Below are 70,588 nucleotides of genomic sequence, written 5' to 3' on the forward strand. Positions count from 1 at the left end.
TTCAACTTTTAGAAAGTGTCTGAATAGAATTAGTATTTAGTGGTTATTTTTTAGTCCTGATTTGGGGGTTTTAAATTGTTCTTTATTTTCTTAAACTTTAATCTTATTTATTTTGATTTATATTACTATTTAATATTTTTTCTCTTTAGATTTTATTTGTAAACACATCACATGTGTCACTGAAAAGACTGTCTTTCACCAGAAAGAGGCTGGATTTATGTGTATGCTTGAGCCATTGCTGAGTTTTCTTCTATGGTAAAAAGCAGAGCACTTTTTCTTCTATGGTAAAAAATCCAGTGCCTGAGTCAGCAGTCTAAAAAGACCTCAACATCAGTCTTATTGTCCTGAATTACCATATTCAAAGCCCAATCTTGGAGCATTTGGCTTATTTTCAAACAAAAATCTTGAAGGTGGCTAAATGAGTGGACCTATTTATTGCCCCTTCTGTGCAAGTAACTGATTATCTTCTCTGGCATCCTAAACACATGGTAATTGTTTGGAGTAGCCATCAATACTGATGATATTTTAGTCTATTCTACCAGTACCACCTTATGTAACCATCTCTTAATCATCTTGGGAAGATCACAGCCACACCCTTTCCACCTGAGATTCTCTCCATTGGCACAGAGTTAGTAGAGTATTTTCTAAATGGTAGAAATAAATCTCTCTGCTCTAAATGGCAGGTCTCTAAATGGTAGAAATAAATCTCTCCATTCTCCCAGATGAGAAAGGCATTCTCGAAAACCAAAGCTATCCGGCACTTCTTTAGTAAATGACACTCTCACAATCTTATACCTCACTTCCTCACCCTAATCACTAAATCAAACAAGAATCTTTCAGTTATCCAACCTCTTTCTTACGTCCTTTGTGCTGAGCCCAATTTTCTCTGATCTCAGGTGGGCATTTATGGCTAAGCCTTATATCTTCAGTCTGGCTTTCCTAGGTTTTACAGTCTCCCAATGACTGCCCTATAATGCATGGTATAATTCTGTTTCACCCTCACCACTCAGTTTCTCATCAGTATGGATTCTGTTTCCAGAAGGCTCTTATGTCAATCAGTCTAAGTTAGAATGACACTTGTTGAGGTCTGAGTTGATCAAGTCAATCTTTTTCATCATTCCCAACAAGCAAATGTCTTCTTTGCCATGCAATGGACTCTGTTACATCAAGTAAGTTAAGGACATCTCTCTGGCTCCCCCATGCCTAACCCAGGAATAATGAATTGATGCATCCATGCTTGTGTCGTGCTGTTTGATACTAGCATAGCCCATGATGTATTGAGGATAATTGATTACATGTCTCCTTATTTGAGGACAGTAAATATGCCTGATTCATCCTTTGAATCCTCACGGCTTACCACAATCCTAGGGTTATATTAAGTATTCAGCTGATGTTTAACGATTGATTCATTCTCTAATGATTCTTTTTTTTCTTTTTATTTATCTATTTTGACAGTGTCTGGCTCTGTTGCCCAGGCTGGAGTGCAGTGGCGTGATCTCGGCTGACTGCAACCTCCACCTCCTGGGTTCATGTCATTCTCCTGCTTTCAGCCTCCCAAGTAGCTGGGACTACAGGCACCCACCACCACAGCCAGCTAAGTTTTTGTATTTTTAGTAGAGCTGGGGTTTCACCGTGTTAGCCAGGATGGGCTTGATCTCCTGACCTCATGATCCACCCTCCTTGGCATCCCAAAGTGCTGGGATTACAGGCATGAGCCACCGTGCCTGGATGTGTAATGATTCTTTATATAACTTAATCTATACAAAAACCCCCATGACACACGTTCACCTATATAACAAATCTGCACGCCTTGCACATGCCTGCACACCCCGAACTTAAAGGATGAAGAAAGAAAAACTCAAACACTGATCTCAATTTCCTTTAATGAGTACTTGTTACAGTAAAAGAGGTATAAAGTCCTGTTCCCGAGTCCAAACCACTTTTTAACTTAAATCTTGTTTTTCTGAATTACTCAATTTGAAGTAATTCTCTTTATACCTGAAAAATGGTTTTATTGAAACGTTTGAGATTAAAAAATATACATTGCAAGAAGCGTATGACAAACATTCTGAGTACAAAATTAGTTGTAAAAAATAACATAATTTACCAGTAAACCCACTCATATAGAAATGTGCAAAGCCTTTTGATGTAAAGTTTTGTTGTACACCAAGCACCTAGCTATTTTTATAACTTAGCTTCCCATGGAGAGGTAACTGCTTGCATACATTTTATGTATCCATAACATACATACAAGGCTCGGTCTTTTCAATGGGATAACAGTTCACAACTCTTCGATTTGAATTGTAATGAATCTGGTGACAAGCATTTTTCTCTGATGGATTTCAAAGTCAGCCAGAACTTTTAAGATGAAAAAGCATGTAAGGTGTTATATTGTCTTCATATTCCTTTATCACAGGAGGCTAACTCCACAATTTCCCTCATGTTTCTCATTCCGAAAAAAAAATATTAAATTTGTGTTCAGAATTATTTGATGTTTGCTTCTTTGTGCTGATGTTTCAGTTCCTGAAGTCAGCTTGGCTCTCACAATTTTCTAAGGACAGGTTATTGATTTAGGATTGTATAAACATTTTTGTCTGGTTTTTGGATTTTCACTGAGAACGACCTTCCCTTGATCGTCTTCTAGATCCTAATTAGAAAGAAAGGAGAATGTATAGACTGTAAATGTAAGGAAAATTTAAAATTTAAGAATATATTATTCTCTGTGTATCTATCAGAAGTCATTTTTTATTGTAATAAATTTTAGATTGTTAATATCAACTTATGGTGAAGCAAATATTGTATTTTGATCAAAAGTATATAAAAAGAATTTGAAATTTAATAATTTTAATTCTTTAGAAAATTTGTGTGAATTTGGATATTTACATAGATTTACTGATACATTCTTTAAAAAAATCTGTGCAGTTGATCTTTTACTTTCAAAGGTCTATATATTGGATTGGCTTAAAGTGTGATGTTCCTATAGTGCATTGATAAGCCTTGCGTCTTCTTTTGACTACTAGTATGTAATTAACCCAGAAATTCCAAACTTGTAATTCCAAGCTTGCAATTTACTCTAGGTTCCACAAGGGAAATTCTTGCTTTCTCAATGTATTTGGAATGTAAGATAACTTAAGTGGAGGAATTAGAAAATGCACATAGTGTAATTATGAAATTGTAATGCATATGTGATACATACATATATAATCACATTTAAATGAACATTTTGTAAATAGCTATATTAATGGTTTTTTACATATATATATTTATTTACTTATGTCTCAAACTGTAACATCGTCTCACATAACATTTTTGAGGATTCAGGTCCACTTGCATTCTACATTTGTTTATCTGTTCAAAAATTTCTTTTTGACTTAACTCTTATATACACAAAATTACATGCATACTTCACTTGTACATATAAAACATGACATATATGTATATATATATGGAGATTATACACTTGAGTCTATCTCAAGGGTTCAGTATGCCTAGCAGTTTACATTAGTATGTTGGCCTTTCCCTTAATATGTTATTAAATTCTACTGATAGTATAGAACATGAGAAATTTATTTTCTGATATCAAAATATTTTTCATCAAAACTGGCTAACTTTTCTCTCTGATCGATAGCAAAGTTCAATAAAATACTTTAAAAGATTTTTCTATTGTTTGATTTCTCTTCATATAACAAAAGAGGCCATATACACACATTACTGTAGCCAATACACTTACCTTGAAATTTTTTGTTGGCTTGTAACTTCCTCACAGGTGTGTCTAAAATTAAATTGTTGTAGTTAGAAATACTTTGCAATTATGGCTAAAATCAGACAGGAGACCACGGTTAAGCAGAACAGTGTAAAGTCTAAGTATCACTTAAACATGAAGATTATTTTTAGTAAATTTTATGATCCTCAGAGTTTCACATTTTCTGACAAAGGACAAGTAGACAGTGTTTTCCATATATCATAATGAATGTTTCTTAGTTGCAAAACACATTGTTTTATTATGGATTTTGGACCCCCATATAATGTGCCATTTTTGCAGAATAAATGACTTACGTGATTTTTTCAACCTTTTTGTAAAAAACATTGCCTTATGATGAAGGGTTATTAAATGTCATATAAAGTTTAACACAAGTATCTTCCCAGAGTTAGCCACCTATTTTTGCAGTCATACCTATTTGTAATGTATGCCTCTGTAAAATTATCATTAAAATCAACTGGTGATTCCTCTATTGTACATGAGGACAACAAAGTAGCATTAACCTAATGATTCTAGAAATGTTATAATAAGCTATTCAGGAAGAATATGCCATTACCCTTTTCCACCTCCCAACCTGATTCAGTGGCAATCCTGTGAAATCCTTTTAAAAAACTCACTAATAAAAGCTTTTATATTTAAGAACTGCAAGTGTTTCAAAACTATGCTGTTTTGTGGTATTATAGTTGTAACATTTCTCAATTCTCCTGTTTTTCTTTTAGTTTTTTGACAGGGTGACCTGGTAGGCCTAAATTCACATTTTCACTTAGTTTTTGGGCATTTGAGATCAAAGAGTAAATATAGTTTCTATAGTTACTTCATTTTTCCTACTTATCTTTTTAAATTTTTTTCTCCAAATTTTGACTTTTATATATATAATCTATACTCGGCATGAAGTCCAATTTTTTCTATTATATATATGTTTTCAATTCTCTGAAGTCATATAAAAAGTAAGCAATGAAACAATCACCATGAATAGTTTTGGCTATATGACACCAAGCAAATTTTTAAAAAAGAAATGACATTAAAAAAACTTATGTTCTGTTTCTGTCTACTTAGCACATTTTCCCATGTCTTTTCCCCCAGAATATAAGGCATATAATCATTTATAAAACCACATTAATACTAGAGGAAAATATAGAACTATAGAAAAATCTCACTATGTTGGGTAATGGGGAGAAGTCTGTAAAACGGCCAAGTCTGAATTATGAAATATTCTCAAATAGACATAAATAGATGTAAATATAAATATTCAGGTTTATTTGGTAACAAAATAATGGCTTCTAGAAAATTGTCAAGAAGAGACAGATCCAACCTTTAACTGGTACACAGTCACACTGCTTATAGTGAACTTAAGTTCCAGATAGCAATTAATTGTATAACTTAAACTGCATCACAGAAGTATTTATCAATTTCTTTTCAAAACAAGCAAGTGTGCTCAGATTTCCTTTCATAATGTTGACACCATCCAGTTAATGTTTTGCTATAATATTCCAGAATAAAAAACATTCAGTGTGTCAAACACTTTGAAAGAACAGCTTGATGTGTAGAAAACAGGTTTATTCCTAGCAGCTCTCTGCTACGTCAGCATGAATGAGCGTTACATTAGATCATGTTTAGATCAGCAAAACATGGGAAGATAAACCAATTACCTGAATAGCTTGGCACAAAGAACCACCCTACATCATATTTTCTAAAGCATGCAAAGTGCCCAGCTCAATTATTTTGACATTTTTTGTTGCGTGTTTGTTTTTTGTATGTTTCCATGGCTATGACTATGGAAATTTAAAGTTGAGTGTGAAACATTACTTAATTGACCATGTTAATATCAATTGATGATTCTGACAGTAACATTTGATGACAGCTTACTTTGTGCTGAACATTGTTCTAAGAGCTTGTCATACATTAACTCATTTAGACTGTAGATATCATGACTATCCTCACTTTCAGATGAAGGAAACAAGCAAGAAAAGAGTCAACTAATTTGGGATTGAGTTGGGGCTCAGATTGAATGCAGACCTACAACCCGATCTACTCTTCTCTATAGAGGTTGCAAATCTTAACCTCTTAAATTGGCAGATTTGCAAAAATCTTCAAAAATGACTTTTTGTTGTTCCTTTCAACATAGTCTGTTACTCTCCTTGAATTGCTTGAGTCATTTCAGAATGCATAGTTCTAAGGTAAGCACAAAAATTTTATGCATTTAATGAGAAATTTTTTCAGTTAAGGTCTCGGAAATATATCAGTGACAAATCACAACATCAGTACTCAAAGAACCACTTAGCCATGTTAATAGTCATGACTTAAATGATTGAGAAATACACTCAAATTATCAAAAGTACAAAAATGTACTACATGTACCACAATGTATACAATATGAACTGTTTAGATAGAAAATTGAGTTTTAGGTGGAACTTGAGATGAAGAGCATGGTTCAGACATGCATCGATTGGCGAGACCTTGAAAAAAAGTCTTACATAATGTAATCTTTACTAGCTTCTTTTATCAATGCCTTTTAGGATCTAGACAAGGGGACACTTGTGACTCAGTAATGACCTGATGGTTTTAGATAGCTAGAAAAAAAGAAAACAAGCAGGTCCAATTAATGCTGGTGCAAGTAACTCTACTGCATATAGTGTCTTTCCTACAAAAAGCAAAACCTTGGAGAAATGGTTTGATAAAAACTTTTCATGTTTTTTTGTTTTTTCACAATGCTACAATAGTTGATGTGGCATTGTGAAAACTGATGCCTTACAGATATGTAGAGAGATCATACACTGGGTACTAAAGGAATAAACTTCTGGGATGAACAGAGACAAGAGCTAAGAAAGTTCATTAACTAAAAATTGAATGTCATATACTTATAGCAGTTTATATCTTTTCTTGGCTGAAGCAATTCTTTAGTATTTAGCTGGATTTTTCAGTGACCTCAATAACAAGGGTTTATCAAAGGGGAAGAAAATGTACTTACCTGAAATTTAAGCCTAGATGAATTAAAGTAGTATAAACTGATGCAGTTACTAATTTATTGATTCCCTAAAAAGCACTACCATTCTACAAAGCTGCTTACTATGGCAAGGACTAAAAGAAAAAAAAGAATTCAATTTAATCTTCATAATGTGTGTGTCTCTTCCCTCAAATCCTTAGATTTTTTTTCCTAGCAGACAGTTGAGCATTTGTGGGTAGGTAGTGAATTCTGTGTTAGATCCTACAGGAATCTTTGGTTCCATTATGTCTCTGTTGTGTTACGTACTCTTGGAATTCTGGGAGGAAACTTGTATTTTTCAGACATATATATTTCTATTGAGGGAAAATTCAATTGCTGTTTGAATTAAAATTTTTCTAAACTGTCACTAACAGGTTTCTAAATACTATTTAAGAGATTTTATGTTTATTATAAACTACAGAATATAGAAATGCTAAAAATATAGAAAGTCCCAAGATAATTTACATTTTCTTGGACATAGTGATACAGTTTTAAAAATTAAACTGAAAAGTCATCTGGACTGTGTTTTGGATAAACATCAAACTTCAGTTACGTTTCTCAATTAATGGTATATTTCAAAGTGCCTATTTGGTTTTTCTAAAGAATGTAAATACTTTCCTTGTTAAAAAATGAAGTAGAAATTTACTTATTCAAATGCCAATGATACAAATTATATATCTATATAAACACTTAGGGCATCTTTGAATAATTACTATGTAGGGTTCATGTAAGATTTTGAATTCTTTTCTTTGTTCTTAAGGTCCATTAATGCCATAGACAGACAACATTCCATAAAAGATTAAGATTAATTTTATATGCAAAATAATTTATATCTGCAGGTATAAATTATCACTCAAACTGTTAGAAGAAACAGTTACTCATTCCCAAGAATAGAGTTTTGGAAAAGAATGTTACTAAATGCACTGTTTTTGGCTATATCTATGCATACAATTTAAAGACATGCCTTGATTGCTCTTATGGGGGCAGTGAATATAATTTTTTTAATGTAAAACGTATATCAAATTTGGGCTTGTTTAACAACTAGCAATTTAACAATTATTTCCCTTTCACCTACTTAAAAGGTCCTTAAAATTATCTGAATCAAAGCAAAAAAATATTCATTGCTCCCCAAGCTTTATACCATAGAACTTTTTAAAGACTGTTTAATAATCATTTCTTTGTAACTGTTAACTACCATTGAACCAATCCATCTATTAAGACAACAGCAGATGTTGTCTTTTTTTTCTTTTTTTAACCTAATTAAAAGAAAAAATCTGCTTGCTCAGTCTTTAAAAAGTTGAACTCAGTCACTACAACCTGTTAAGGGGGTTAGTTGTTGTCCTTTTACTAACCTCCCTGAAGCAGTCTTTTAATTTCTTCATCTTCAAGTAAATGACCATCACCACCTTCAATGAATTTGGTGACCTTGGTGACCTCTGAGAGGATACACGTTTATAGCAGAAATTGGTTTATATAACAAAATAAAGACGGCAGACTTTGTCATAAATAATGGCATCTGTCCAATAATGATATTCCAGTCCAACACTCGGTTCTTTCACAACTTTTAGTGCTGTTTTCTGACATACCAATATTCTTATAAAGTTGAACAAAATACTGTATAAAAAAAAATGACTGCCATTTATGCTTAATTCCTTATTCTTGTGCTTTTTCTTGTTGGTATGGAAATGAACAATAGAATGAGATAGAGTAGAAAACATGTAGAATGCCTCACAGATTATTTTAGACTTGTATACGGATAGCTTAGGTAAAGTCACATTCTTATTTTTCTAGAAATGCTGACCTTCTTGGAACAATTTCTTCAGAGTTTCTTCTGTGTCTCCACCTCCAGTAGAAATCCTAGTGTATTTTATTTCAGGACCTATGAGAAAGACAGTGAAAAAGGTCTAAAACAGAAGTAGGCAAACTTCTTCTGAGAAGTGATATAGAGTAAGTATTTTCCACTTGTGGGCCATGTAGTCTGTGTTGCAATTGTTCAACTCTTGATACTTCAGTGTGAAAACAGCCTTAGGTATTATATAAGTGGATGGGCAAGACTGTGTTCCAATAAAACTTTATTTCCATAAATAGGTGGCACGAGCCATACTTGCTCACTAATTGTTTAAACAAATACTTAAAGAATAGCTGAATTAAGAATTTTAGGCTAATTTTAGGCTAATTTAGGCTAACTGGACACTAGCTTGGAAGTCTGATATGAGGTTTACTAAAATTATTGATCAATTGCTTTGTATAAACTTGCTTCTATTTTGGCATGTAGATGTATAGACCTTAAGATTAATAGAAGCTCACATGAGGAAATGGCTTTTCTTCTCGGGTCCTCTAACTCATTAATAAATAGTAAAGTGAAAATGGTATATTATATCAATGGTATATCATATTAAATGTATGTATGCATATATGTAATAAAAACAAATGCTTTTAGATTTGTCTACAAATTTTCAATCGAGAGTAAAACATGGATTACATATTTAGAATAATATTATATCTGCCAAAATATGAAGTAACTTTAGTAATCACCATGAAAATGACTTGTTTCTGTAATGATTCTTGTTTTTGGGGATTAACCATACTTTGATCTTTATAATCTAGGCATAGATCCTTGTATGGAATTAATGTCTACCTGTAATGATTCGTTCTTCTCGTGTCTCTTTTTCAGTTATTTCCACAGGCACTCCATCAATGATTTTGGTGTATTTTTTAATAATTGGCTCTAAAAGCAGGGGAATACAAATGCATTTGATTTACCCTCATATAGTGACTATATATTCATAAGCTAGACATTGTAACGATTAACTATATTTCTACAAATATTACCATTTAAGATTCAATCATAAACATTTTTAGGAGGTATCCCCCAAAAAATCACATCAATAGGGATCTAAAAGGTAACAGCCAATGTCCTGAACCTTGGTTAAGAGAGAGGGCCATTTGACATGCTAACTCTCCATGTCATACTTGTTTTCTGGATGTGGAATGAATGCTAGAGTGAGAATCCAGGGAGTTCTATATCATTGGAATGGGAAGCCCTACCATAAATCCTAGCAGTGGAGTGGCTTATTAAACAGAGATTTAAACAATGGTCATTTTTTCCTACTGTTTCTAATGTTTCCTTTTATACTGACATTAGTGTTACAATTTTATTCCAAAATCCTCACTTGTGTATACAAAAATCATGACATTTTGTTGGGCCTGGTGACTTAATTGATAAATTAATTCCAACTAGATCCATTAAAAGCTAACTATGTTTTATTTCTGACCAGCTAATAAGAACTCATAGCTGAGAAAATAATTCCCACAATTTTTATAAAATAAGAGAAAATATCAGATGTTCAATATTTCTAAACCAACACTATTTCGAAATAATCACAGCGAAGGTAGTCGGCCCCAGGTAACATATGGAACGCACCTCCATGGATCACTTCAGTTATTGTTTCACCTTCTTTAATCAGTCTGAATTCAGGTTCACCTTCAATTTTGACTTTTGTTATTGTGGGTCCTGGGACATTATTTTAGGAGACAAATTATCATGTTAAAACGGTCCTTTAAATTTACCGGAATAGGACATTTATTTCAACATTCGGTGTTACTCAACTCAAATGTCAAAGTGGTTTCAGGCTCTATGAAATCAGTTTTAAATATTTCCCATTGTCTTCAAAGTAGACAACAGTTATGAGAACAAAAAGTTTAGTCTGTTGGTGTGCTACTAAAATTACTTTCATCTGCTTTAGCTTTTAAACGGATGGAAAAATCCATCTGTTTATTGGTAGTTATAAAGTATGATTATGCAAAATATATGTGGCTACACTCTGCAAATCATGCAGTATGTACACATTTGTGTTTCTCTAACTGGTATAGATCCCACTTTATCATACTGATATTGTCTTACTTTTTCCTTATTAACATTTTTCATTTAAATTTTAAAATCACTCAGTACCTTATATTTTTGATTTAGTAGGTATAGGAGTGAATATAAGAAAATACCAAATGTATACCTACCTTTAAGATGCTGAATGTCAGGTTTTATGAGGAGAAGAATTTGAGTACTTACCTTCTATATGGGAATGATACAAAATTAACCAATTAATAGTTAAACAGTCCTTCAAATGCAAAGTTAAACTAGTGTTGCATTTGACTTGCAAAATGATTTTGCTACCACAGAAAATCATTTTGAAGGTTAGGAAGCTGCTTACTACATTAGTTAAGACTGTTTCACAGAGGAGTAAGGAAAATAAGTTCAGTACATTTAACTCATACTGTAATAACCTTCAATAGTGGAATGAAACTGTTGCTTGCTTATCTTTGAGAGCATTTTTTTTTTTTGCTTGTTCAGAAATTGTCAATGTACATGATTACCAAAAGTAAACCGGTCTAGAACAATCCAAAATAATGAAAATAAAAGTAAAGTTTTTTGAAACCATAAGTATTTCATGCCATAATATTTGATATATAAATAAGGCCAAGGGATATTGAGCACAAAACATAAAGACAGGTTTTTAAGGTGTGGTAACTTCAAAAGAAAGGATGGCTAAGGAATTTAAGAACCAAAAATGAGTTAATAAAATATCTAAATCAATATTTCTTTAGAAAAGCCAAACTGAAATTTTGGAGACATCCTTTATAGTTAAGCTCTATGAAAAAAAGAGATTTTCTCAAAATTGTTTTCCTATTCACTCCCAACACCTTGGAAAGTACCCAGCACAATAGCTGCTCAATAAGTATTTGTTGAATTGAATTTTAGCTGATTTATTCTTAATTCCAAAATGCTGTTATGCATCTTTTATAAGAGGCACCTTAAAATTGTGTCCTGGAGTTTATTTCATAAGAATTTAAAAGTCATCAATAAATCTATAATTGTTCAAACAGTAAGAAGGAAATGCCAGTAGCAATCTTGGAAGCTGGACCATTGTAAATTTCTACTAAGATAAATATTTGTTTCCTTCATTATGCTACACAGGAGTGTAATTTCTGAACTCAAGTTATTAATGAGTAGGTGACAAAACTCCATTTTTCATCCATGTTCCCTTTATAAGAAGCCATGTAGAGATGACACTCCAGTGTGATCTTAACTGAATAAAGATTAGTAGGATAGAATCCTACTGAAAAAGATTGAGGAGATAAATGAGCTGAATAAAGAAGCTTCAAAGGAGAAGAATCTTTGAAAATAAGTACAATGGTATATGTAAATAATTTCAGGTAAAGAAGCTGTGCACAATTATAGTGCAAAATTTTAGGGAATCTGATTTTTAAAAACAGGACAAGATTTGATTTTAAAATCAATTGTCTTATCAAAGATCATTGTGTCATGTTTCATTACAATGATCAAGGAACATTTTTTCAACAAAAGTTTCTAATTTAATTTCTTTTTAAAATACCAAATTCTCTTCATCACTATAGAAAGTCAATTATAATTATACTATTTAAAAAAAAAGCAAGGATAGATTTCAAGGAATAACTCAATTTTAAGTCTCAAGAATGAATACTAACATAGATAACTAATTAGCTAGGAAATAAGTTTTTACCTATGTGTTTTCAATGTATAAATTTGAATTAATGGCTTACTTTAAAAATATAAAGGTATTCAATAGGTTACCTTCTCAAACCACCAAAAGAAATAGCAAAAACAAACATAATTACAATTATAGTTTTCTGAAGATTCGATCAAAGATATAAACTGTTCTCCTTTTGGAAGACTTTCTAGCTTTCTTATAGCACAAAGAAGATAACTAGTTCTTTTCTCTGGGTAACTTGCTACATTAAGACGCTTATACATGGAAATTAAAAAAAAATTCAGTTGTGATCCTTGGACATAATTAAAATACATGAAATGAAAGTAACATCAAAGGTGTTGAAGTTGGCTAACATACGTAGTAGGAGTAGAGAGAAAAGTAACTGCTTATTTAATGTTCTAGTCTGAAACATCAGAAGAGAAGTGTGTGTGTGTGTGTATTTATATATCTCATATAATGTGTACATCTGTATGTAAGAATATGTTCAGGACTGGAATTAAGTATTTTAAAAATCAATTCACTGCATAAACTACTCATTTTGTTTTATAGTTCTGATGATCTGATTGAAAAATATCTCATGTGTGGTTGTAATTTTAAAAGCTTTCATTAAACATAGCTTCTACGCTATCTTAGGTTACAGAATGAAAAATGCCTATGCTTTTTTTTTTGGAAGAGCTTCTTGTATTGTTATAAAAAAGAACATGTGGTAGATTGGAAACAAAGCAACATAGAGTATAAAGCCTAAAGGAGTCTGACTAAAAAAAAAAAAAAAAAAAAAAAAAAAAAAAAAAAAAACCATGATGTATTTGTTTACTGAGTATCTGTGTACTAAGTTAATGCAATGCCAATTAGATTCAAATTAAATCAAGTACAAGCAAATGTACTGAAAGTATTAGGAATGCATCATCTACTTAGCTAAATAATTTGCACTCCGCATTCTGCAATTACATGAGCATGCCATTGGTACAATATTGGTTATATAACGTTTAACATGTTAGTTTTTAAAAGAATGTAGATACGTTCATAGAAATCAGTATTTTAATGGATGTTTTTACAATAAAAGGAACCATGTACAACATTGAGTTTTACCTTCAGTTTTGATAATAGGCTGAAGACTGCCTTCAATCACTTTAATTTTTGGTTCCACAACTTTGGTTATAATTTTAGTTGCTGAAAGTATAGAAAGTGGAACATGAAAGATATTTACATAAAAACCTGAAGAAAGGTTTTTGTTTTTTTTTTTTTCGTTTTTTATCTCTGTAGGATACTAAGGTACAGTATGTGGTAATATGTTCAGGCAGTCAGATACAGGAAATATTCATGGTACGTAATATATCTTCTGATGTCCAGGTGTTGAACTCTGAAGTCTAGTTACTTGAATTTGATCCAGTGAAATATATACTCACAAAGTGAGGAATTATGTCTAGAAATCTGTAATCTTTAATTGTACCACTAAAGCGCTTTACCTTCTTTTGTACTTCTTGAAAATACTGGCTGCATTGCAACAGAAGACAAATATGATTAATGTCATGCAATTCATAATATCTTGCATTGCTGGATTCTTTCTCAATTAAAAGAAAAAATGAAAGAAAAAGCCTTTTAAAATGTTTTTCATGCATCTGATAATAGTGACATAGAAAGGAAAAAAATGAAACATAGTTCAGAATACTTAAAAGTAAGAATAAATTTCAGCCAGCCAGACATGAGCTCTTTTCAACAAACATGATGTGATCAGTATTTAAGTTATAGGCTAAAATGTCTTTAATTTTCAGCTTTGTTATTGTTCGTTTTTTTTTTTTAATTTAAAGGTATATATTTTAAACATGTGTCATCTACCTAAGATAATAGTCTTTGAACTAGGTACTATGTTTGCTGTTAGGGTGATGGGTTCACTAGAAGCCCAAACTCCAGCATTACTCTATGTCTCTATCTAACAAACCTACATGTGTACCCCCTGGATCTATAATAAAAATAAATTAAATACCATTCAACTATTTGGTTGACTTTGGTTGTACTGATTAACTGGAAATGTGCCTCTGAAGCCACAAAGCCAGAGCTACTGGCTTTTTGTCATTTCTAATGAAAAGCCTTGAAAGATGGTTCTATTAGATAACGGGCCACACTGAAGCTAACTGTGCACCCAGATCACATCAAAACTTCAGTTTCTGCAGTTCTTACCTCATGCTGTAAGATGTTTAGCTGTGTCAACTTTTTGAATTAATGGGGGTTCTTAACCTTCATAGAGACTGTGTTTCAGCCTTATTAAGTTTTGTATTTTAAGATCTCAAATTGTGAAGCTCTAAAATATAACAAATCTGTGTGTTCAAGTATTGGTTCCAGAGGTGGTCTTGCCACAGAAGAACCTTTCCATGAAGGTCGAATATACAGGGGTCTCTATTGCTACTATCAAAATGGATTAATTACTTTTAGCTTACATTATTTACATCATGTTAAGGAATTTGACGTTTTGAATGTTCAGTTGGTTGGTAGTTTTCATTTCAATCTTTATTTTCTGCAGACTTAAATAGTTTTGACAGGTGAAGTTCTGAGGATTAAATATTCATTTTAGCCCTCTCCAGGTCAAATGTTCCATATTTGACAACTCATACCAAAACAGCTTCCTTCCCCTCAACTATACACTTTAAAATGGAGGTTATTTTGGGGATGAGGATAATATGCAGCAAAAAATTAAAGGCATTTTAGAAACAAGTCAACAATGAAATATAAAAATAGAAAATTTGGTTTAATTTATCTTTACTTCTATTTAAAAATACTTCTTAATAACAGCATACCATCTAAGAAGTAAAAGGAACATCTTACATTGGAATGTAAATGTTAGAGCTGTTTCAAGGCCTCTGGGTAGGTAGGGAAAGACCATTGAGCTTGTGTATCTTAATAAAATGTGGCTTATTCTCTGTGAGTGAGGATGCAATTTAGTAGGATAAAATAATTATAATGTTTTTGCTCATTGTAATCAAGATATTGCATTCACATATATAGAAAGTAGTGAAACTAACATGGGTAAAGAAGGAAAGCTAAAGAAATGTAGTGGAAATATGTGTGTGTGTGTGTGTGTGTATATATATATATATGTATATATTTATACCTTTGATGAAGAAAGATGACATAACATGTCTGATGAATAGAGCCCATAAGGATTGCTTAATTTTCAGAAAACATATTTTTTACAAGATTGTATTCCCATGATGAATCATAACTATTCCAATTAAATCTTTAATACAGTGCTGAGCTGGCTTGATGTTGGAATTGCATGTTATTATTACATAATTGAATCAACAAGAGCAGCAGACATTTTGTTTTGCTCCTTACATTGGCTTTACTCCTTTTCCATATCTAGTATAAACCTTAAGCGAAATTTTCTTAATTAAATGACTTGAATGCTCATGGTATAAAATGGAATGATTTTCTAGCCAGAATAAATGTGGGGACTGAAGTAATGTTTTAGCTACTGATACATGTTGAGTGTTTAATTACAGAGACAAAACAAAATGAAAAGGATTTCTGCTTGAAAGCTACAGTGAAAGAAAAAAAGAGATAAAAGATAAACAAAGCCCTGATGGAAAAGATATCCTACTAGATACACTTACGAGAATGAAGTACCCTTTACCATTGTTAAGTAGTAGAGGTTTAATTTTGATAATCTGGTAGTGTCAGAGATCAAAGAACCCTGGACTATGGAAACTTTAGATTTGTCACGTGGCAGATTTTTTTGTTCTTTGTCCAATTTTGGAGGGGGGAGTTTTTGAACTGGCACTTCAGAAACATTGGTATTCTTTAACATTTGCTTCTCAGCCTTCCCTTAGATAACTTGGGGCTTGAGCGTGGCGTAAACAACAAGTCTTTGTTAAGGTCATTTCTGTATCCACACATCTGAATTTTCAGATATGTTTAAGAGGGTCTTTTCGCCATCTCTTCCCTTTATGTTTTTTTTTTTCCTGGCTCTTTGCTACATTAATATTATATTTTGCCATCTTTCTCATGTCTCATCGTTCCTGTTTTTCCAATGAGTAGGGAAGAAGTTCATTGGAGTTGAGGGTTATCTGAGACCACAGACCTTTTTTCAAGTGAAATGAGATTGGCCGTAGTTTGGAATTCTAAATACCAGATTATCAATAATCTCTGTAAATACAAAGAAATGTATTTTCTTTTTTCATACCTTGCAACCCATGTGGCCAATATTTATTATATACTTACTATAAACAGTCACGGGGATTTCTTTGAAGGTGCTACCACGAACAAACTGAAAATAAGTGTTTATATTTATTAGCATGAACTGTGATAGTTGTGTTAACAAAACCATGGCACCATTTTAATTCTTACTAAAGTAAAAATAGTGAAGCTATTATTACATTTAATAGAAGTGAAGTCCTCATATAAATCATCTTCCAATCAATGCTATCAGGTCAGATGGCATAAAAATCATTGGATTCATTATTCAGAGATTTAAAAATTATAGAATAATTTATCCAAAGTTAAATATATTTATTAAACACTACTTTGTTTTCTGCTACTTTTACCCTACATTGACAAAGAAGAAAAATACTCCGTTGCCTTTAATCTGTGATTAGTGACAATTTTTTATAAGTGAATGTTCTTTCCTCTATATTCTGTAGTGAAAATATTGAATGATACAAATATTTTAGTTATGTACCATCTTATTTTTCTAAATTGGACTGTAAACTTTTTGAATAAAGACCATGTCCAATTTAAGTACATATTTTTCTTTTTCTTTTTCTTTTTTTTTTTTGGAGACAGTCTTGCTCAGTCGCCCAGGCTGAAGTGCAGTGGCGTCATCTCAGCTCACTGCAAGCTCCGCCTCCCGGGTTCATGCCATTCTCCTGCCTCAGCCTCCCGAGTAGCTGGGATTACAGGCGTCCGCCACCACACCTGGCTAATTTTTTGTATTTTTAGTAGAGACGGAGTTTCAACGTCTTAGCCAGGATGGTCTCAATCTCCTCACCTTGTGATCCGCTCGTCTCAGCCTCCCAAAGTGCTGGGATTATAGGCGTGAGCCACCGCCCCTGGCCCTAAATACATACTTTTCATAACGCTTTATACAATACTTGGTCCTGAGTAGCTTTTGATAGATATTTGTTGAACAAAACCATGAAGAAATGATGTCATTTCTTTACAGGTGGTCCAGTGTTACATAAACAACAAAGAGCAATCCAAGACCAGTATATATTTACTTATTAATGCATACATTTCTAGCCTGTTATGTTAAACCTGTAATATGTGTTCTACACATTAGAAATAAATCAAGTAACTTTTAGTACCTTAATTTGGATGTATTTGATTAATTTATTAAGTATTTCCAGCAGTTGATCATTTCCAACAGGTGCGTCTATGAAGAGGAATATTAAATGAATATTGGTAAAAAAGCATAAAATAAAAATCTAGGTTCATATTAAGAAAAGACTAGTCCATCAATGAGTTCAATAATTACAAACCTGCTGGATAGAGGAGTTTATCTACAACATGAATTACACCATTTGTTGTCATGATGTCAGATTCTTTTGATTTCAGTTCATTCACCAGAAGTGTATCATTTACCTGTCAAAATAGGAGGCAATTTCAATGAGGAAATTTAATTAAGGATGAATATTTAGATAACTTAATGATGGATGAACACTATCATAAATTCCTTCTAGACAACTTACTTCTTTCAGAAAGATTTTGCTTCCTTGTGTGGTCTTTAAAATGTTAGTAACGCCAGGTTCAAATCCTTTTCCAATGAAAACTCCTGGTGTCAAGTGATAAAGAATGATGTTTTGAAGAGCATTTTTGTCCCCTAAAGGAAAATATATGTATACTTTTATTGAATAATGTGACTTTTTGATAGACAAGGACTAAGAAACAAAACATTTATTTGTCTTTATCTTTTCCATATTGTACTTTCTCATAATGTCATTATTTTCTCAAGTAGATATCAACGCTATGTCAAAACACAGTTACTTCAATTAGCCTAATCAAAATAGAACCCAACTTACTGGGAGAAAAACATCTAATTATTTTGTAAATTATAACTGTTTTCTTCTTTGTCCTCTACTTACATGGTCTTTCATAGAAACCACATAAGTGAACATCTAGCCCAACAGTAAGCAGTTTAAAAACATTACTGAGTGACCCTCCACACATCCCAAGTGGAGGAAATAAAAGGAAACTAAAGCTAGCCATGAATACCAGAGAGGGAGGGGGCATTTTTAAGGCAGACATCTGGACAGGAAAGCTTGAGAAAGAAGTGAGATCCTGAAATGAAAGGGAAAATATCTGGGATTCACTTCTACTTACGTATCAGAATTTCTTTTTCTTCACTAGTCATTCCCTTAAAAGCATCATTGGTTGGCACAAATAATGTCCAGTCTCCAGGTTGTGTCAGGAGCTCTTTCAAGTCTGCAGCTTCGAGTAGGCTGAGAAAGGTGCTAGGTGGGAAGAATGTATATGTATGTTGTCAGATTTAGATTTAGGCAAATTCACCTACAGTGCATGTAATAGAATAGAATCCATGTATTGTGGAAAGCATGAGAGAACTGCTCATACATTTTCACATGTTTCAAATGCAATTTACCTGTTAAAAGTTTTATCATGAAAAATGATTGAAATATACAATATAATTTTTAAATTTTTTCATCTGATTTCATCCTACAAAACTTGACAAGTTCACACATAACAAAAAGAAGCATTTTTGCCATTTAATAGTTCACAAAATACTTTGCTATATATACCATCAATTTCTAAAAACTAATTATAAGAAAAATATCAAGGAGTAGTTTAGTCTGTTAGATTTGTTTTCACACACGAAATCATGTTACGGTGTACCAGAAAGTATCAGTGGAAACATATATCAATTTTGAAAACACTTGTATGAACATTTTATTCTCAATTCCATTTTCAACCATATAGGAGACTTGAATGCCTTTTGGGATACTGCCTATGAAAAAAAAATATGCCAATAGCTCTCATTCTTTGTGGAGGTGCCACTAATAGGCTTACCTAAAGCGCTTATCTTGTTTTAACTTTTCATGGAGGGATTTCTCTGCTGGCTTGATGATCTCGCGGAATATGTGAATAGCACCATTTCTCCCTTGCTTACTCCCTCTCTCCATGCATGAATTTTCAACGCAGACAGCCTAGGAAAGGAAAGAAAAGTATGGGGGTATCTTTTTCCTTGCTTGAAATTTCCCATATAGATGTAACTACATAATTCAATTTCCAGATCGGCCCTTCTGAGAGGTTGCCTAGTGTCTGAGGCCACAGGAACAGCTTCTTTCTTCTGTTTTCAGTGGCTCACACAAACTCACAAGACACTTCTTACCTAGACAGGTTTTTTATTAAAACTCAAGCTACTCTATGGATCAGGCAGGTAATTTTGTCAATAAATTACAAAAGTTCCATGGAATCCCACTTCTACAATTTTTATAATTTCTATCCAGATTTGAACTATTTCTCCAGACCCTCTTTTGGTCAATACTATCTGTAAGATTTCCTCACTTTAGTGCTTTTAAGGATCTTCATAAATATTTACTTTATTTTCTTGACTGTAAGACTCTATTCATCATTGTAAGTCAAATCTTTGACATATTTATAGCTTTTTGAACAAATGTGATATATATATATACACACATATATTTGTATATATAAAATTTAAAGTGTAGCACATTTAATGCATACTTAAAAATGTTTGGAATTGTGTAGCTGTAGGGAGCTGCTGACATGTGTCAGATTCAGTTCTAGGTAATGCCTGACTTCCTGTGAAGTCTTTTAGCTATAGCTGTACATGTTATCTGGACAAATACTGCACTGTAATTTTGATAAGCAATATTTCTATAACTTTTTCTGCAGCAAAAAGTACGTTAGGGCTGGGTGCAGTGACTCATGCCTATAATCCCAGCACACTGGGAGGCCAAAGTAGGAGGTTCACTGGAGGCTGAAAGTTTGAGACCAGGCTGGGAAATGTAGTGAGACCCTGTCTCAAGAAAAATTAAATTAAAAAAATCAGTCAGGGTGGTGGTGTGCACCTACAGTCCTAGCTACTCAGAAGACTGAGGTGGGCGGATCCCCTGGAGCCAAGGAGTTTAAATTTAAGTTTAAGTTTAAGGTTACAGTGAACTATGATTGTGCCACTGCACTCCAGCCTGGGTGACAGAGTGAAACTCTGTCTCTTAAAAAAAGAAAAAAAAAAGTACATTAAGACCCTTTTATAGAGGCCAGAAATCTCTATGTGTCAATAAAGGTTTATCTTGAAAGCCATTCAAAAGATATTCAGATGCGGACTGGTTATTTTACAGTATGAGGTCACCTTGCATATTTGATTCATTATAATGTTTTGAAATGAAGAACATTTCAGTAGAGACAACATACTGCTAACACACTGTATGTGTAGCCAGTGCAGGAACTAATCAACGCCTTGTAAAATATTTATTATTTCTTATTGCAGTCATCATAAAGAAAAATGGTGTGTAGGCAGAGAACAGAATTACCTTGAAAATTGTAAAGTACTCTGCAAATGAAAAGTTTATTTAAAAAATCTACCGTTTTCTGGAATTTAAAATAATTGATGCTCTAGAACACAAAGTTACTCATAATGAAACACATGCGAACTATCTAACTGCCTGAGTTTTTAATACATAGCACTTGTTATGGACTTTGCTCACAGTCTTTTCACCCACGCTACCCAGTTCCCTGATGCTTCTGTGAATATTCGCTGTTAGAACCACATTCATAAAATTCTGTGAAATATTCATTGAAACAGCATTCTTTGACATGTCATTTGACAGACTTTTAATTTTGTTCTGATTCACTTACTGTACGATATACGAAGACTCTGAGCTGTTTGCCTCCAATGGTTTCCAGTATTTGTCCATTGTAAAGCTCATTAAGGCCAACTTTTACTTTCAATATGTGATTCTGCAAAATTAATTTAAGAAGGCGCTGATCCATCCTCAGAGTATCATCTGTAAATAATTAAGAAAGAACATTATTTTATTTAGAAAACATTAAAGTTTCTCCTGGTAAGAGAGAATCATGTAAACAGATAATCCCTGACATTAATAATATAATATCAATATATAATATAGTATATAATATAATATCATAGATTTTGCACTCATATAATACATGAGTCAACTAAATGCTAAAAGCTGACAATTCAATTCAAGTAGAAACTCGGTGACCTATTGTATCAAATGACAATAATGTAGCTCCAACCAGTTCAAGCAATGAGCTTCATCTCTGTAAGGGCTACATAGTTTTATAGTGGTCACTGGCAAATGCTAAACCTTAATGGTGGCCAGGGTTTTGTATGATAATTAGATATATCCATTAGTCACATGAAAGAACTATTGATGAATTCTTTGTAAATTAATATTGATTACTGGAAAGAGAATCAAAGCAAACAATCTCCTAAATATGGGTTATTGTCAAAACACATAGGCAGGATTATTACAAAAAAGAAAGTCAGGATATCTAGGAATTCAATGTTTTTGATTAATAGTTTTTTATACCATAATTTAGCATTTGGAAAAACAAAAAATTGTGTTACCTATTTTTAATAAATTTTGCCAACAATTTAAATATGTCTGTGAAATCATTGTCCTGAGAAAGGTGGCAGATTGCATGAATCTGATCATGGTCTGTGAATAGCAACAACTAGGTGAAATTTTATATATACTGTTTTACATCATGATATGGAAGTGTATAATGGTCTCTTCATTTTATTTATAATTTGACACCCTTACTGTCCAAATTTTGAGATGCAAAATACACCTATTTCTAAATATTATGTTGGTAGCAAATAAATCAGTTTTTTTTTTTTTTAAAGATCTATCAATGCATCCTTATTGTGCTGGAAATATTAGATCCACAGAGAAACTGAATATGCTTTTTAAAAAAATTTTTTTTTTTTTGTGATGGAGTCTCACTCTGTTGCCCAGGCTGGAGTGCAGTGGCGCCATCTGCCTCCTGGGTTCAAGCCATTCTCCTGCCTCAGTCTCCCAAGTAGCTGGGATTACAGGAGCGCACCACCACACCTGACTAACTTTTGTACTTTTAGTAGAGATGGGTTCTCACCATTCTGACCTGGCTGGTCTCAAACTCCTGATCTCAAGTGATCCACCTGTCTTGTTCTCCCAAAGTGCTGGGATTACAGGTGTGAGCCACTGCGCCTGGTGTGAATACTTCTAATTACAAACTTTCACTCTCTGTAGGCTATTATCCATTATAATGAAATGTTTTGAAATGAAGAACATTTTAGTAGAGACAATGCAGTGCTAGCACACTGTATGTGTAGCCAGTGCAGGAACTAATCAATGCCTCATGAAACATCTCTTTCTTATTGCAAACAATCATCACAAATTAAAGAGTGTAGGCAGAGAGCAGGAACAACAGTGTCCAGTACATACCAGAAAATGCATTATTCACAGGTGCCAGCAAAGTGTATTCTCCATCTGGCCTCAGAGCCGATGCCAAGCCTAATTGGGCCACAAGATCCGTGAAAGTGGTTTGCTGTTTTCCAGCCAGCTCAGTAACTTGTTTGGCTGAAAAATAAACCATCACCATCCCAACAATGTCATCATTGCTATTATCTCCATCATGAAACTGGTAAGTCAATTCCTGACTGTTTTCTAATATCGTAAGCTATTTACTGCAACGTCAATGTGATAAGACATCCTCCCACTCCCTAATAAGAGATTTTCACTTCCATTTTTGGCAGGAGTGGATAATCACAATGAATTTCTGAAGGAAAATATTTTTCTGTCTTCCTACTACATGTTTCTTTAATTCTGTATTGTTCATCTGTCATCTCTCTACGCTGTGAGTTCCATAGCTTTTTCATTTATCCAAAGCTGACCATTTGGTTAGATCTTTCCTTCTGTTTCCAAGAAAAACTCTGGCACTGTGAAAACCTTTATAAATATTACATGTCAGAAACCCTAGAACGCCAAAGATTCATGCATGGAGTGCCCGTCACTACACTATCTATGGAGTATGCAAGTAGCTCACTATTTATTGTGTTAGTGCTTTGCATGACATTCTTTATACTGCATATTCATTTTTCATGGACTTACTCTTTGAGACAGCATAATTAGTAAATTTATAGTAAGTAAAATAAAACAAACAAAAAGAAACGTTGCTTACCAGAATCAGGAATTAGGACCTGATCAATCAAATGGATCACACCATTATTTGTCACAATATCCTTTTTGTTCACCATTTTGATTCCATTTACTGTTATGCTGTCACCGTCACATCCTATCTCAATTGTATTTCCTTCCAGCGTCTCAAAGACTGCTCCTCCCATAATAGACTCAGAACACTGGAGAGTATTTAAGATGTGATACTTCATAAGAGCTGGAGAACAAAATAAAAACAGTTCGCTTTCAGATCCAGGAAAATAACATTTTGACCCTGAAAAGATGTGTTTCATTGTGGAACTAAGTAATCCTTAAAATGTAGTAAGACCTAAGGATTCACTAACAGCTTTAAAATCCTATTTACGTTCTAGAAGTTTTTTCCTATCAACTACAAAATGAGAACAGCTAAGCTTCGTAGGAATAGTAAGAGGTGATCAACTTCAGGAAATGATTGGTGCAGCATTAGAAAACGTGGTGGGTTAAGTTCCAGCTATCATAAGAAAGTAACTCCTGGGTGAAAGCAAGAATTGTTCCTTTCAGAAGACCTTTGACTGGCACAATGAATCACACCTGTAATCTCAACACTTTGGGAGGCCTAGGTGAGAGGATTGTTTGAGGCCAGGAATTCAAGACCATCATGGGAAACACAGCAAGACCCCTCTCTACCAAAAGAGAGAAAAAGGGAAAGCCTGTTAAATTCCAAAATGCCCAAGAACAGTATCTTGTAATAGCTGCTTATGGCAGAATATTTGTACATAACGTGTAATGAGGTCAATAGAGGCTAAGGATAAGACAAATTATTTCCGCAAGGCAACTTCTAGAAAGTAGCCAAATAAAGATGATTTATTGCAGGGCCTCTGGAAGGATCTATGCCTCAGTTACATTGTATCTATCCTGCATCCTAAAACGTTCTCATCTTAAACTGGTCAAATGTATTTTGGGATAGGCTGAGTAAGTGAAGTATGCAAGCACAATGTAAAACCTATCTCACAACAGAGAAGGAAGCTTGGCAAGCCACCAAATTCTTCTGTGTATCAGTAATTAGAGGCCCAGGAGAACCATAAGATTCTCACAACTCAGTATCTTTTGGCATAAATACAGAATTAAAAGCATTGTATAACATGCATACAATATTAAAATTTGATCTAATATTTCTTTCCAACACCTGTTAATCTTTCTGAATTTCTACTACTTATTTACTTGAAAGTAGTATGAAAGAATGTGATCTTAAGAATATTCTTATTATTTAAGAATTATACTCTGCCTACTCTTTCAAGGACTTTTGGAAGACTTATAGTACATCTCAGAATAAAAATTTTTCCTTGCCTTTGCTTATTAAAACTAACATTATTGGCAAGAACTAGCCTCTTTTTTATTCCCCTCTCAGAATGCTGGGAGACTTCTTAGAGAGGAAGAATTTTAACTACCTTCAGAAGCCACTTTGTCTCCCATGATCCTTTCTAGGACACCTCGTGGGAGTTTCTCAAAAGCCTCGTTGGTGGGAGCAAAGAGTGTGAAGTGACCGTCTCTTCCAAGGGCCTCCAATATGTCCGATGTGATGGCAGCTGCCTGAAACACAAATGTGCTTTTCAGAGACTTTCACATTGTAAATCCAAAAGAAAATTACAACACACTTAGCCTAGGCTGACATGAAGGAGCTGATTCCTACACTATAGAGGCTTGTTGTTGTTCGATCTTCAAAATATTACTTTTTGACACAACCGTCTTTTCCAACTTTCTTCAAATTGTGCCTGCAAGAATGGGAATTCTGCCCATGTTTGTGGGAGTATAGCAATATCCAGCAGTATATATAATAACGGATGAACACGTTCTAAATGCACTAAATACACACCAGTCACATAACTAACCATTCTTACTCTATCATTTCCATAGAAATATTATTTCATATGAGATGGTTTCTCCTGCGTAAAATGAAAATGATAGCCATTTCAAAAAATGTTTGTTACATTTTTGCCAGATTTAATAGCATTTTTATTGTTTTTAGGTTTTGACAGGAGAAGAGGAGGGATTTCAATGACTCAAGACAATCTGCTCTTAGACTTACTCTAAAAGATGAAAGATCATCTTCTGCTTCAATGAAGTCTTGAATTGAGGTACCAATTTGTGTAAGGACACGGTCAATGACATGGACCACACCATTTGTTGCAATCTGGTTCCCATGGATAATTCGAGCACAATTAACGGTGACAACCTATAATTATTTGGAAAAATCAAAGTGCTGAAACCAGAGACATCCATTGACCACTGAGACTGCAAGTGCATTCCCAGTTTTTCATTTATAGTAGTAAATGTAACAAATGGGAAACTACATTCTAAATGGAAATGCTGTGGATGAAGATTTACATGTTGTTTTATCTAAAAAAGAAACTGTAAAGGAAAAGGGAACCAGTTGAGAACCTAAGTCTATTCATACTTAACATATCTAGCAACATAAGGCAAAGGTGCTTTTTTCTTTCAAATTATTGCTTTTTTCCTCTCTTTTATACAAATAGTCATAAACTTTTTAATGTGGGTAAATGAATTATGTAAAGAAGTCTAATCAGCCCTAAAAATTAAGTTTTGAGAAGGAGAAACAAATAATTATTGTATATATATATAATTAGTTCTAGTACAAGAACTTCCTAAATATTGCTTCATCACTGACCTCTTTTGTCCCTGAGAATTTGGCTGTGGAAAAAGTTCTATGACCCCATTGGCAATTTTCCACAAAAACTGATCCAAACACACAAGTACTACAGTAGCTAGAGGGGGGGAGTAAAAGAACACTCATTCTTTGATTATTCTTTTTGCTACTACAATAAATTATTTCAAATACATCAACTACTAAAATTTCCTTTTTTAGAATACTTGTCTACTGTCAATGAACTGTTCATGTAATTTGTCCTTTACCAATCACTCTTTGGTAGAAATTAATAACCAGATTGGAAATTTGCATGCCCTAGATTTAGAGGTAAAGTCATAATATAGCACTTACCTTATTGTCACTAATATTTTATTATTTTTGTGAGCATTACATAAAAAGTATAGACAAAATTAAAGAAGGTATTTTTCGTAAGTGTATTTTTTACTGATAAAACTTACCCCATTGGGATAATGGTTAATGAAAAGCCCCAAATTGTTATACATTGAAGGAATAATCATGCCATTTTTTAAGTCTTTGGTCAACATTCTCTTATTAATCATGTGGCTATGTAAAGCATTCAGTAATTCAACATTCACGTTGCTCTCCAAACCTCTACGAATATCCTAGGAAAAATTGCAATGATAGAAATTCAATTTATTGTGGAACATTAGTAAAAGTCTTATAATCACCCTATTTCTACTGCCTTGCTATTTTCTCATTGCATTATCAGATGGTCATATAAAATTGACATAAATAACTTAAAATTATATTATTCAAATTGGTTAAGGAATTATATAAGTTCAGATAGTTAAGGATCTTGAATGTGATAGAGTACTTAGAACACACAATTTTTAAAGTGAATATGTTGATGAAGAGACAATCTTGATATAACAAATAAAATGATAAGAATTAGGGAGATATGAAATTATCACATATTTAAAAATTTTAAGTGGCAAACAAAACAAAAATGACATTATATTTGTATGCAACACTTGAGTTTTAACAAGGGTTTCATGTTTATTCCATAACAAATTCAGGAATTCAACCGTCCTGTACCTTTTTATATATCCAACACCATGTATTATATTATGCTTTACTCAATGCTATGGGAAATACAATGATAGATAAAGCAAAAAGTCACAACCGTTTATCAGTAGCAGCAGGTAAAAGTAGACACAGTAAGATACAGGACAGAGGGGAAAAATGCTTTCAGGGCTCAAATAAGAAAGAGAACAGCTATTTGGAAGTAGTTTGGAGATAGACCATGATATTTAAATCAATAGGAATGATGTGGTGGTCTTCTAAGTCCAGTACTGACATAGGGTGAATGCCAAGAGAGCAAAAGTTGTCCAGTTTGGTTAACACATACTTTTATGTTTCTCAGACAACACTAAGAAATTTAGAAGGGTATGTTGGACAATAATGTGGATGACTTTAATGCCCTAAGAAGGAGTGAAATAAACTGGCAATGAGGAACCACTGAAGATTTTGTGGCATTGGAATTTAATGATTAGAACCAGGCTTCAGGAAAGTTGAGTGGTAACGTACAGCAGAAATGAGAGTATTAGGGGGATCACTTTAGATGAAATATGAGATAAGGCTAACAGCAGTTTGTAAGAATTGGAGAAAGGGGAAGTAAGGATGACTTACAAATTTCAAGTCTGAACATTGAGACTGGCACTGCCAATTGTGGGTAAAAGGCACTAAAAACAATTATTTATGGGATGAAAGAAAATTGCATATGTTTTAGATAACTTTTGTTTAAAGATGCAAATGGTATATCCAAGGATAAATCCTAAGATAAACAGTAGAAATATTCTACTGAGGTTCCAAGAAGAAACAAGTCCAAACAACAAGCGTGGGTTTAATGTTTGTATGCACTGAAGTGATAGCTGAAACCATGTTAAGCGCATTTAAAGAGTAGAGTCAAGTTGCTGGAAGAAATTCTTACAAGTTCCATTCTTTAAGGCAAGGAAGAAGAGTCAGCAAAAGGGACTGAAGAGGGGGCTACAGATGTGGTAAAAGACACTCAGAAGGGGGAGGTCTATAATCAAGCAGTCAACCACATAGCTAATGTAGCAAGATAATGCCTACAGATACATGCCTACATTTTACTAAGTATATTTGACTCTAGTAATAATTATCAATTCATCTCCATATCTAGTAGAAAGTAGGAATGTATTTTTATATCAGTTTTATAGATTCGGAAATTGAGTAATAATTTAAGGCATTGTAAATTAGACTGTGCACAAGTCTGAATCAAATGTATTTTCACATTTCCTTTAACTATCCACATACATGTATACAAATTTGACAACCTGAACATCCATATATATTTACATATAATTAAACATACATAATAAAATAGTGCTATATAATATAGCTTATGATAATTTTAAATTTCAGTAGGCTTCTTAACTTACCTTTCTGTTAGACATGTTATCTAAAATTACATACATATCCTCACAAACAAACAGGAAAAAGGAAAGGAGCAAAATAGAATAACAAGCGCCCTTTTAGCCGATTCTTGGTTCTCCTTCTTTAAAAAATTAACATATAAGTCTCCTGGAGAGTTATTCTATTTGCGGATGTATTAAGGTATTTTACTTTCCTCAATAACTCATCCCTTTAGATGTCCTCATATATGTACAATAGAAAGATACACAATTTCTACTAATATCCAAGTTAACAAATCAGTTAAAATGAAATAACAATAACAGCAAAAAATAAATCTATTGATAAAAATACTGAATTACAGAATCCAAGTTGTCCCAAGCCTCATTACTCGGTGCGAAGTAAGTGAAGGATCCCTTTCCCTCGATCTCCTCCCTCAGTTTTGAGGCATCAGAATAGTGCTGCGTTGTGGTGGCTCCCACGATACCCAGAGTGCCATAAACATGGTCAATGGGCAAAACTGAAATAATCAAGAAATGAATCAGTACTGGGGATAATATTCTCAGGATATGATTCATAATCATTTAAACCTTATACTATGTTTCCCAAGACATTTAACTAATAATTTTAGCAATACAATTATGTGAATAATCATTTTTATATAAAAGTTATCTTTTGAGTGCTAAATAATAAAATGCTACTGAAAAACATTATGTTACATATCCTTTGTGTTAAGGATAAAAAATTTTAAACTCTTATCCTGGTTTAACATTTAACCTATTTAGATCTCAATCCTGCTATGTCAATAATAATTCAATTATAATTCAATATTATCTATTATTTAAATCTATCATTTGTATAGATTTGGATCCCTAAAAATATGTAGGCCTGCTTGTTTTCATTATAAGTTCTGTTAGCAAATAATTCAAAGTATTGAATCCTTCCAGATTATTTCTTCCAAACGTCAGAAGATTCATGCGTGAATGTCAACCTAAAGGGATTTATCTAGTAATGTGCAGTCAACTTATTTTTTCTGACACTATTTGATTTGAACATTAGTATAATTTGATAGCATAGAATAAATGGTTATTAAATTTGTGAATATCCTTAGATTTGGTGACACAACTAGTAAGTATAAAAACCGGGATTTTAAAAGACCCTAAAAAGATGGAGAAATTGAGTCAAAATGAGCAAGGTTAAATTTAACAAGTTTCCATGTAATTCCTATGCCTAAATTGAGAAAAACAAATCCTAGAGACCTGACTTAATGGTTTATGTAAAAAAACTGGTAATCAATTTTAATTGATTCCAAATTCAATATAAGCTAATGATGTAACACGGTTACCAATGACATTATCTGAAGTGCAAGGTCTCCCCAAATCAGGTACTTATCTTAGTATTGTCTTAAATGCTCAGACCCACATGGATGGATTTTAAATATCAGTCTAGGTTTATATTCAGAAAAAAGATTACTGAACTGGAGACTTTCTGTCTGTTGGTGTTATAATGGGGAAGGCTTCAAAGTCTATGTCATATTAAAAGAATTGGGGATGGTTAGCCCAGAGAACAGAAGATTTTATTCAAGAAGCGAGGGTAGCCGGAGGAAAGGCGTGATGATTGGCATGAAATATCTGAACGGCTGTCATTTCAAAGAGGAAATAGATGAACTATTTTTTTTCTCTAGTTGGCAGAGGTATAGGAAACCAAATTTCAATATAAGGAACATTATAAAATCAGAGCTATTCAACTAGAGAAGATGAGGTTTCACCAAGTAGTTAAGTTCTATGTTCCTAGACAACTTCAAAGAATGGGATTTTATAAAGAGTTTTGTTCCTGAAGGGAAGCTGAACTAATTTAAATTTATGACTAAGTTTCTGTTGTATTGCCCAGCATCCAGTGTATGAGAAATGTGTTCTTACATTTTATCATCGTGATAAATTCATGATTAACACAAACATAGGAGGGATATATCTTGGATTTAGGATGGTGCTGAGTACACACATACAAAATTGGCTTCTCCACAAGCCACCTCAACCCTTTCCTTGCATATAAAGTGTTCCTTATTTAACTCAAGAAATTGAGATTTTACCTGCTGGGCAGCCTTTCATTCCTTCCATTCTCGTATAACCAGGACAACATTCATACAACACAGTCCTGTACATTGGAAGAAAATTAATATTAAAATGAGAAACTAAATAGGATACATTTTGACAAAAATTTGACAAAATATTTCACTTATTGCCTTGATTTGCTGAGATTCTAAAAATCAGGGTTCCCCCCGCCCCCTCCCGCCACCCCCGGTATTTTTTCTTTTTTTTTGAGACGGAGTCTTGCTCTATCGCCCAGGCTGGAGTGCAGTGGCGCGATCTCGGCTCATTGCAAGCTCCGCCTCCCGGGTTCACGCCATTCTCCTGCCTCAGCCTCCGGAGTAGCTGGGACTACAGGCGCCCGCCACCTCGCCCGGCTAATTTTTTGTATGTTTTGTAGTAGAGACGGGGTTTCACCGTGTTGGCCAGGATGGTCTCCATCTCCTGACCTCGTGATCTGCCCACCTGAGCCTCCCAAAGTGCTGGGATTACAGGCGTGAGCCACCGTGCCCCGCCAATTTTTTCTATATTTATATGAGTTTGATTTCTCACTACAGTCTCATGTTACTATAGAAAAGTTCCAGAATGTTGATCCACAAGAATGAAATTTGGGTCCAAGTTCTGTTACTTGGTTGACATGTGAACCTTGAGCCCCAAGTCATTTAATCAACTAGCGTCCCTGTTTCCCCAAGTATTTAACATGAATATAGTAGCTATGGTATCTACTCAAAGAGTAATTGTGAATCTCAAATGAAATAATGATTTTGAAATCATTTTGTAAACTAAAAATGGGTAGAAATGTGCTTTAATAGAAGTGGAAACATAAGAAAATACATCGAACCATTTGAATCCATAACATGCTTTCTCATTGCTAACTAAAATAATGCTGCATTTGGTTTGAATTGCAAGTATAATTATTAATTGTATTATATATAAACTTTGAAATATTTTTATTTGTGTAAAATTTGATAAAAATAATCTAAGTTTATTTTAATATTAGAGCTTAGTATTCAAGAAAATGGCATCCTGTTTAAAGTTAACAAAGTGTATTGAGTTATATAGACAATAATTAAGGTAACAGACCAGAAAATTCAAGATATCAAGATATACAAAAAATAAATTTATCTAATTTACTATATTTTGAGGGAAAATAGTAATAAAAAATATATAATTGCTTACAAAATAAAAACTGATTATATTAATATATAATATTATTAATATAATCCTAATTTTTATTCTTTCACATTTCATAGAATATTTTCTGGACTTCATCATCCAATATAGATAGCCTATTTTAACTAAAATTTTACATAGTTACTTATGTTTCCTTTCAATAGAAATATAAAGGTACATGTATCAAACAAACAATTAGAAGTGGGGGGATTATTACAAGTAAAAAATAAATGCACATCATTTTGTAATTTTTAATTGATATCATGTCAGATTATGACAATTATAGATATTTTGTGATTCACTAATTAAACATGAATCAGCTAATTCAGATGCTATTTCTTTTCTGGCTTTTTATCTAGTTGTCATAATTGTAATCAAGAAGTATGAATGAATCAAATAATTTATACATGAAAGAGATTGCCAAGTATAAGAATAAAATTTTTTTTAGTATGATAAAAATGATGAAAGCAAACTATCAAGAAGCAAAAATTTTAATGATGTAAGAGATAATTTTATACAGTCGAGTAAAAGTAAATAAATGTTTTCAAATTGAACCCCTGGTACATTAAGTAATTATCTAGGATTTGTAGTCCTGTTTATAACTTTGAATCCATATTCTCTATCTGTTAATAAAAAATTCCTGGCATGAAATATTGGCTTAAGAATCATAGATAGCTAAAAATACGAACAAAATTAAATGGGAAATACCCACTTCAAGTTATTCTCTAATTTTAATATAGTTTGAAGAATAGTTGGTATTGGAAACATATACAAGGTACATAGGAGCCTTATGCAAATCATAATAGAGCCTCTAGATAATTTTATTTACATGAGCTCTTGTAAATAAATCTAATTATTGGATGTCAAAAGATTAAGAATTGCTTATATATTAGCTTTAGCATATGTTGTATACAATTTTTAAAATGAGATACAAATGTGCTTAGTCCATAGATTGATAATACTTACTTGAAGTGAAATAGTGAATAGAAAAGGAAATTTAACAAAAAAGTATACAGCAAATGCTAATATAACAAGGGTCAGTCATAATTTTGTAGAGAATTAATGCAGTAGATGAGATAACATTCCAACAGTTCATTGTAATATCAGCTGATAATTGAACAATATGGTTATCTCTGAGCAGATATTTTGAAAAGAAAAAAGGGTTTTTTTTCAGAAGAACATTTATGCTACCCAAAATTCAATGTTCCCATATGGTCAGTAGGGCAAAACAAGAGTAAAAAAAATATCATTGCTACACATAGCTCTAAACATGAGAAATTTATTTTTGCTCTCAGAATAGTATCTACTATTTCATGAGATGCCAGCTAAAAATGTCACAGACATTCTCTAGAGGAATTTTCCAGAATACTATATTACTAGACCAATATATATTTTGGACAATATCTTGACCCTAGGAAGCTTCATGTTTTTCATTAGGCCTGCTCAGTTTACTTTTCTCAAATCCCCAGAGCAAACTGTTCAGCTGAAAGGCAAACATTTCTGTCATCTGATCATAAAGTCCTGAAGATATCTCTGGAAATTTCAGCAGAAGCAAGCAGACGGCAGACCAGTCTTCCTGTCAATAGTATTGATTTCTTTGGTTATTTGAAATTAGCATTTACATTTATTTCAGTGCCCAGATGTAACTATGTTTTTGAAAATGAAGCCACTTTAGAAAAATAAGCTGATAAAATTGAACAAAGGAGACACTGTTACATTTCTGGTTATAAAAAGAAAAGAAAAAAGAAAAGAAAAGCCAGGCTTCAAAGTAGTGATTTTTTTTTTTTTTTTTTTTTTTTTAATGGAAAGCAAGAAAGAATTTTGGCATAGCCTCTGTACAAGCCTTGACATCTCTCATATATTTAGATGGTTAAAGTAAATTGATGGCATTCTTCTCTATCTTCTAGGAAGGATGTAAGAAGCGTTCTCCCTAACATTTCAGGGTGAAGGTCCTTTCTTATCTAGTTAGTGTGCATTTCAAATATGCTTCATGGTATCCATGAATATAAAGAACAAAGAGGAAAACTCAAAGCCTTAGAATCCCTACTGGGGCCTAGCTTGCAGCATGCCAGAGACCATTGTAACAACTGATTGCATTATAATTGTGTGAATGACTCACAAGTCTAGCAGAAGTCTGCACAATAATAGGAATAATGTTCAGGTCAAAAGATAACATCGAGTTGAAACTCTATTAAGCCAATGAGCAGGGGATGGTCAGCAAGGTCCTCTGGTGCCCTAGACTTGGTTACCATGTGGAGATGCAACCCAGCTAAGGTTAAATGCCTTGTATACATGTTCTTACTTAGAAATAAAGACAATCTTGTGCATTTCAAATAGGCATCTGGTCACAACTTCCTTTCCTGTCTACATCTATGCATTTGTTAAAAGAGTTTAGTTTTAAGGACAATTGATATTATGCATTATGGGTACTTAGTAATTTCACATTTATCAATTCATTTTATCTTCTCAGAAATTCTTTAATATAGCTATTAAATCCATGTTTTACAGGTAAGTCTACAAGAGGTTAAGTGATTCCATATTTTTATTTATTTTTTTTGAGACAGAGTCTCACTCTGTTGCCACGCGGGACTGCGGTGGTGCCATCTTGGTTCACTGCAACCTCCACCTCCTAGGTTCAAGCGATTCTCCTGCCTCAGCCTCCCAAATAGGTGCCTGCCACGACATCCGGCTAATTTTTGTGTTTTTTTAGTAGAGACAGGGTTCACCATGTTAGCCAGGCTGGCCTCGAACTCCTGGTCTCAAGTGATCCCCCTGCCTCGGTCCCCCAAAGTGCTGGGATTACAGGTGTGAGCCACCACTCCTGGCCCATGTCTAGTATTTATACCAATATTATTAACTTAGAAATAAGTTTCCCATCAATTCTTCCACCCGAACTTAGGGTAACTGAATTTTAATGCTGATGTATAAAGCAGGTTCTTCCTTGGGGTCTTTTGATTCTCAAGGCATCCATCACTAAGGGTGAACTTCAAATTAATGGGAAGCAGGAAGAAGTCACTTGCACTGTTTTCTTGACTGGGGTGGCACCTAAACCTTTCTGATTGTATTACTTGCCCTATTTATGACTGGGCTCTCTCATTGTAAAATAAAGATTTTGGATCACAGGAGTGGTTCTTGACCTTAATATGCCCAGAAGGTTTATTACTTTTTTCTACCAATATTTATTGGTAAAACAAACCAGAAGGCATGTCTAGTAAGTAAGAAATAATGCTTTCCAATTTTAAGGTAATCAGTGAAACATATGTTAAAACATAATCATTCTTTGGGCTATTGAGATATTAACTATAATGATGAGCTTCCATTACCACCTTGTGGACCTCTGAGGATGGAGCATCTTGAAGTGAGAATCACTGGATTAAATAAAGAGATAAAGTCAAGTATCTTTTAACTTTAAGCTTTGATGAAAACTCTAAGGTAAACTGGAATACTTTAGACAATTTCCAAAGGACTGGAGGAAAACATTAACTTTTTGCCTCAGAAACTGATATTTTAAATCAGTTTGTTCTTCTGGCCCACTTTTTTATAAAATGAGGAAACTAAGTCACAGAGGTTAAGTGACTTGCCTAAGATAAAAGAGGGCCAAACCAGGAGTAGAAACCACATCATATATTCACACAGATTCTATACCCAATCCTTAGCCATGTGATCTGCTTCCTTCTGGCCGCCACGTCACATGGATTCAGGAAGAAATCTGAGTTCCTAATAGTAATATTGGAGATGCAGGGAGAACTTCTTTATTCACGTATATATTCCTTTCTTTTCTTTAAATAACTCCCAAAATTTTGGTCAGTATTTTCAAGAAGAATGGTGTGTACACCCAGGGGGAAGGCATATATGTCATGATGTTGTTTTTGGAAATGACATGTTATGGAAAAAAAAAAGAGACTTACGCTTTCTGTCCACAGATGGACTTTTTATACCAGTTCTTACAAGTGCTGAAGTATTTCTTTTTGGTGCCCAAAATCTGTTGAAGGGCACAGACATTCGGGCTGGAGGATAGAGGGAAAGGAAAAAAGTTAATGTCCTAATAATGACTAGTTTTTCATATCTAAAGATCAGATGATAGAAGAAAATGTTAAGGTGTGGATTTGATATTCAAAGATATGATTCTAGCCTTGCACAAATCTAACTATTAACACAATCCTACTGAATTGTTGAAAAACCTAAAGTCTAAGGGAGATGGCGAGGAGAGAGAGAAAAAAATTATACATTTCTGAGAGTAAAATACAAGCGTTTCAAAAAGTTAACCAAATAGAAATATTCAAACAGTATTAACATAATTTTATTTCTATGTGCCTTATTACTCTTAATAGTAGATAATCTACTGACCCTTTTTAAACCAAACGTGTGCTCACTTGGAGGGTGGCCATAGCTTCAGGGCTCTCTGGAACAATGAGAGGTCAGAGAGCAAAAGAGACAAGATTTATTATGTACACAGACACTATACTCTGTAATTTTCTAGGTTAAGTAATCACAGAAGTAAATGAGTGCTAAAATTAACTTTGAAACAGTATGGTTGCACAGAGAATTATCTTTTTGAATGGAAGTGACAGAGGATGTTCTAATCTGTTACAACTTTAAGGTTCCCTTTCCCCTCTTAAAGGGATAGAGGTCTTATTTCACTGTAAGTCAAAGAAGCTTGTGAACATTATGAAAATCCCTGTGGGGCATAGGAAGAAGTGCCAAGATCCACTTAAAAAATTATAAATGGTTGGATGAATTAACAAAATTATGTGTAATTTTTAAAGTGCTCAGTTGTAATTTCATTAGTTCTATAAAATATAAATTACTCTTGCAAAGTTTACAGAATTCAGTTTAAAAGTAACTTAAATGCTTCAAAGAATTCAGAGAACTAGTTACATTACCCAGCATTTAACCTTCATATGTAATTTAAATAAAATTTTCTCTAACATCATGTGAGATATTTCAAAGCTGTTCACATATATATGATAGTTCCTAACAACAGATTTGTTAATTTTGAAAACTCAGTTTCAGATTTTTGGAAGAAAATAAAAACATAAGTAAATGGAATCACAAAAGAATGCCCAGCTAAATTGTGTTAATTAGATTAGAATTATATAATATTTCATAAAAAAGCAATTCAAGTTATTTAGAGAGTAATTATGTCTTAAAGCTTAAAGTGCATAGAGAAATCACAGAATACTCACATTTTCCTTTTTTTCCTATTACTTTATAATAATTAGGAAAAAAAAAACCCTGAGGCATATATGAGAAACTTTATGCATACTTGAACATATAACAAGCTAAGGAAAAAGAAAAACGGTTTATAAAACCAAAGCAATCACTTACCCTTGTTCCCGACCCCTGATACGACTATGAGTCAAGATCTTGTCATAATGACTGTTGGCATTTGCAGGGTTAACAACAAGCAGCAATAGAAGAGAAAACATGGGTAAGAAGGGAATCATCTTGAGTCTCTCCGTTGCAGTTAGTCCCCGAAGAGAACTGGCAGTGGGCTTTGCAGAGCTCAGAATTTATATACATGTCAGAGTTGTGGGAGGGAACACTGCATCAACCTGAGAATCTGAACTCTTTCCAAGAAACATCAGCAACTTCAAATTGCCAGCTAAGATTTGTTTTGGTTAGTTATATTTAAGGAACACATTGAGCTACTTTTCCTTTTCATTATAAAGAAGGTACTTATTTTTAATCATATGAACAATTGACTCACTGCATGTTTATGTCTCAGTTTTATTCTTTTGTATCTTAGAGAGTTTTTAAGAAAAATTCTTCTGTTGAGTTGTAAGAGATATTCTGCAGTCCTTTACAGAGTAGAATGTATAATGTCTGTGTGCTCAAGATTATTGTTAGGTCTTACTGCAGTTCACATCAGAACTGAAAGATTATTATTATTTTTACCAGAAAACAAAGGTGGATGCAAGTCTGACAAATCACAAGGGGGTAAAGCGTGTTGATTAAAAGCAAACACTGGATAGATTTAAAACTTGTGTAAGATATGAAATAAGAATTCTAACTTGCTGAAGAATCATGTAGGAGAGTCCACATTTTCCTTGCTATCCTACATTTCCTTTCTTTGTCAAATATCAAGGAACATATAGAGTTAACATAAGTCTAATCTGACAAATTTCTCCAACTTATGAAATGAAGCAGAAAGGGAAAACATTTGTGCTTTGTTGTTTTTCATGACATACTTCACACGATGTTGAACATGTCTACGCAAGCACATCTACTGATACCCACTGGTGAAAAGCAGCCACTACTGGAAGCAAGTGTTACTAATCTAAAGATTACTAGAATAATTAAATGCGTATTAGGAAACAGGGGTATTGCCAAAATGATTCTTCTGATTTTATCAGGAGTAACTAAAGCCTTTCAATGTTACACTATGCAATCCCTAGCCAAAGGCATGTGCATTCTGACTACGCCACACATAAGTCAAATGTTCAGAAAACTTTGGATAAAGGAAATCTGAATGTCAGAGGGAAACAATGAGCTGAAATAGTAACCACAATCAGTTTCTGTGAATAAACAAGCTGCACACCATCCTAAAGTGTAATCCCAATCCATTTTGTTACAAAGTGCTCCCTCTGTAATGTCATATCCATGTTCTTTTCCCGCTGGTGAGATAGAGAAATTTTGTCGGAATTCTCCCTGTTGTCCTATTGGAAGGGCCTTTGGGGGAACTGGGTTGGATCAGAGAGCATTTTCAGTATTCTGAGTTATGCTTGAACTCGCTATGGGATATTAAAATGTTCTACAACTTGTTGCTTAGTTTATTAAGAAAGCACAGCAAACTATTGCAAGAACAGAAAACCAAACACCGCATGTTCTCACTCACAGGTGGGAATTGAACAGTGAGAACACTTGGACACAGGAAGGAGAACATCACACACCGGGGCCTGTCGTGGGGTGGGGGGAGTGGGGAGGGATAGCATTAGGAGATATACCTAATGTAAATGACAAGTTAATGGGTGCAGCACACCAACATGGCACGTGTATACATAGGTAACAAACCTGCACTTTGTGCACATGTACCGTAGAACTTAAAGTATTAAAAAGATGATAAAAATAGAAAGCACGTAGTGAAACAACAAATGCTGGAATACGATTGAAAGCCCATTTCAATACGAAAATCTTGGGATTAAGGTATAGAAAATGAAGGGGCAATTCAAAAGAAGAGCCGGAGAGAAGATAGCATAAAAGTTAAATTATATCCTAACCCTGGTCCTTTGTGGAAAGAGAATTAGTCTATTATTTACATTTCTCTGAATGGAATCATTCTGACTTCATCTTTATGAAGCCATCTTTTGCTTTATATTATAGTTGTCTATTCCTCTTATGTTGTGCATAAGTGGTCAGTAACTGCTTATTGATTAGGATGGATAAACTATTGACATTATTAAATTAGCTGTTAGGACATTTCTGGTAACATGGGTATATAAAAGTCTTCAACTCTAGACCAGTTAGACATTATAATATAGATTACACTGCTACTAATGCCACTCGTTTCATCTTTAGACTGCTGTAACTACTTACAGACCTTTCTGTAATGAAGCTGAAATCTGCTCAAATCCAATAGGGTTTGACTGGAGGTGAAGGATGAGGTACTCAGAGAAAGAGATATAGACTTGCGTAATAAGTATCAAGGGTAAAAAAAAATATGTATTTTTAAATACAGTCCAGAATGATAACTGATAGACCTGATTGTGAACATAAGGAGTGAAGGAAGAATCAAAATTTCCTGCCATATTGCCTGCTTTCTTAACATTGCCTGGAATGAATTAAAATTTTATTGATTATTTTCAAGAACAATCTTAACGTAGTCGTTCCTTGCAACCAGTTTTATGCACTAGAATTAATGGCTTCCATTCATCATGGCACTTGCAGTTGCCTAAATTGACAAATAATTACATGAAATGAGTAGTGAAGATGGAAATGCAGTCATATTTCAAAAGGTTACTTCTCCCTTCTGACAAGTGAGACAAATGTATGCTTTTTTTGTGGAAAGCATGATATATGCTCATACAATTAAAAGAGAGATCTTAAATCTTTCTTTTCACACTTCAAATAATAGAAACCAGAAGTCTATCCGTCCTGAGCATCATTTCTGGAACTTGTGTAAGTCCTATGAAAATTAACAAATAGCAGCCCTCAGTATTTAAAATTAGGATTAGTAATGACATCACGAAAGATCTTGAAAATGTGAGCCAGGTGTGCATACAGACTACCTGCACATTTAAAGGTTGGAGAATATCCCAAAAGAAGGAAAAAATTAAGGTAAACAAAAAGTTTATAGCACTGGAACTTAAAGAACTAAGACCAGGCCGGAAGTGTGATATTATATGCCTAATAGTGGGAGGAAGTCTCAGCAAGTTTTGGGTAGGATGAGGGAAGAAAACATTTGTAAGAAAGAGAATTAAGATACTGAAAATCTTGCAAGGAACATAATTCTTCCCTTTCAGAGCACTTATCAAGTGTCATATTTTCTCTCTCTTCCCGCCCGTCGCCCCCGCCCACTGTCTCTCTCCACACAGGACCCTTATTCTTCTGCATCAGAAAAGGACACTGACCCTGGAGTTGTCCATGGAATTTTCCCTAGGAGATGAGAGGAAAATTGAAATGATGATAATTAAGTCTGACTTTCAGGGTTGCAAAATTTGACCCGGAAATATAAGTCATGCATGAAAACTAAATGGTTGATTATGTAACTGAAGAAAAATAATGTGACTGAAAGACAGGATCATTTATTTCTAGCTGTCAGGATGCTAATTTATTGTCAGTTTGCAAATTATCTAGTGGATCTTTATAACAAGCCTTGTAGCTTCTGGAGACTATGAAGTCATTGTAATACCATGCTTACTGTCGCCAGCATGTAACTAACCTTAAACTTGCCCTATACTCTCTAGGATTGGACATAGACTATGGATTCAACAAACCTGGATACTCAAGCCAAGTGCAGATTTTTAAAAAGCAAAAATTTCCTTGGTTTTGCATGATCCAGACTAGCTATTTGTGCCAAATTATTTCTAAGCCCCTGCTTTTTAAGATATAGGTTACGGGATCATGAAAACATTTCTTGAGCATCACTTTGCTTTCTTTCTGGCCTATTTGCAAGCTACACGTAGTGTTAGTGCCCCAGTTTCCTGGAGGTGTAGTACTCCCGTGCCCAACTATCTTGTCTACTTGACAGCTAGGTAAACACCCTATAAATTGAAGTTCTGGCAAAGACCCAGTGATCTTTGTTTCTTTTGAGCTAGTGAAAAGGTTTTCTTAAAATGACTAGGTTAGGCTGAACTAAGCCTACGGTAGCCGGAATTCAAATTAAACAAAAGTTAGATTTCACGATTTTTTTCCCTTTTTAAAATATGCATACAGCCCAAATAAAATTGAACATCAATAAACAACTTGAAGAGGCCGAAGAAGAAATATATAGGCTCAGATATTTGTGGCTGGACACATTGTATAGTCTACAAGAACCGTAGGCACTCTCACGCCATCCTGTTGACATAATACTTCCAATGGATTTCCTCTGTATACTCCATAAATCTTCATGTTCTGGCCTAACATGTCTAAAATAATGAAATCATATTCAGAGAAAGAGATGATTAACTGCAGTCCAAAGTAGACATGAGGTGATGTTTCTTTAATGTTAACTCATTTAGCAGGAAGACAAAAGGCTTTCTGAAATAAATGTGAGTCCTATGCCATCTTCCCTGTAGAACTTTAAGCTCTCACATCATTTAAAAGCCTATCAAGTGTCAGGTCCACTCTTATATTAAATAGTCAATCAGTGTAACTATTTGACCCTAACTGAACTGGGTACTTTCGCAATTTTAAAACTGGGTGCTTATTAACAGTATCTTTATTAGCAGTATTTACTTGTATTTCTCTGGAGACATCTAGTGGAGAAAGTATAGTATACAATGTTTCTAGAAGCACAGATACCATCCATAATATTTTGATTAAATTAATAATCAATATAAAACTTATATAAAAATGTTAGGCATTTTACCTGTGTTTCAAAATGCCAATCAACTGAAGATTAATGATGCACTCTTACATAAAATATTCTACAGCTGATACATATGAGCCATAATAAGCGATGCCAAATCTGGATAAAAGTTGAAAAATCTAGTCCCATTTTTTCATGTATGTAGCCGATACATGAATAGCTTCATTTTTTAAATCTGGGTTTCTGAGGTTTTTTTCTACACTGACATAAAAGAGTGACATGTGGCTAGAAATTATGACTGAATTTTTTCTACTTCAAAGAAATAATTGGAAATAATCACTTCTGCAGTCTGATTTCATTCTTTGGTTCCCTCCACATTTATACACCCCTTACTTCTCACCCCCTGACGCTGTTGACATTATGCCATACATCTTCTCTCTCATTTGGTTCTGGATGATTTTGTTTGAGGGGTAATTAAGACCCTACTCATCATCTGTCTCCTGCCCACAAATAACTTTTAATATTCTTCCAGATTAGACTGTAAGATGAAGGGATGGATAATTGCTGCAATTAAAAGAACTCTGTAGCCATCCATCTTTCATAGTACTAAAATTTCAACATCCCATCTGGAGCATTTGGTCTGCTGAAAGAATGGTCTAAATTATGATAACGCCATAATTTGTAATCAACCATTTATCACTTTCCTTGGATCCTTTCCCTCTGAAATAGAAATACTCTCAGGTCCCATGCTTAGACCTCTGTTTCTCCACTGATATATCCTCTCTGCTGATTTGTCTATGTCCAATGCTGTCCTCAAAATCCCTTTGTCTATTTCCAGTGTTTGTAGTACATGGTCTATATATGCTTCCTCTCTACATCTGAAAACCTTTTCAGATTTCTTCCTAGGAAAAGTGCCAACCAAAATTGAGTTATTCCTCAATTTTCAATCATAATCTTCCAGCTATTCTCAGATACATTGACCATATTTTGTTCTAAAATAACTTTTGTTGCTCCACTTCACCAGATAATGATATTATGTGATGAATTTCCAATTGCAGAAATCGAATATTGTTACAAAATTTCTTCTTGTTGTCCCCCTATTTCTTCTTCTTGTTCTCCCCATATATCATGAGGCTTTCTGCTTTCCTCTCTAAGAGACACGCATCTGATGAAGGTTTTTATTCACTTCTATTGTCCTATATGCAAAACAATCTTGGGATACCCTGTTAGTACTGCGGGGAATAATGGAAAAGACCTCCTCTTCTTTTTATGCTAACAAATGTGCAACACTCTTTATATCTTTATTATTGTTCCCAAGGACACATACTTGTAGAAAAAGTGGAATTAGATAAGTTAAAGTGGAATTATGTGAGTTACAGGATTTCAGGCCATGTAGGACCTGAACAAGAGTTTGGATGTCACAGATTCTCAGTATATAATGAACAACAAAAAAAGTGATCTCATTAGAGAAAGTTAAAGGGTAGAGGTTGGGGTGGAGGGTGGAAAGAAGCTATTCCAGTGGACACAGAAACTAATTCTGTGGTTCTTATTCAGAAAAAAAAGATCTGTAGTAATTATGGAAGCTTTGGTCTTTAAATGGAAAAAGAATCTTTGATATTTTTAGTCTGCTTTTAAGTTTCATAGGAACACATGAATGCAGAGTTGTACATTTTTTACCTTTAGCAAATTATTTTCACTTTAAGTAAAACAAACACAAGTATGCAGACGTTAGTTGAATAAAAACAAGAGCAGCATATCCATTATAATGGCTTAAGTGCATACTAGCGCTGTTTGAAATTCATGTACAGCGTACAGTGTGCTAAGGAAATCATTAGCTTGGATGTGAGTTAATAGTTCTGCTAAAATGAGAAACTGACTTTGTATCCAAACAGTATAAAACCATAGAGGTGGTGAATTAATAATTCTTCGGCAAGAGAGATTATTTGGGGAACCTCAATTTAGAAACAGATTTGTCAATTTTTCAGTTGCGTTTAAACATCTTTCAAGATGTATTTTTACCATGTGGCAGATAATTTTTTATATATTTTTTTCCTCTACCCTTACAAGATTATTACCCAGGGAGTAATTGAGACAAATAAATCATTTACCCAGGTTGACCCACATTTTACACATTTCAGCTTTGACAAGGCAGAAAGGAAGGTAGGGAAACTCAGTTAATTTCCCTGGATATTCCAGTTATCTATTGCTGCCTGACACATCACTCCAAATTTAGTGCCATAAAATAGCAACCAACTTGATACGCTTACAGTATCAGTTGATCAAGGATTCAGATAGTGCAGAATGGAAGTTACTTATAAGCTAGCCATACCATTCCATGATGTCTGTGGCTTAAGCTGGGAAGACCAGAATGGCTGGGGTGATTTCAATAACTGCCAGTGATCAATTAGGACCCCTCCACTGCCAAGATGGCTTATTCACTCACGTGTCCCCAGATTGACAAGGATGATTGAAAGGCTGAACTCTACTGGGATTCTCAGCCAGAGCGCCTACATGCGGCTTCTTTAACACAGTGGTCTCAGAGGAGTTAGACATATGACAGCTCAGTGATCCAGCAAACAAAGCAGAATATGCGTGGTCTTTTATGAGCTGATGTCAGAGTACCCATGGCCACCTTCTGCCACATATGCTAATGGTTGAAGCCACCAAAAATGAACGCAAAAAGGTGAAGAGAGCATATAGACTCTCACTTGAAGACAAGAAGACTCAAAATATTTGTGTCCCATACACCCTCCCAAGACTAAACAAGGAAGAAATTGAATCCCTAATAGACCAATAACAAGTACTGAAATTGAGGCAGTAATTAAGAGGCTAACAATCAAATAAAACCCAGGACCAGGTGGATCCACAGCCTAATTCTACCAGAGGTATAAAGAGGGAGCTGGTCCCTTTCCTTCTGAAAATATTCCAAACAATAGAAAAAGAGGGACTCCTCCCTAACCATTTTATGAGACCAGCATCATCCTGATACCAAAACCTGGCAGAAATGCAACGAAAAAAGAAAATTTCAGGCCAGTATCCCTGATGAACATTGATGCAAAAATCCTCAACAAAATACTGGCAAAGCAAATGCAGCAGCACATTAAAAAGCTTACCCACCATGACCAAGTTGGCTTCAACCCTTGGATGTAAGGCTGGTTCAACACACAGAAATCAATAAACGTAATCCATCACATAAACAGAACCAATGACAAAACCCACATGATTATTTCAATAGATGCAGAAGAGGCCTTTGATAAAATTCAACGCTTCTTCATTCTAAAAACACTCAATAAACTAGTTATTGATGGGACATATCTCAAAATAATAAGAGCTATTTATGACAAACCCACAGCCAATATCATATTGAATGGGCAAGAGTTGGAAGCATTCCCATTGAAAACGGGCACAATACAAGGATACCCTCTCTCATCACTTCTATTCAGCATAGTACTGGAAGTTCTGGCCAGGGCAATCAGGCAAGAGAAATAAATAAAAGGTATTCAAATAGGAAGAGAGAGTCAAATTATCTCTATTTGCAGATGACGTGATTGTATATTTAGAAAACCCCATAGTCTCAGCCCAAAAACTCCTTAAGCTGATAAGCAACTTCAGTGAAGTCTCAGGATACAAAATCAATGTGCAAAGATCACAAGAATTTCTATACACCAATAATAGAGAATCAAATCATGAACAAACTCCCATTCACAACTGCTACAAACAGAATAAAATGCCTAGGAATACAACTTACAAGGGATGTGAAGGACCTCTTCAAGGAGAACTATGAACCACTGCTCAAGGAAATAAGAGAGAACACAAACAAATGGAAAAACATTCCATGCTCATGGATAGGAAGAATCAATATGGTGAAGATGGCCATACTGCCCAAAGTAATTTATAGATTCAATGCTATCTCCATCAAGCTACCGTTGACTTTCTTCACATAATTAGAAATAAACTACCTTAAATTTCATATGGAACCAAAAAAGAGCCTGTATAGCCAAGACAATCCTAAGCAAAAAGAACAAAGCTGGAAGCATCACACTACCTGACTTCAATCTATACTACAAGGCTACAGTAACCAAAACAGCATGATACTTGTACCAAACCAGACATATAGACCAATGGAACAGAACAGAGGCCTCAGAAATAACGACACACATCTACATCCATCTGAGCTTTGACAAACCCAACAAAAACAAGCAATGGGGAAAGGATTCCCTATTTAATAAATGGTGTTGGGAAAACTGGCTAGCCATATGCAGGAAACAGAAACTGGAAACTTCCTTATACCTTATACAAAAATTAACTCAAGATGGATTAAAGATTAAATGTTAGACCTAAAACCATGAAAACCATAGAAGAAAACCTGGGCAATACCATTCAGGACATAGGTATGGGCAAAGACTTCATGACTAAAACACCAAAAGCAATGGCAACAAAAGCCAAAACTGACAAATGGGATCTAATTACACTAAAGAGCTTCTGCACAGCAAAAGAAACTATCATCAGAGTGAACAGTAACCTACAGAATGGGAGCAAATTTTTGCCATCTATCCATCTGACAAAGGGCTAATATCTAGAATCTACAAGGAACTTAAATTCACAAGAAAAAAACAACCCCATCAAAAAGTGGGTGAAGGATATGAACAGATACTTTTCAAAAGAAGACATTTATGCAGCCAACAAACAAGAAAAACAGCTCATCCTCACAGGTCATTAGAGAAATGTAAATCAAAACCACAAGGAGATACCATCTCACGCCAGTTAGAATGGTGATCATTAAAAAGTCCGGAAACAACAGGTGCTGGAGAGGGTGTGGAGACATAGGAAGGCTTTTACACAGTTGATGGGAGTGTAAACTAGTTCAACCATTGTGTAAGACTGTGTGGCAATTCCTCAAAGATCTAGAACTAGAAATAGCATTTGACCCAGCCATCCCATTACTGGGTATATACCCAAAGAATTATAAATCATTCTGCTATAAAGACACTTGGATGCGTGTGTTTATTGTAGCACTATTCACCATAGCAAAGACTTGGAACCAAGCCAAATGCCCATCAATGTTAGACTGAATAAAGGAAATGTGGCACATATACACCATGGAATACTATCTAGCCATTAAAAGAAAGAGTTCATGTCTTTTGCAGGGACATGGATGAAGCTGGACACCATCATTCTCAGAAAACTTACACGGGAACAGAAAACCAAACACCGCATGTTCTCATAAGTGGGAGTTGCATTAGGAGATATACCTAATGTAAATGACGAGTTAATGGGTGCAGCACACCAACATGGCACATGTATACATATGTAACAAACCTGCATGTTGTGCACATGTACCCTAGAACTTAAAGTATAAAAAAAAATAAGTGGGAGTTGAACAATAAGAACATATGGGCACAGGGAGGGGAACATCACACACCGGTGCCTGTCGGGGGGGTCGGAAGAAAGGGGAGGGATAACATTAGGAGAAATACCTAATGTAGATGATGGGTTGATGGATGCAGCAAACTGCCATGGCACATGTATACCTATGTAACAAACCTGCACGTTCTGCACATGTATCCCAGAACTTATAATAAGGAAAAAAAAGAAAAAAAATTGTGTCCATTGGGAAATGGCGTTCAAAACCCAAGACTCCTGGTAGACCTAGAAATGCTTACAGAGTTCTCTAACCTGTGGTTAAACTAGATCATGTATGTGAAAGTACTTTGAAATATGCCAACTGCTATACATCAAATAGTTACTTTATTTATATTTTATTTTTAGAAAATCATCAGAAAATCACCCTGCTGATGGTGTTCCTTCCATCTTTCTGCATTCCTGGATTGCAGGGACTTTTAGTAATAAAGAAAACTTAGAAAATACTTTGAAAATCAGAACACAGAATTCTAAACGGGATGATTTTAGCATTTAGTAATATGAAGTATCATATTGCAGATTTAAATGTCTGACCTCTAGTGGTTGCAACTTCTTTTTGCAACTGTGAACTCAAAATATTGTGAGTGAGAGTGTTTAAGTTAATTGTCATTTAAACTATTTAAGAAAAGGGAAAAGTAATATTTATAAACACTTACCACTTACCATTTGTGTGCTTTCCATTCCTTCTAGTAGATCTAAATTTCCTGTTATCATTTTGCTCAGCTTGAAGAATTTCCTTTTGTATTTCTTATAAAGAGACTTTCTAATGACACATTATCTCAGCTTTTACTTATTTTTGTTTCATCTAATTTTTAGAAGAATATTTTCTATTCACAGAAAATTCTAGGTTGACTTTTTCTTGTTGACAGTTATTGTAAGTTTTTTTCTCTTATTTTCTGGCTTGCAATGTTTCTGATAAAAGTTGACTCTCATCATTTTCCTCTGAATACAATGTATCTTTATTCCTATGGATTTTTTTCAGTCTCTGGTTTGGGCAATTTATCTATGGTGTGCTGAGATATGAATCCCTTCATGTTTATCTTGATTGGGACTTGTGGAGATTCTTGCAACTACTATAAACTGACGTCATGAAAATTACAAATATATTTCCTGGCTTCAAATCTTGGGACTTTTGTACTCTGTAATTTCTCAGAGAAAAATAATAGTAATACTACAATGTCATTTACAGGCTTTTGAAGACCCTGACATGGTGTGTACCGATCAAGGAATTTACAGAGATGTGACTTTTTCTTGTGCAATAGGTGTTCGTGTAAAAGTGGCTGGAGGTTGTTTTTAAAGCTTCAGTTGATTTAAAAGCAGAGTCAGTTGTTAAAGCAATTTGAAGAACTAAACTAAAAGTAGACTTTCAATTTGAATATCAACCACACTCAAAAAGACATAGGGACCCAGATTACTTTGTTTTGATCTAAATCGCCATGGAGAAGAAAAAGGAAGGAAACTTCATTCCCTGGTCTTACAAAAACCAAAACTAGTGCACTCACTTTAAGTCTGAGTGCTGGGAAAATTAACCATGATATCAAGAATACTAACTTAATTTTTCCATGTCCATGCCCTAATGTGGAACTCAAAAAGACCATTGAAAATCAGAAAAATCGAACAGCCTAAACTAGAGAAAATTTGATATGAAGAGATGGAGTAAATACTTATGTAGGAATTATCACTAATAAATTCCGTTGTGTACATGTCAGTGGCTCTTCTAATATCTATAATAACTACTGATAAGTAAAAGAAAAAGTCAACCTATAATTTTTCATGAATAGAAAAGAGTATTCTAAAAATTAGATGAAGAAATAAATAAAAACTGAGAGAATGCATCATTAGTGACTAAAGGAAATTCTTTGGACTCAGCAAAATGATAACAGGAAATCTGAACCTACTAGAAAGAGTGGAAAGCACAGAAATGGTAAATAGTAGGTTTTTTTGGTTTTTGTTTTGTTTTTTGTTTGTTTGAGATGGAGTCTTGCTGTGTTGCACAGGCTGGAGTGCAGTGGTGTGCTCTCGGCTCACTGCAACCTCTGCCTCCCGTGTTCAAGTGATTCCCCTGCCTCAGCCTCCTGAGTAGCTGGGATTACAGGTGCGTGTCACCACATCTGGCTAATTTTTTTGTATTTTAGTAGAGACGGGGTTTCACCATGTTGGCCAGGATGGTCTCTGTCTCCTGACCTTGTGATCTGCCTGCCTTGGCCTCCCAAAGTGCTGGGATTACAGGTCAGAGCCACCGCGCCCGGCTAATAGTAGGTGTTTATAAAATACTGCTTATTCCTTTTCTTAAACAGTTTAAAAGACAATCAGACCACTATTAATCACAATATTTAGAATTGATGACATATGTAAAAGTAAAATTGAAGACATCACAAATGATGTAGCAGTAATGGATGTTTACTATTGTAAAAACTTAAGAATTGTAGGGACTTTATACTTACATAGGGAAGAACATGTTTTTTACCACCATCCAGCTAATTTGGACTCTATTATTATAGGAATTGTCTACATCACTACTTGTCAAATCTAACTGCACATTAGGATGGTCTGAAAGAGCTTTTAAAAATACAAATAGCCATGCAAGAACATCAACTAAGAAAAAAATAAATCAGTGCTTCCCCAGGAAACAACAACCAGACAGGATTTGGAACCAGTGGTTTAGGTAACCATGACAAACAGTGTATCAGTTGGAGTTTGTTGTTTCTTTTCACTTTATTTCTATTCGCTTCTCCAAACAAATGCTTTCAGCTACTATTTTCTTTTAACACATAAAAATCTCCAGAGGAGATAAAATATTTAGAACTCAAGATAAAGACTGTGTTTTTAAAGGCTAATTCAAAACGAAGCAATTAGATTAGATTATTCTTAGGATCATTTTTCTTTTTTCAATTCAAGTCGTGTTTTCTAACTTCACACAACTGAAGCATATGAAAGTGAGATGGGCAATGTTTGGGGTTAGCCTATAGAATGGTGTTCATCCAAGCCATCAAAACTACAACACAGAAAGGGTAAAAGCCTAGGTTGAAAAATTCCTACTGAGTGAATTCTCAGAGACCAGCAGAGACACTCTTCTTCGTCCTTCTAACATCTTCCAACTACTTGATGATAGCTGAAATCCCACTATATGGAAGACATTATTTTAAGGAATTTCATCTGTTAAGGTACAGCTTTCCTGAGAAGCAGTAGTAACACCTTAATCTGTTATCAGCTGTTTATGTTTTAAGGTTAAAATGAGTTTATGGTCTTCCTGTTTGAGATCAGATTCTGCTAGAAAAAGCTACGGGAAACCCTGAGCAAACTTGTTGTAAAATTTGTACCATGGGGTCTTTCCTTTAGCAAAGATTATTTTATCCTTAATTCTCTTCTTTCATTTTTCTCTATAACCTTTCTATCTGGTCATTCTTTCACAGATACTTACACATTCCTGTTAATGTTTAAAGGGAAGTTTGGATCTTAGCAAAAGCAAAAAGACTTAAAAAATTAACAATTGAAGACATGAGGCCGAGAGAGAGAGTGCTGTGTATTTTAAAGAGGTTGCTACTTTGGCAGTCAGATGGCTTGGGCTGAACCCTGAACTTGCCAGTCATCAGCTATGAGATCATTGGGAAAATAGCTTGACTTCCCTGTGCCTCAATTTCCTTGGCTGAATAATCAGCTAACAATATCTGTCCTTTCAATTCCTCAGATGTGTTTTGAGACTTATTTATGAAGGAGGAGGGAGGTTTTAAGTAAATCTCCAAATGGAATAAATCTCATATCTCGTCAAAGTTGACAGAAGTGAGTAGCACTATCAAAATTACCAAATTTGTATTGATTGATGTCAAATTAGGCTCCTAAAAGTCACTAAGCTATACCTGCTTTTCAGTCTTTATAGGAATAATGATTGACCTCAAGGAACTGTTGTACAATGACACCAAAAATAATCATGCCAACACCCAGAGTTATTTTTTGTTGAAGGTGGAGTGGGCTGTGTGCAAAACTGTTTTAAACTACAAAGCAGAGAGATGAAGGAAAATATAAAGTTATAGGATTAAGACACCTCTGTGGGGAGAAAACCATGTCAGAGGTACCTGCTCAAACTATTCAGACAATGAACTCTGGGGAGATAATGGAACCTATCTAAATTAAAATGAAAAAATGACATATCTAAAATATTATTCAAATGTATAAGGATGATATACAATAACTTTCCGTATCTCAAACTCTTAGCCGCAAGTGATCTATCTGCCTTGGCCTCTCATAGTGCTGGGATTACAGGTGTGAGCCACTATATCTGGCCTTAAATTGAACTTTTAAAATCCCTTTTTAGTGTTTTCTCTAGAAAGGTGCAAGATACTTTGTTATTGCTTTTGTGTTTTGACTGAAGACGCAGAGAGTTGCTGCTGACTTGAAAGTAAAGAGTATCTTACAGAGTTTCAATTCTGCTGATGTGCCCTAAAAAAGCAACTATGGCTTCGTACCCTTATTACTATGTAAAAATGCATTGTCCAAAAAGGAGTTTTGGATGCTTTTGCATAGTGACTGCAAGGGTAAACCTTTACATAACCTCATTATGAGGTTGCGTGAAATTATAGCTTAGGTTTTCTGCTTAAAGTCTTTGCACATCTTATCTATATACTACTGGGGCTTATCGAGAGAAAAGTAATCCTATGACTATGTCGAGATCAGTGTTGCTATTTCTGTTGGGGATCGTGTTACCATAGTAATATATTCCCTGAGGCTTAGAAAAGACTTCTTTTGCCTAAGTGCTATTTTTATATTATTCAAAACGAAGTAGAGATAAAATCATAAAAAGGTTTTTCTGTTGCCCTTAGATTTAATGCCAATTTCAAGCAGAAGGATAAAAGGTAATCAATGCATATCTGTTTAGCCACTTTATTTTACTATGTGCTGGCTTCTCCGGCCAGCATTATGATGCTAACGACGGGAATGGAAATTAGTTTCTGTGATTATTTTATTTTCCCTTTCGATTTGTGGTTTTTCGGCAAAAGAAGGAGGATCAACTCCACTCCTCAAAATTTGGACTGAATTTTCAAGACTGATGATGCCACGCATATGTCAAGAAAGTCTAAATATTTACTACTCTCTTAATAATGCCTTCTCTAGAGAGCAGGATGGGCTCCCAGGAAGGTTCAAATGTGGCTTCAGAGATCAGGAGGAGAGGGACTGACTTAGGCTTTTATAGGAGTTAGAGTTCTCGGCCCAGGTGAGGGGTCTTGCATAAGAGTGTGGGTTTGTTTTGTTTGAGTTTCCCACCAGTGCTGAAAAAGGGGAGTGTGTGCGGGCTTTCCTAACGGCTTGTCTAGATGTGAGGTGAGAGCGGAAAAAGAGTGGGGCTTGAAAGCTGTTAGAGGTCAGATATCGAAAATGGACCACTCACAATTTTTTAGTAACACCTTTATTCTCAAAGCAGATTGTAAAGACATGAGTGAAATTTTTGTATACAAATATTTGTACAAATATGTATAGGTGTGTATATGTATACATGTGAATTCAGATATCAATAAAATAAAATGACAATTTTTACTTGCTAAAGTTCCCATGCATCATTGGAATGGTTACTATGGAGCTGTCCTGGGATACTCTTCTATAGCGATAGTGAAGACAGGTGAGGAATAACCTAATTTTGAGCAGCACTCCCTCCTTTCCTACTCTTTTGCCTGCCGCTCCTTCCTTTTTCTTGGTAAAATTTGTGGGTTGGAGGTAATGATATTCCTTAGTTCATGGAACATTATTGGTATAGAAAAGTTAAGCCTCCTCCCTTGTTCTATTTCATTGTTATTTTCTTTTTTTTAAAAAACTCACTGCACAAGGCATTTCTCTTCTTCCTGTAGAAACTCAATTGATTGTAAATATATGTTTGTGGTAGAAAAAAAAAATGTATTGTTTCGTGTGTGCATATGATGAGTTTACACAAATATTTTGCTATAGATAATGTATATTTTACTCAATATTGCACATTAAAATGTATCCATGTAGCTATGTGCAGATTTTTAATATGTCAGACTGCTGCATAACATTCAAATGTATGCTTTTAGAACATTGTAGATATCTGATCCCTTAGTAATAGATGGCTAGAAATCTCTTCTGTAGCCTGTGCTCTTTCTATAATGTACTGAACTACCATTATGTTCCCAATTCTCCACTGGAAAGTAAACACAATTTTTTCTCCAAGGATCGTGTGTGTATGTGTGTGTGCGTGTGTGTGCGTGCATGCACTACATTCTATCATCCTTCAACCTCTCTCTTTCTCTTGCTTATGTGGCATCTATAAGTTGAGTTTAGGTAAGAGAGCCACTAGCCCAGGTTTGTTTATTATAGTTTTTTGTGTCTCAACGAACTGTGAAACACTTAATTTCATTCTCATAATTCATTAAGTCACGTACTGTGATTAACTACATTTTATTGCTAAGGCAACTAAACTCTTGGTGAAAGTAAGTTACAGCAAATCCTATGTGATGAATTGTGAAGTAAAACTAAACTCTTAGGACCTCTTACAGTGCATTAACTTAGTCAAAATAAGTCTTTAGCAACCAAATTGTGACAAATTCAGCTCATATTTTCATTACAGTCACTAGTGCTTAGTAGTACCCAGAAGAAGTTCTACAAAGAGACTGAGTACTATAAATTATTATAAGTTCACTTTGAAACTCTCTGAACTTGACTTGGCATTGCCTATTATACCACTACATAGTCTCACGTACATGGTTTAAATACAGCTAAAAGGTGTTACCCTACCACAAGGATGACATCATGTTTTGAAGAATCCCAATTAAATCTCATGTAGTATGACAGGCCTATAGAGGATCTCTAAAACACAGCATTTAATCAGTAGTAGATGCCATTCAGTATGACAATTCTTCAAGGCTGGTGCTGTGATATAACTGGCTTAGGATTCCAGAGGTTTAGATTCCTGTGTTGCTTTCATCTCTAACTTGCTATGCAACCTTTTAAATATAGTTTTACTTCACTGAACCTCATTTGAAATTAGACTGCTGGAATAGATTATTTTAAAGATTCCCTCCAACTTGAAATTCTGTATTTATAGTACACTGTTAATTTAAATAAAATAACAACTCTCAAACAGTCCTCTGAATAAGGAATTTAAAAAATTGTTTATATCTTCATTCATGGTGGTACAAGATGAAAGTACCAATGATTATTTTTTGACAAATATTTTTATAATTATGCCTTTTAGATCTATACCAATTACAATATTATTACTGCATAATAATAAGATAATCAATTATGATGACAGCATTTTTAGAGATGATAAATTCTAAAATTTATCATCACTGTTACTTTTCTCTGGGTTAAAGAAACAATTTCTGATGCAGGGAATGATACATAAATTGTATGTCCAAAGACCGTTTTATGATAAAAGAAAACAAAGTTACTAGCTAAGCAGTTTCACGGAAGTCTCCATACGGGAGGAAGAAACAAGACTGATATTGACTTGGCGCATCTATTAGGTGAGATTCATTGAACTAGTTGTAAGAGTGAAAGTGGCGTGTCTCCACTGAAGCTTCAGAGGAAGAAGAATCATCTGCTCATTTATACATTTCTGAGATTCCTTTCAATAGGGGCATTCTCATGAACAATTATGGATAGAAGAGGGAAGAACTGAGAAACTCAAAGCATAAAATATGTAAAAGAAAAATGGCAGAGAGTTTGTTTTTAATAGCACACAGTATGTGATCCTCTTCTATAACATTCAAGCATCCGTTATCGAAACAAAGACTTTGTGTCTTTGTACAGTTCTACTGGCTATGTGATGTTGGCAACTTTTTAACCATTTTGAAACTCAGTTTCACCATCTTTATGATAGGTATAATAACATATTATTTGGAAAGTATTAGAGTCAGAATTTGTAAAAAAAATCTACAGTACCTGAATAATATTTTGTAGCTTTTCTTATATTTAGTATTAATATCTCCGATAGGGAATTGATAAACAGAGAGAGTGGAAACTCTTAAGTACATTACAGTATGTTTATACCATCAGCTGAGTTTGTTGTTGATATGGTTAGGTTTTGTATCCCCAAATCTCTCAAATCCACTCAAATCTCATCGTAAGTTATAATCCTCATAATCCTTATAATCCTCACGTGTCTAAGGAGAGACCAGGTGGAGGTAATTGGACCATGGGGGTGCATTTTCCCCCATGCTGTTCTCCTGACAGTGACTGAGTTCTCACAATATCTGATGGTTTTATAAGGTGCCGTCCCCGCTTTGCTTAGCACTTCTCCTGCCTGCCACCTTGTGAAGAAGGTGCCTTGATTCCCCTTTGTCTTCTGCCATGATTGTAAGTTTCCTGAGGTCCCCCAGCCATGCTGAACTGTGAGTCAATTAAACCTCTTCCCTTTATAAAGTTCTCAATCTCAGGTAGTTCTTTACCGTAGTGTGAAAATGGACTAATACAGTTGCCATTGTGGAAATTTCCCCCACTAGGAAAAAAATACTTTAGATAGTTGCCTCTGAATTGGGAACCAGGCTGTGGTTACTTCCTGCCTATGACATAGTCTCACACACACCAGTGCACAAACTCACACATAGCTATGTTTTCAAAAGTCAAAATCAGTTTGAAGTTATCCTTGTGCCACCCTATTCCTGATTGAAACTCATAATTCTTCCTCCTATACTCATGAGTAAAGGCCTTGGGACTTGCATTTCTCACATTTTTTTTAAGTCTCCTGGTCTCTTCTATAGAGCAATTCCTTCACAGATGTCATCTGCTTCTTAACAGAGGGTGAGAAGTTGGAAATAAATAGACTGCTAATGCAATAGCTTATGCTAGAAGAGTTAAAACTGTGACAATTGCCATTATTTTTCTACTTGAGTCAAGTCAAAGGAGCATTCTGATATGAGGAAAAAGCCAGCATTGTTCCTGAGAACTAGTGACCCATGTGGGTGAGAGGATAATAGCAGAGAGTAGTGTCCCTATTTGTTCTCTTTTTACCAGCCAATAGCCAATTCCATTCAACAGCTAAAATCACCCATCCCAGGATGTTGCGAGATACATAATATTCATCTTATTTTAGAGGCAGACAAAGGACTGTGTATCAAAAATTTCATAGCAAAGCTTAAAAATGTGGTACTTGGAAAAACAACATTTATATTTGCTCTCAGTTAAACTGTATGCAATTAACCTTTGTAAAACATCACATCATGACAATAGAATCTGCTTTGATTCTGTATTGCTGCAGTTGCTTCTTTTTTACCCTGCACTCAAAGCTAATTTTGGCTTCTATAGCTTTTGACTTTTTACTTGATGCAATTATATACATCACTGACCCAATAATCCAATGATAGAAACCTTTATCAGAGTCTACAATGAATATTGTTGGTGGTGACATGAATCAATGGAATACAGCACAGGTAAGAAAGACAAACAGATGTGAAAACTTAGAGTAGACACAGCTTGTTAAGACTGTTCTGCCTTTATCAGTTGAAAATACAAGACTCAAAAACATCTTTAATGTGAAATGCACATACTGTCATATCACATTCCAGTTTTATTTCATAGATAATTACCTACGCTAATTTCAGGGTGGATTTCTTTAGACTTTTATGATATCTGTACGTGTAGATGCTCTGAAAAGGCAGAAAACAATAAAAGAAAAAATCTTTTTTGTTTGTTTTTATAAACAAATGATGGTTCTCTGACAGGTTCTCAAATGTGAGAGGAAACAATTAATTACGATAGTAATTTTATGTTTAAGAGACAATAGCTTAGTGTTTCTAATTTCCTCATAATTTCATTTTTAGTATAATATAATAGGTAAATGTAAACAGTGTAACTCCAGCTAGCTGAAACATAAGGATCCGTAAAAAAGAAAGAACACCGTATCTCTCAATTTACCATGCCTGAAAGAACCAGCCCAAATATATTGTTCAGAAAGTCAGCTTGGGTTATAAATGAAGCCCAGTGTATTCTGCCTTTCTCTCTTACTGTCAAAGATTGATATAACCAAAACAACATGGGCTTCAGAATTTAAAATATCCAAGTTCAAATGCCAGCTCCACTAGCTTTTAGCTGTGAGTCACTTGCAGAAATTATGCAAACTCTCTTTTAAGTGAAATGGGAATGAAGTTTCTCAGATCAAATTCTTAAGAAAATTATGATGAGGTAAAGTGTTTATTCTAAGAGGGTTAGTTTTTCTTCTGTCTTCTTCCTTCTAGCCTCCATTACGTTTTGCCTTTTATCTTCTTCCTTCCTTTTGAAGTGAGATACTTATGTTAACATCTATCATACTCCACAAACATGTCATTTGACTTTGGGTATAATACTAAGTTTTCTCAATCCTTTTTCTTCACTGAGAAAACTGTGAAACTGTAAACTATTAACAACCTTTACGAGTTACATTAAATAAAATATATCTGAAAATCTCTCAATTAAATTAAATGTTCAAAAATATATTTATTTCTTAAATTTTCTATAAAATTTATAATTTTAGGTAACCATTGAGTTTACAGACATTTTGCTATTCCTACTACTTTGATTTGATAGAGGAAATCAGGATGGCAAGTGAAATGGTAGTATGAGAAAAACTTCAAAAACTTTATTCAAAAATATTTGTTAGGTATACACTAAAACCCCAGGACTTTTGTAGACACTGGAAATATAATCATAAACAAGATGGGCAAGTCTCCTGCCCTTCAAGAGAAGTATTTCAGAGAGAAAGAGGCAGAAACTACACAGAGAAGCAACACATAAGTTTCTGGTTAAGAAAAATGTTAGATAGTCTGATGATTTTTAAGAACTATCATAAAAATTGAGAGCTGGAAATTAACTTTACCAGCTTTGTATAAAAATTATGGTGGATTCATTATCTTCTCCTGAATAATCTTTTGTCATATTTTAACAAATCTCAATTTTTTCTTTCTTAGTTTTAAGCGACAGTTCTCAAGGAGGTACTGTTGACTTCAGTTACTGTTTTTATTCAACAAATGAATAAATCTATCACTATTCAGGACTCCTGGTTAGAATGGTAATCTCTAATTAAAAACCCATCACACGTCATCTCACCCGGGTTAAGATTCCCTCAGAAACACAATCAGAATTGAGACTGATTTTTTCCCAGACAGAAAAGTAAAAAAAATAATGTTTCCACTTTCTCCCCAAGTGCACCAAGAACGTGGGAAACCAAATATTTTGGTAAACCTTGAAACACACCAGACTACTCTGTTTTATATCTTTGTTTTATAGTTAATTACCGTTAATGTTATTTTTCCAGTCACTATTCTCTCCTGTGATTTTTTTTTTTTTCTTTTTTTCTGAAATGGAATCTCGCTCTGTCCCAGGCTGGAGTGCAATTGCATGATCTTGGCTCACTTCAACCTCTGCTTCCTGGGTTCAAGCTATTCTCATGTCTTAGCCTCCCAAGTAGCTGGGATTACAGGCATCCACCACCATGCCCGGCTAATTTTTGTATTTTTAGTAGAGACAGGGTTTCACCATGGTTGGCCAGGCTGGTCCTGAACTCTTGACCTCATAATCTGCCTGCCTCTGCCTCCCAAAGTGCTGAGATTATAGGCATGAGGCACCATTCCTGGCCTCTCCTGTGATTGCTTTTCAAAATCCTTCCATTTTAAATTCTGGAACAACTATTTATTTACTTATTTCATGGTGAAAACTATTAGTTTTAACTAATCACCCACTACTTTGAAAATAATTTTGAACAGTTTTCCATACCTCAAAACTTGGTTCTCTCCTGCGAAAATCACCTCCCCACGTAGCCGTGACTTGTGGTTGTGGTTTATTGTCCAGATTCCATGCATCAGGAGAGCAGGAAGGTGGAAGCTGAATCTTTTTATATTTCCAGTATGCCTTTCAGCATATTGCTCTTCCACCCTGTGAATCTCATGTTAATTTACTCTAATCTATGTTGTTCTTTATTTCTGCTGTTCCCCAAGAAATTCTATCTTTATATTATTTGACCTCTTGAAGCTCTGTCAATGAAAGCTAATTTCTCTTGAAAGAATTTTCTTTCTCGCATTTCAATATTTTCTACTATCTCACTGGTTACAGGTACTTAGACTGTTTGGTTATTTCCTTTCACATTGTTTATTCCTTGAACTACCTATCCACCCAGGCTACAGACCTGAGTATCCTACTTCACTTCTCCATTTTTCTTAACTATCAGTTTGAGTTGGTCTTTCAAATCAAGCACTAGGATATACATAAGTTTAATTGGCACGTGTAAACTTCAGAATTGGATGTAAGCTTACTTGATAGTATTTGTGATCCTCTTAATTTTGTGTGCGTTTAGTAACTACTATGAACTGACTGTCCTCTCCAAAGACTCATGTTGAAACTTAATCTCCAATGTGGCAGTATTGAGGGATGGGGCATTTAAGAGGTGATTGGATCATGAGGACTTTGCCCTCATGAATGCGTTAATCCATTTATGAATCAATAGGATAATGGGTTATTATGGGAATGAAACTGGTGGCTTCATAAAAAGGGGAAGAGCAACCTGAGCTAACACACACAGTCCTCTCACCATGTGATAGCTTGCACTGTCTCAGAGTCCCCACCAGCAAAAAGGCTCTCACCAGAATGCAACCCCTTGGCCTTGGACTTCTCAGCTTCCATCATTGTAAGAAATACATTCATTTTGTTGATAAATTACACAGTTTCAGGTATTCTGCTATAAGTAACATAAAATGGACTGAGATCATAAACTTTGGTAGGTCTGCAATATAATATGTACAATGAGATTTGGCGATAATACTGATATCTGTGGCTCTTAGACTAGCAAACCTGCCTACGGATGCACACATGTGTACCCGTTGAGAAATACCAGCTGCTTGTATGCCAGGAAGTCTCACAAGCTGGCCTCCCTTGATGAATGTCCCTTAATTCAGGGTCTGGCTCTTTGCCTGCAGGCTCTGAAATCTAACTTCGTCAGCATCTGTAGTGTAGCCTCATCTCTTACAGACTCAGGTTTGTTAAATGCAGGAGGCTGTTTTTTATGGTCAGGATGACTGCTTCTTATTTCCACAGTTATTGCTAGCACACAAACCAGACTACATGTTCAACATCACTAGTGCATTTGTTCCATAAATAAAGTTATAACGGGGACTTAGTTAGAATCAGAAAATTAGTTTTTCGTCATGGCATCAGCGGCATCCAGCTAATATATCTTCATGTCTTTCCACAGCTAGGTCAGCTACACCCATAGGACTTGAATGATCTAAGTCTACTGCTAAGAATGCTTCCAAGGAAGTATTTGAGTGGACAATGCCATCGGCTTCTCTAACACTCCTTTCCCTCTTTCTAACGGCATTTTTACCAACGGTGGTTATCCCTCCATTCTGACAGACTTTGCTTGTTTAGCTACATGGATACATTAGGCCAGATTGAGCCTGTGGCTCATCCGGCTTCCTTAAGGTGACTTGCAGTTTTATTTGATCCCAGCTGTATGAGAAGAAACTCCCATATGACTTAATCCTGAAATCTCTGGGATTCCTTAGTGCTATCCTAATATAATGAAAAAAAATCACGCACACATAATTCTTTATACTTAAAATAATTTTATTTCTTCATGTTTCAAGTCATAATGATAACTGAGCTCCTTAGTTCCGAATAGTAAGTAGCTATTTTCCCATCATATAAATGAGCCAATAGAGACATTAGGATAAAGATAGAAATTGAACTTTTTGCTTCCAAGACCAACAGTCAAAGCAGAAGATTCTGGCCAAAATATTTGGACTTGGGGATGCCTTTGGCTAGTTTCACTCATTAAACGTGATTACAGCCAAGTTCCCTCCCAGTTTAGTGAGATTATATGTATTTGGAATATTTGTATCCATGATTAGCCTGACTTCTTCAAAAACATTTATTTCTCTTTAAATTGCTGTTGATAGGGACAAGAAAGAGCAAATGAGGCTGGGCGCGGTGGGTCACGCCTGTGGTTCCAGCACTTTGGGCGGCCGAGGGGTGTGGACACAAGGTCAGCAGATCGAGACCATCCTGGTCAACATAGTGAAATCCCCTCTCTATTGAAAATACAAAAATTAGCTGCGCATGGTGGTGTGCACCTGTAGTCCCAGCTACTCGGGAGGCTGAGGCCGGAGAATCGCTTGAATCAGGGAGCTGGAGGTTACAGTGAGCGAAGATCACGCCACTGTACTCCAGCCTGGCATCAGAGGGAGACTCCATCTCAGAAAAGAAAAATGAGTAAGGCCTTGTCAGGAGCTCAGTTCTCATCCTTCTTCCCCTAAGGGTTGTGGATGAAGAGTTGTCCTCGTTACTATCTTCCTACCCAATTTTTTTTTCTCATCCATAGTGAAATCTTAATCTTCAAATATCATGAACCTAGTTTTCCCACACAGGCCAGCCCATCTTTGCCTTTTCCTCTCACTTTTTCAACTAATGTAACCAATTAGTCTGGCTATGGTCTAGTGTAAGGAAGTAATTTGAACACGAATCCTCCAAAGTGGCTAGATTTAGTCTTTCTACTGTCATATATAAGAATGATGAAATACATTGATATTAAAAGCTGGTGAAATTTGGGGGCATACTTGCCATGTCAGTAAAAAAAAATCCATGACTAAGTAGATTAAAATTATGAATATGAAAAATAGTAACATGTATTTAAGTCTACTTCCTATGCCTCATTGCTCATTAATCAGTGAAATTATAAGTAGATATTTGTAAGTGAGGTTTCTTATATTGGTTACTTAATGTATAACAACCTAGAGCATATACATACAGAAAATCCAAAACAGTTTAAAAGTTTCTTCTCACCTGAGGTCAGGAGTTCGAGACCAGCCTGGCCAACATGGCAAAACCACAGCTCTACTGAAAATACAAAAATTAGCTGCGCTTGGTGGGCGCCTGTAATCCCAGCTGCTCGAGAGGCTGAGGCAGGAGAATCACTTGAACCCAGGGGCAGAGTTTACAGTGAGTTGAGATCGTACCACTTCACTCCCACCTGGACAAAACAGCGAGACTCTATCTCACTAAAAAAAAGAAAAAGAAAAAGAAAGAACCCCCAGGAAGTTTGTGTATACATTACTCTGTGCTGAAATGGGTAATAATACTAGGTTTTGGTGTAAGCACAAACTTGTCATTAACACATGTACCACACTGCAATTTAAATTGGCAAAAGTTATATAGATACTACGCATGGTAATTAATATAAAACTATTAAGTAGAAATCAGAACATAAATGTGGAATTCGATCTTTAAATACATTATTTTATTCTTGGCATTGATATGTACTGCCTTTAAAACAATTGAAACAGTTAAATTGGTTTATCAATAAAAAACGTTGATTCCCTCAGATACTGTAAAATTAATTAGCAAAAAGCTTCTAATTAATAGGTGTCCAGAATTTCACTTTATCAATTTTTGATTAATTATGGCACCGATGCATTTATATGTATTTGTGCATCAATCATTTCTGGCCTTTGAGGCTCTTAAAAGACAATTACAATTTCATTTACAATAGCATCAAAAAGAATAAAAATATTTAGGAAAATATTCAGCAAAAGTACAAAATTTATACTCTGAAAATTACAGAACTTTGTTGAAAGAAATTAAAGAAGATCTAAATAAATGGGAAAATATCTGGTGTTCATAGATGAAAAGATATAATATTCTTAAAATGGCAATACTCCCATAAGTGACCTACAGATTTAATGAAACCTCTTTCAGAATCACAGCTAACTTCTTTGTAGAAATGGAAAAGCTATTCTAAAGTGGAATTGCGAGGGACCCAGAACAGCCAGGACAGTTCTGAAAAAGAACAAAACACGAGGACTCCCACTTCTGATTTCAATACTACAAAGCAGCAATGATTGAGGCAACGTGGTAAGAGCACAAGGATAGACATATGGATCAATGAAATAGAAAAGAGTCCAGAAATAAGAACATCTAGCCATCCACCTATGGCCAACTTACTTTTTTCTCTTTTTTATTCTTCTTCTTATTTATTTCAGTTGACAAAAAAGTGTACATATTTATGGTGCACAACATGATGTTATAAAATATGCACACACTGTGAAATGGCTAAATCAAGCTAAATAATATATGGATTACTTTACATATCATTTTTCTGTAATGAGGACACTTAAAATACTCTTTCTTAGCAATTTGCAAGTACATAATATTTTGTTATTGTAGAGTCACCATATGGTAGGATAGATCTCTTGAACTTATTACTTCGATGTAACTGAAATATTGTATTCTTTGATGGGGTCAATTGATTTTTGACAAGGGTGCCAAGACCATTCAATGGGAAAAGAATAGTGCTGAGGCAACTAAATAGCCACATGCGAAAGAATAAAGTTGGATATTTACCTCACAGAATATTTTAAAAACTAACTCAAAAATGAATCAAAGACCTTGATATAAGAGCTAAAACTATAAAACTTTCAGAAAAAATGGGGTAAATAAATATCTATGACATTAGCAAAGGATTCTTAGATATGACACTCAAAGCATAAACAACCAAAAAAATTAGATAAATTGGACTTCATCAAATTTGTAAAAAAAATCATGCTTCACAGGCCATCATCAAGAAAGTGAAAAGACAACCTGCAGAAGTTGAGACAATATTTGCAAGTTTTATGTCTGATAAGGATTTGTATCTACAGTATATAAGAACTCTTAAAATTCAATAGTAAAAGACAAGTAGCCCAATTAAAATTGAACAAAGGATCCTAACAGGTATTTCTACAGGGAAGTTATACAAATGGCCAATAAACACATGAAAAGATGTTTGACATAATTAGTTATTAGGAAGATGTAAACCAAACACATGTGAGATACTACTTCATACCCACTCGGATGGCTAGAATCAAAAACCAAGAAAATAAGCATTGGTCAGGATGTGGAGAAACAGGAATTGTCATACATTTCTAATGGGAATGTAAAATGGAGCAGCTGCTGTGGGAAGGTCTGGCATGTCCTCAAATGATGAAACATAGAGTTGTCTATCACCCAGCAAGACCATTCCCAGGTATTTATTCAAGAGAAATGAGAATGTATGTCCACACAAAACTTTGTAATATTATGTATAGTAGCGAAAAAGGTGGAAACAACTCAAATGCCCATCAACAGACAAATGGATAAACCAAGGGTGGTATATCCACAAATGGAATATTACTTGGCCATAAAAAGAAAGGAAATACTAATACAGGTTATGACATGAATGAAACTTGAAAACATTATGGTCTGAAAGAAGCCAGTCACAAAATACCACATATATGATTCTATTCACATAAAAATTCAAAACAGGAAGTCTATAGAGACTGAAAAGTTAGTGTTTGCTTGGGGATGGAGGTGGGTGGGAGTGGGAGCACAGGGTGGTGATAGATGAAGAGTGGGTTTCTTTTTGAGGCAATGAAAATGTAAAATGGACTGTAGTGATGATTACATATATCTATGAATATACTAAAACCATTGAATTATACACTTTAAGTAGGCAAATTGTATAGTATGTGGATTATATCTCAATAAAGCTATTTAAAAAGATGTTTAATCTTTAGATGCTTAACAACGGCCAGAAAATTCATTACAATTGAATATAAAACATATTTAGTTTTTAAACATAACATATAAAACTTGTTAGAATTGTAGTCACTTGTTTTGCATTAGAAAAAATTATTCCCCATTTATTGTCTGCAGATTGGAAATCAGGTTATTCCACACCATTGAGTGAAATCCCCAAAAAGCTCCTTTTCAGAATTGAAAGAACTCACTTCTCTTTAATTTTGACAGGCAAATGTGAGGATTATTTCCTCATCTCATTCTATCTGTAGTTAAATAGAATTTTGTCATGATAAACTCCTACAATAAATTATTTAATGGCACCCAATTATTCCCAGGATAAAGATCAACTTCCAAATGACTATTACTCATCTTTAGGAAATAACACAGACATCTCTTATTCTCTGTTCCTCATACTGGGCTGGATTCCCCTCCTAGATTCTCCCCAGCGACACCAGAATTATCACACTTAATTGTTATTTGCATTGGATTGACCTTCTTTTAGTGCAATAACTGTTTTATTATTTTATTCTCAGCAAGTATTACAATGTGTGTCACAAAGTGTATGCTTAATCAATGTTGATAAAGGAAATAATAATTGTTTCAAATGGCAATTTACCATGTGGGTGAGTGAAAATATGAAGGTGCTAAATAATCAATATATCATCAATTTAATAAATTTATTCTAGGTGTGAGATGAAAAATGGTGCCTTTTCTGTATGTCTTATTATATGTCTATCTGAAAGGAAACGAAAATACGTACCTAATTTAACAAAGTAGTCTCTTTTCACATGGTTTAATGAGTGATGGAGAAAAAATAAAAGATCTGCAAACCCTGACTGTTAAGCACCATCTATAGGGAGACGAACACTATGTTTCTGATTTTACAATGTAAAACGTTAAGTGAGATTTTTCCCGACTTGACATCGTGAGTTCCTACAGAAAGCATTCTTCATCTTTTTCCTTCCATTTTTTGACACAGAGTCAAAACTCTAATTTGGGGGAAAAATGGAAAATAATAGAAAGTGAAAGCCAAATTAGAGATCCAGATTATCTTATACATGAAATTACTATTTCCAACTTTGAATTTTGTAAAAAGTGGCAACTTCAAATTTATAAGAGAATTCCAATTGTTTCCATTGATTAAACAATTTATTTGATCGCTATATTTTCATCAGAGAATAAAAATATTATGATATTATATATCATAATGACCTAGCCAAAACTCTAGTCTACATTTTTATGGTTATTTATTAAAAATAATTATCCTTCTAATGCAAGCCTCGCAAATGATTTTAATTCACATGGGAATTTCATGCCACACTCTTTATCATTAAATGGCTATATTTTTGCTGGGCACTAAATTGTAATGTTTAATGGTTTATACACAGTCTCATAAAATTATAATTTCATTATTCTAATTTGATTTAGTTTATACCAATGAATTACATTAATTTTTTTTTACCCAGGTTATTTTCTTTTGTTGTCATTATTCACTGTCAAAGCTAAAAAGAAACACATGATTGGTGGTTTCATTGGTAGCTACATACAAACTTCAAATTTAGCGAATATTCTTAGAACACAGGGTTCCATGCCGTATTTCTGCAATCTCATGCTTTTTCAAACAGCCATTGATTTCATGATGTGGTTTGCATTTGAACTTTTTAAATGTATTTGTTTATTTCTGGCTTCCAGTCTCATCAGAGCAATTTTTCTCATCTTTATTGCTTTTCCATCTGGTTCAAGAAGTTGCGAGAAAGAAATGTAATAGAATTGAAAAATTACTTGAGTTTTATTTTTTTTTTCAAACTTTAGAAAAGTCTGGCTACAATTTCAGGGTAACTGGGTTAGTTTTTATCTCATAAAAATGATTTTTCTTTCGTGTTGTCTCCTCATTTTACTGCTATTAATAACTGCATGTTTGCCGTTCACCATTCCCCTCATCATTTCCTCTATGCATACATGTGTGATTCTATTCCTGAAGCTTACTTTTCTTCTATAAATCTGTATGTATGTGATGTGGTTTATTTATTTGTCCCCTCCAAATCTTATGTTTAATTGTGATCCCAGTGATGGAGCTGGTGCTTAGTGAAAGGTGTTTGGGTAATTGGGACAGAGCCCTCATGAGTGGCTTGGTGACCTCCTGGTAGTAATGAGTTCACATGAGAGTTGGTTGTTTAAAAGAGTATAGCAACTCTCTTTCGGGTTCTCTCTCACTATGGGACACACTTGATATCCCTTTGCCTTCTGCCAAGAATAAAAGCTTCTTGTTCACCAGAAGCTGGTCAGATGCCAACACTATGCTTGCACAGCCTGCAGAACCCTGAGCCAAACCTCTTTTCTTTATAAATTACCCAGTCTAAGGTATTCCTTTATAGCAATGCAAAATGAACTAATACGGTATACTACTTAATGTACTTGAAAAAATGGGAAAGACAGTATGATTACATATAAAACACAAAAGAATACAAACTTTAGAAAAAAAACACATAGAATGAAATCCTCATGATCTAGGCAAAGTGTTTTTTGAATTTTTGTAAAAAGTGAGATCAAAAAATTGGACTTAAAATCTTAAAATTGTGCTTTGTTGAAAACTCTGTCAAGAAGATGAAAAGACAAGTTACAGACTGGGAGAAAATATTTGCAAAACACATCCAACAGATGACTGGTATCTCAAATATACAAAGGACACTCAAAGTCAGCAATAAAAACAAACATACAAATAGTCTAATTAGAAAATGTACAAATGACGTGAGCAGACATGTCACCATGATGGCATACAGATGGGGAAGAACACAAGAAATGGTGTTTAAAATCATTATCCATCAGGAAAATGCAAATTAATATCACAATGAGATATTATTACATAGGAATCAGAATGAGTAAAATACAAATTGGTACCTACATAAAATGCTAGCAAAAAAAGAGAAACAGAATCACTCATATGTTGTTGGCGAGTGTGTAAAAGGTATAGTACACTGACATGTCTTTTATAAAACTAAGTATGAAACTGCCATAGTACCTAGCAATTGTAGTTCTGGGCATCTATCCCAGACAAATAAAAATTATGTTCACACCAGAACCTGTACATAAATGTTCCTAGCAGCTTTATTTGTATTAGCCAAACACTGGGAATAGCCTAGCTATCCTTCCATGGGTGAAACGCTAAACAAACGCTGTTATATCCACACCAGGGAATTTAACTGAGCAATAAAAAAGAATCAAACTATTGATGGATATAAACAAACAACTTGAATAAATTTTCAAAGAATTATGCTGAGTGAAAAGCACTAACCTCTAAAGGTTACATGCTACATAATTCCATTTATATAACACTGGTAAATGTTTTGATTTGAAATGACAAAATGATAAAAAATGGATAACAAATCAGTGGTAGTCAGGGGTTAGGGATGGGTGCAGGGGTGGAGGAGGGCAAATGGAAGTATTATGCAGCTATACCTTGTTTTACTGCACTTTTCTCCATTGTGCTTCACAGATATTGCATTGTTTTACAAATGGAACCTGCGAGTCTATGGATGCCATCTTTTTAACAGCATGGGCTCACTTTGTGCCTTTGTGTCACATTTTGGTAATTCCACAATATTGTAAACCTTTTCATTATTATTATATCTGTTATAGTAATCTGTGATCCGTGATTCTTGACGTCACTATTGTCATTGTCTGGGTGTAACACAGACTGTGCCCATGTAAGATGGTGAACTAAATCCATAAATGTGGTCTGTTCTGACAGCCCCACTGACTGAATATTACCCTTCTCTCTTCCCTTCCTTTGGACTCCCTGTGCCCTGGACACAACTATATTGAAAGTAGGCCAATTAATAACCTTGCAAAGTCTTCTAAGTGTGCAAGTGAAAGAAAGAGCTGCGTATCTCTCACTTGAAATCAAAAGCTATAGATATAATGAAGTTTAGTGAGGAAAACTTGTTAAAAGCCAAGATAGGGTGAAAGCTAGGCCTCTCGCACCAAACAGTCAAATTGTGAAATGTAAAGAAAAAGTTCTTGAAGGAAATTAAAAGTTTGACTCCAGTGAACACACAAAGGTTAAAGCAGAACAGACTTATTGCTAATATGAAGAAAGTTTGAGTGGTCTGGATAGAACATCAAACCAGCCGCAACATTCCCTTAAGCCAAAGTCTAATCCAGACCAAAACTCTAACTCTCTTCAATTCTGTGATGACTGAGATAGGTGAGGAAGCTGGAAAATAAAAGTTTGGAGCTGGCAGAGATTGTTTCATAAGGTTTAAGAAAAGAAGCAATCTTCATAACATAAAAGTGGAAGGTAAAGCAGCAAGTGCTAATGTAGAAGCTGCAGTGAAGTGTCCAGAAGACAAAACAGCCTTCTACTGGAAGAAGATACTGTCTAAGACTTTCTAGCTAGAGAGGAGAAGTCAATGGTTGGCTTCAAAGTTTCAAAGAATAGGCTGATTCTCTTGTTAGGGTATAATGCAGCTGTTGACTGAAGCCAGTGCTCATTTACCATTCCAAAAATCCTAGGGCCCTTAAAAACTATGCTAAATCTCCTCTGCCTATGCTCTATTGATGGTACAACAAAGCTTAGATGACAGCACATCTGTTTACTGCATGGTTTACTGAATATTTTAAGCCCACTGTTGAGAACTACTGCTCAGAACAAGAGTTTTGTTTTGTTTTTTAAAATACAACTGTTCATTTACAGTGTGCCTGGTCACCTAAGAACTCGGATGGAGAGACACTAAGAGATGTTTCCATGTGAGCTAACACTGCATCCATTCTACGGCCCATGGATCAAGGACAATTTTTGACTTTCAAGTCATATTATTTAAAAAATACATTTTGTTAGGCTGTAAATGCCATAGATAGTGATTCCTCTGATGGATCTGGGCGAAGTACATTGAAAACTTTCTGGAAAGAATTTACCATTGTAGATATCATTAATAACATTTGTGATTCATGAGGAGAAGTCAAAGTACCAACATGAACCAGTATTTGGATGGAGCTGATTCCAGCCCCCTTGGATGACTTTGAAGTTTTCAATATTTTAGTGGAGGAAGTCACTGCAGATGTCATAGAAATAGCAAAAGAATTAGAATTAGAAGTGGAGCCTGAAGATATAACTAAATTGCTGCAATCTCATGATAAAACTAATACAGCTGAGGAATTGCTTCTTATGGATGAGTGGCTTTTTTTTTTTTAGACAGAATCTACTGGTGAAGATGCTGTGAAGATTGTTAAAATGACCACAAGGGATTTAGATGATTACTTAAACTTAGTTGCTAAAGCAGCAGTAGGTTTTGAAATGACTGACTCCAACTGTGAAATAAGTTCTATAAGTAAAATGCTATCAAACAGCATCAGATGCTACAGAGAAAATTTTTTGTGAAAGAGTCAATCAAGGCACCAAACTTCAATGTTGTATTATGTGAAAAAACTGCCACAGTGACCCCAAAAGTCAGCCACAACCACTCTGATAAATCAGCAGCCATCAACATAGAGAAAAGACCCTTCACCAGCAAAATGATTACAACTCACTGAAGGTTCAGGTTATTGTTTGCAATATTTAGCAATAAACCCTTTTTAGTTAAGATATGTACATTGCTTTTGATATGTACATTGCTTCTTAGAAATAGTGCTATCACAAAATTAATGGACTACAGTATAGTATCAATGTAACTTTTTTTTTCTGATTTATCTATTTTATTTGGGTCTCAGTACAATAAGGAATAAAATGTAACCTTTTTTTAGGGGGAAAAGACACTTGCTTTTCATTTCATTAAGTTTAAGAAACTAACCCAAAGAGAAGGGAGGGAACACTCCACCCACTTCAAAATTTCAATACTTTTAAAATATTTACACACTAGAATTCAGAACATCTGAAAAACCAAAATGCACTTTGGAATAGACTTTTAATCTAAAAGTACCATAATAACATTTTATTAGTTACATAGTCAATAATAGTCATTGAATCCTAAAAATATTTTTTCTAGTAATTAA

The 70,588-nt window shown here is 34.5% G+C and overlaps 1 protein-coding gene across 7 annotated transcripts; it reads right to left on the reverse strand.

Moving 5' to 3' along the window:
- Window positions 1-1,866: 1,866 nt before the first annotated feature.
- On the reverse strand, window positions 1,867-37,279 carry POSTN (periostin). Of its 7 annotated transcripts, XM_003913783.4 has the most exons (23): window positions 37,048-37,279; window positions 35,628-35,726; window positions 30,549-30,613; window positions 28,822-28,979; window positions 26,524-26,688; window positions 25,487-25,633; window positions 24,849-24,990; window positions 23,426-23,638; window positions 22,690-22,824; window positions 21,095-21,243; window positions 19,283-19,419; window positions 18,581-18,711; window positions 17,950-18,080; window positions 17,740-17,842; window positions 17,566-17,633; window positions 16,484-16,529; window positions 13,358-13,438; window positions 10,168-10,257; window positions 9,382-9,471; window positions 8,545-8,622; window positions 8,096-8,179; window positions 3,731-3,772; window positions 1,867-2,647 (listed from the first exon to the last, which is right to left on the reverse strand). In XM_003913783.4, exons 1-23 carry the CDS (start codon window positions 37,164-37,166, stop codon window positions 2,610-2,612), a joined length of 2,511 nt encoding a protein of 836 aa, XP_003913832.2. In that variant the 5' UTR covers window positions 37,167-37,279; the 3' UTR covers window positions 1,867-2,609. The 7 variants fall into 7 exon arrangements, with proteins under 7 accessions (XP_003913832.2, XP_003913830.2, XP_009190072.2 ...); XM_003913781.4 differs by lacking the exon at window positions 13,358-13,438; XM_009191808.2 differs by lacking the exon at window positions 10,168-10,257.
- Window positions 37,280-70,588: the final 33,309 nt, after the last annotated feature.

This window comes from Papio anubis, chromosome 15 (genome assembly GCF_008728515.1).
Source record: "Papio anubis isolate 15944 chromosome 15, Panubis1.0, whole genome shotgun sequence".
In the NCBI taxonomy this organism is placed as follows: Eukaryota; Metazoa; Chordata; class Mammalia; order Primates; family Cercopithecidae; genus Papio; species Papio anubis.

What these genes read in the sequence shown, in the direction of transcription:
- POSTN (XM_003913783.4), bottom strand. Translation starts at nt 37,166, where the DNA reads ATGATTCCCTTCTTACCCATGTTTTCTCTTCTATTGCTGCTTGTTGTT. An exon ending in AAACAAGATAAGCGCTTTAG is followed by an intron (nt 18,712 to 19,282) that starts GTAAGCCTATTA and finishes CTTCCCACCTAG; the next exon opens with CACCTTTCTCAGCCTACTCG. An exon ending in AGAAGAACGAATCATTACAG is followed by an intron (nt 8,623 to 9,381) that starts GTAGACATTAAT and finishes TCTTTCTCATAG; the next exon opens with GTCCTGAAATAAAATACACT.